We start from the raw sequence: 72,089 nt of genomic DNA, 5'->3' as shown, positions 1-72,089 counted from the left end.
GATCAGTCTGACCAACTGACTTCAGGGCAAATGAAAACATACTAGTAGGCATGGGTTGGACAAAAGCTTTCTAAACAACATTTGTCTAATTTCTGAGAAAATTTAATACAAATATTTTGTTAATCCCTGCAAGGCAATTCAAAATGAAAAAAAGGTCAAATATTTTTCTACGTCCGTCTAAAAACTTTTTTCTCCTGAATTAAACAAAAAAATAAATAAATAAATAAACTTTACACACTGGGTCTGCTGGTTCTGACATTTAATCTGATTTTCAGACAATGTTTTTGTTTATTTATTTTGTCCTTCAGGGCTTCTGTAGATCTCTTCTCTCCAAGTACCTTCATGTGAAATTAAAATCAGTATGTTTTAGAATTTTTTCAAAGCAATAACAGGATATTTTTTCTCAATACAGAACTGAACATTAGTGAGTAAACATCTTTTACAACAATTAAAAGGCAGATGTCGAGTATGATCTTAGTCTCAGACACTTAAACACTGCTCTTTTTGCAATCTGCTTTGAAAATCTTAGCACTCGAAAGGCTCCTTGGACTCTTCATTCACTGAACAGAAAACTGTCAAGAAGAAGCCAATTCACTTGTTTGTGGTTTCTAGCCTGTAAGTGCAACACCACAGGTGTGTGCATGCATCTCTGTGTTTGATATTCACCAAGAAACAATTCCCCGAGAGGGGAGGAGGGGGTGAAAGCTGGAGTCAGACTGGTGAAATGAAATAACCCACTACCCAAAGTTGCAGCTAATAAGCTCCACTTCCACATAGTACTTGTCAGTATTTATTTTTCAGCAGAGCGGCACTCAGCTGAACCATGTCAACATGGATGAAATCTGTTTCTAAGCCAAACACACTCCCCTAACACACTTTCTCATTTAGGGAAGTTGCAGGTTAATCAAATTAATGTTATAGGTTGTGCTGTAGAATTTTTTTAAATAAAAAAAAAACACATTTAATCTTATTTAATTATGAAAATTCCTCATACTACAGCTGGAAAACTTGTAATAAGATGCTCTATTGGTTTGCCGGTGCTGTTGGCAATATGTAGCAGAGAAAGGTGTAAACTGGTGGTAATTGAATACCAGGATCCCAGTGGGAAGATGAAGGGTGGCTATGCTATTAGGCAGAATTAGCCACCTTTTCCCAGAGGGGTACACATTTAGACACTGAACACTCAAGTGCTTATGTGAGCACCGGGTTGTTCGCAGAGGGCCTGCATTTATATATACGTGTGCATTGGACCATTTTCACCCCATCTTCATTTCATCATGAATTAAAAGCAGTTTAGCATCTGTGCTCATCATTGAGCTATTAATGACTAATAAACCACCACGTACTAAAAGAGCCTAAGTGGGGTGTGCACCTGTGTGCAAACATCGACAAAAACGTGATTAAAGAGCAGGGAGAGCACAAAACTAGTGTAAAACTGTCAACGACAAACACAACAAATCCCAGGTAAGAGAAAGATTTGTGGCAAGGAGAATGTTCCACAAAAGGCAGGAAGGCAAGATTACTTTGGCGAGAGGGTAAAAGATTGTTTCCATTAAAAACCAATCAGGTGATTCTAGAACGTTTGTGTCATTAGTTCAATAAAACATTGCTAAGGTGTGTTTAGTTAGGCTGTTTATGCTGGCGCCTTCTAAAAAGGATACAATAGATTGTCTTTCCAGTCCAGTACTAAAATACCATAATTAGTTCCAACAGATGGACATTACAAGCTGTTATAACCAACAATGAATGGATGGGTGTTTGCATGGAACACACACTTTAGGAGTAGTTGATGGACATGTTTTGTCAGTGGGGAATTAAGATGAAATGTGCTACTAAATGAACAGATGTGAAAATGTTCATAGAAGGAAATTAAAACTGGAAATGAGACTGCTTCTATGTAGGGTTACTGTTTGGTTGGTGACAGTATGTACATGATTCATTAATGGATATAGATTTTCAATCTGCTGCTTGAATTATTCAAACTTTGTTACAGCATAAACTTATAGAGTGCAAACCACATGTAGATTAAAATGATTAAAATGAATGCATGAATTCTAGAGAGGATCATAGTGCAGGGAGACTGTTTACAGATCACAGGGTGTTTTCTGACTATTTTGGTGATCATATATCCTAATATCACCAGTCTATTCAATGAACATGTTTTTCTTAATCAAGTGGAATATTTTATCTTAATTGGGCCAGGTAAAAGTTGAACTAACTCAGATTAGAAATGTGGCTCTCACAGCAAATGCACAAACATAGACTGTAGAGATCGGGAGACGAGTGTACCAGTGGGCTGCTTTGCCACGAACACCCAGAACCTTGGTTTGAAGCTGCTTTTTTTTCCCCCAGCAGGTCCTGCAGCGATAACGTTACAAATGCATATCTTAGGTGTGTTCTTGCTGTGCGTTATTTCTAATTCCATGTTGTCGTTCTGTTTTAAAACACAGAAACGGTTTTGTTACCTATTATTGACGCTACAGTTTTGCCGACGGCTGCCGGCTTCTTCAGGCTGACGCTGATGGTGGCGCGTCACTTCCTTCTCCGTTTATCTGCGGGCAGCAGAGGACGTTGTCGCCCTCTACTGCCCGCTCTCCCCTCTCCGACGATGCAGTCCCATGCGTGGTCCAGCGTGTAAACTCCGTCGTCCCTGTTCATGGTCCCACATCCACGTCTCCTTATCTCGATTGCTTCCTTGATCCATCTTTTGTATTTTTGTTGTTCAGTGGTTATGATGGACGAGAAAAATGCGGGCTCGAAATTGGCTGCATGTATGGATGACGTGAAGGGCTGGCTGGCATCCAGCTTCTTAAAACTGAATGAAAAGAAGTCTGAGTTTATTGTTTTGGACCCCCGCAACCACCATGGCTCTCACCCTGTTTGTGACCTTTTAACCCTTAACCCCAAACAGTGTGTGACGAGTCTCGGGGTCAAGCTGGATGCTGGACTCACAATGGCCCCACAGATAAACTCTGTAGTGAGGTCTTGTTTTTATCAGCTTCGCCGCCTTACTCACCTCAGACGAATCCTGAAACGGAGGCATTTGGAGTCAGTCAGTCATGCATTCATTACCTCTCGCCTGGACTATGCAAACGCCCTCCTCATTGGTGTTCCGGACTCTGCCCTGAATCGGCTGCAGGTTGTTCAGAACGCTGCTGCCAGGTTCTTGACGGGTACACACCGACGTAGCCACATTACCCCTGTCCTGGAACATCTTCACTGGCTCCCTGTCATTTTCAGAGTGCAGTTTAAGTTACTGACTTTTGTTTTTACAGCACTCAATGACCTGGCACCTTCCTACCTCTCTGCCCTTCTCACTCCATATGTGCCCACCCGCTCGTTGAGGTCGGCTGACCTTTTGCTGCTGCACACGCCGCGGATGAGACTCAAATCGCGGGGGGGATCGAGCATTTGTCCATGCTGCCCCAAAGCTATGGAACTCATTGCCCATTGGAGTTCAGCAGGCTCCATCTCTGGCGGTTTTTAAATCTCGTTTAAAGACCCACTTTTACACTTTGGCTTTTAGATAGTGACTCGTTTTAGTGTTTTATTGTGTCATTGTTTTAATGTGTTCTTAGTATTCATGTTTTCTCTGCTTTTAATTGAGATTTTTATCCTTTGTTTTAGCTCCTTGTAATGGGTGTGTTTTGTTTTAGCCTGTGCAGCACTTTGGGCAGCTCCCATGCTGCATTTTAAATGTGCTATATAAATAAACTATGCTATGCTATGCTATGATCCGTGTGTTGTCCCAGTCCATTATATGGTTTTCTCTTAAGCAATGATCTGTTACGGCTGACTTTTTTATTGTACTTTCTGCTTCTTCTTTTGCTGCTCTTGTGTGTTTTCGTTACACACAAGAGGATGTTGTCGCCCTCTACTGCCCGCAGATAAACGGAGAAGGAAGTGACGCGCCACCATCAGCGTCAGCCTGAAGAAGCCGGCAGCAGTCGGCGAAACTGTAGCGTCAATAGCAGGTAACAAAACCGTTTCTGTGTTTTAAAAAAGAACGACAACATGGAGTTACAAATGCATTATCGTGACCCAGATGTTGTTCAACTAACTCAAGGGTCAGGAAGCGTTAAACTGGGGGCCTGTATCTGTGACATACTGTGACCAAGGCTTGAATACTTCAGATCAAATTGTGAATTTACTATAAGAAGTTTTGAACATTAAATGTTTTTTAAACGGCATTATTTCTTTTTGGGGGGATTATTTGGGGTGACAGTGACACAGGAGTTAAGTGCTCGCCCCATAATCGGAAGGTTGCAGGTTTGAGTCCCGCTCAGTTTGTTGCTGTCATTGTGTCCTTGGGCAAGACACTAAACCCCCCTTGACTAGTGGTTGTCGGAGGCGCCTGTTCTCAGCAGCCTTGCCTCTGTCAGTGCACCCCAGAGCTGCTGTGGCTACAATATAGCTCATCCCCACCAGTGTGTGAATGTGTGTGTGAAGGGGTGAATGGCTGATTGTGTTGTAAAGCGCCTTGGGGGGTTCCAGGACTCTAGAGGTCGCTATATCAAATACAGGCCATTTACTGTTTGTTCTGCAATTCATCTGTTATGTGAGATTGTTTTTATTTAATTTAGACATGTATAAACAGAAGAAAAAAGATTTCACGACATATAGTGTTACCGCATATGCTTCAAAATTTTATTGTGATGTACATTTTAGGCCATATCGCCCATTTCTGCTCTCAGGTCGTCTCGGCTTGTGGGAATTTAGAGGCAGAAGATACAGAGGTCCAAGCAGAATGTGGCTTTGATGGTTCCAGAGGCAAAAACATGACCGTGGAGAAAAACTTCTATCCGGCTTCCAGGAGATCCTGGTCCATCCATACAGCATTGCAGGAGTGGAAAGTGGTACACCACTATTTATAGGGGGTTAGGGTTAGGTGCGGCTGACCTTGACTTGGGAAATCGTGGATGATTGGTGGAGTACTTCAAATACCTCCTCATTTCTACTGGCATGGGTTAGGGTTAGCCTCCTCTTCCAGTCAGGAGTCTTTGCGTCAGGCTCTCCAGTCCCTGGTGCTGAGGTCACAAATGTAGTCACAAAGCTCCTTAGTGAAGGGCACCAGGGATGGATGAGATTCACCCAGATTTCCTTAAGGCTCTGGATGTAGTGGGGCTGTGTTGGTTCACATGGCTCTGCAATTTTACTCGGGGGCAGTTCTGCTGTGTTGGCAGACTGGGGTAGTGGTTCCCCTATTTCAAAGGGGGGACCACAGGGTGTGTTCTTACTATGGGGAAATCACACTCCTCCTGAGCCTCCCTGGTAGGTCTTTCCAGGGGGTCTGCCAAATTGTCAAACCTCAGATTCAGGAGGAGGAATGTGATTTTCATCCTGGCTGTGGAACACTGGACCAGCTTTACACCCTTAGCAGGGTCCTTGAGGGTGCATTGGAGTCCACCCAACCAATGCAGATGTGTTTTGTGGACTTGGAGAAAGCATTTGAACTTGTTCCGTGGGAAGCCCTGTGGGGGTGTACTCCAGGAGCATGGGGTACCGAGTCTCTGGTATGGGCTGTTATGTCTCAGTACAATCTGTGTCAGAGTTTGGGCCGCGTTGCAATTACTGGACAATCTGCTCTACCTCCTGAGCTACTGCCGTCCCACATTATGGGACTATGTGTCTCGACTGGCTTGGGAATGATTTAGGGTTATGGATGGATGGAGATATTTTTTCTACGAAAACCTAATAAATCATGCATCTAGATTAAATGCTAAAACTGCGATGGAACATAGTTTATCTTTCCTTTGAATCCTATGAAGTAAATTATCTTAATAACCCTAATCGATACATGTGAAGTACAGTTTATTACCATCTCCTCCTACTTTTGAGAGGACATCTAGTTATCACTCACACCTGTTCCTGGATAAGCTTTTTGATTATGTTGATTCTTTTGCATCACCCTGCACATTTCGTTCCGTTTCAGTTCCAAAGAAGATCACAAGTAATTTTCTGAGATGAACACCATTCATTAATATTTCAGCCTGATGCTATGGACAATAAACCAAAAGAGGGGGGGGGGGGGGGGGGGGGGGCACAAAATAAAATGGTGTCATATTTTTGAATCATAAACAACACTTTACAAGTGAAGACACGATCTGCATGACAAGTGACTGTCACTGTTTATGATTTTCAGTAGATGGTGTGCATGTAGCATTGCATTGATCACACCCTATTTATGTTTCACAGTGATGCGTGCACTAACTTTTTAAAAAATAAGTCCTGAAAAAAAAAGCAATTTATTGTTTGAAATGATGAATGCTAATATATGAATGTTAAAATGGAAGACAAAGAATTTATCGGGGCTTGAAATTGCATTTTTCCACATGGTCCTGTATCTTCTTTTAATTAGTGTCATTTTTCACTTCATTACCTATAGTCAATTACACTTTTAGCCTGTCTATACGCCAACAAATTATTTCCAAAATGTTTTCCTCCATAAGCAGAAGATGAATTTTCATTCAAACTCTAAACATGCAACAGATATGGCTTGTAATGATAATCCCAATTTAAACAGAACTGTGGATGCAACGTGATAAATCACTGGATGAGTGGATGAGAAACTATAGAAAGCAGGTTTTTACACTCTTATTTTTATGAATAATTTATAACAACTATTTCATGCCTTATATTATACACGCAGGGACGAAATTTTGATTTCAGAAGTGGGGGGGACACAGCAGGCTTGTGGGGATTTTGGGTGGGGGGTGTTATGTAAAGACCCCTTGACACGTCACGTGCCCATCTCAATAATTTTTCCATCCTCAATATATATATATATATATATATATATATATATATATATATATATATATATATATATATATATATATATATATATATATATATATATATATATATATATATATATATCAAAGTTAATAAATGTACAACTCTATTATTATTTTTATCTATTATCATTAATGAAGTGCAGTTTTGGCTGTTGACAATGGATAGGCCATTGTATTTATTGTTTTGGGTCTTTTTTTATTGTTTTTGGTGCAACATTTTCTAACAGGGAGTGAGATTCCTTTTTTATTCAATTTTTGTTTGTTATTTTTATTCATTTAGAAGTTCTGGTTCTGGACATTTCAATGTTAAATGAAGGTTTATTTGTTGCATTTTAAAGGGTGTACTTGCATTATTATGATATATTAACATTATATTAGTGGTTATTTTGGTCTAGATAATGTTGACAATGATATCGTTTATCATCAACAATTTGTTGGACAAAATATCGTCCAGCAAAATGTGTTACTTTCCCAGGCCTAGTCAAAAGTATAAAAATTATTTATACATAAACGGTCCCTCCTGAGATCTGGCCGTTTGTTCATTTGCTGTGTTAGAGGACATGCTGAACTAATGTTTTACACATGATCATCACCCTAACATTTGAGTGTATAAAAACATATTAAATATGTTTTTTCCCTTAAAAGTGTTTAAACAGTTGTTGCATTTCAACACACGAAAAATAAATGGAAAAAATAAGATAAATCTAATGAAAAGTGTACATCTTTGACATTAAGCTTAAAAAAATCCGTTGACGATGATGATACTGTTCATTTTTCAGAGCTTTTTAATGTGAAAATATGCATTGCAATAGATAAGTTTACAATAAAGTTAAATGATAACAGTTTTGAAGTTACACTTCTACTACTACTAGTAATAATAATTATGATGATAATAGTAATAATAAAAAAAATAATAATTATAATAATACGAATAAATTGTGTCTGAGGAGTCAGTTATGTGGAGGAGATGAGTTTGTAAAAGTTAGTTTTGAGTATGTTTGTGAAGGAGGAGGTGAGTCTGAGCTTAATGCAGGGGTGTCACATGTTCCAACTTACGTTTTGACTTTGAAAGAAGTCTCTTATATCCACTTTTCGTTTTCTTGACATGCTGCCTCCTGGCTGTGCCAAACTACCAAAGACTCACAAATGAACACTTATTCAAATGTTATGTAATGGAAGCTGAGCTGAGCTCTGATATTACACAGCGTCTAGTTGACGATGTGACTCAGTACCGGTGTTCCCTAGCGGCTCCAAACTAGCAAAACAACGTGAGCACGTTCTGACTGTTTACAAGTTGAGTGACAGCAGCAACAGCCAATAATACGTTAGCAAGTATCAGCAGAGCCAATAGATTAGCTTTTGGGCGGGTCTAATAGGAAACCGGTTTCCGTTTCGATCCTAGTGCTCAACCAAATCCATTTAATGGAGCGTAATATTGTTTTTGGACGGAAAAAAGTGCAGGAGACCAAAACTGCCTTTTGAAAAAGTGGGGGGGACATGTCCCACCCGTCCCCCCCCAAAATTACGTCCCAGTATACACGTAATTCTTTCTTACACATATATCTTTGGGAAGCCTGCATTTGCCCTGGATATCATATAAGAAATCCATCCATCACACCATCAATCCAGCCATTGGGTTGCAGGGCAGTAACGTAAGCTGAGAGGCCCAGACTTCCCTCTTCCCAGCTACTTGGGCCAGCTCCTCCAGGGGAATCCCAAGACGTTCCCTGGCCACCCAAGAGACATAATCACAGTCTCCAGCGTATCCTGGGTCTTCCCTTGGGTCTCCTCCCAGTTGGACGTGCCCTCACCAGGGAGGCGTCCTGACCAGATGCCCGAGCCACCTCAACTGGCATCTCTAGACTTGGAGGAGAAGCAGGTCTACTCTGAGTCCCTCCTGAATGACAGAGCTCCTCACCATATCTTTAAGCAGAGGTGGAAAGAGTACTAACATTTCCTAATTAAGTACGAGTACCAATACTTTGATAATTTTTACTCAATTACAAGTAAAAGTACTTGCCTAAATTTTTACTCAAGTAAAAGTAAAAAGTATCGTAAACAAAATGTACTCAAAGTAAAAGTTACTTAGTTTCATTTTTGTCAGCGTAAGGATGGCTACATCTAAGTAGTGCTAAATCACAACGCCAGTTCACAATTCGCTCGTGTGTGCGCGCGCACACACACACACACACTCAAACACGCACAGCTTGAAGGAGGGATTTCTATCCAATCAGTGAGAACAGGACGTCCACATTGATTGGACGAGGGTTTTTTTAGGACGGTAAGTTTCAATTGTGATTAAAATTATTCTTTATTTTGAGAAAAAATAATTTTTTTAGATGCCATCAGTATGTGAGCTATCTCAATGTTCTCATGACAAAACTCTAACATGAGACTGTGCTCTAACCTGTCACATAACGAGCTAAATGAAAGTCAAACGTTTCAAATGGACCGTATGAAAGCTGCTAATGTTGGCCCTGCCCTACTTTACCTCTACATTACAGTTCCTTCATTCAAGTCCATCCTAGAGCTCCTCTCTGACCTTCATGCTTATTTAGAGCAGCTGATTTTTAGAGTTCATCCTTGGTAGTGGGTTCACTCACTCATTTAACCCTTCACCACTGAAATCAGTTTGTTCATTCCAATCCTCCTAAATAATCCTCCAATCATCCAACTGGAATCCTTAAGGGTCCCGTAACATCCATCCTGTCAGAACAGGCCTTGGGAGCCCAGGTGTTACTAGAACTAATGGTGTCTCCTCACCAGCGTGAGCCTCCAAACTGTGAAGGTTGGTCTCCAAACATGAACTTTAAATTCATGCATTTATCTCCTCTTGTAACACTTTATCATGTTTTAAAAGGCTTGCATCATGATAAGTTACACCTCCCAGACCAAAGATAAGATAAAACATTATCGTAAACACTATAGAGATGTCATTATTTATGAAATAGAGGTTATTTTCCTGAGCCATTACTTCAGCCAAGATATAGAATACATGGATTTGATGAAACCACGCTGTCTCATGCAGTTCTATATGCGTAACACACACACACACATGCATGCATGCACATGCACACGCAAGCGCGCACGCACGCACACACACTGCAGCATGTTAGAATAGTTTGAATGACTAATTTAACTACATTGAACTGCTTTAGCAATAATTTAATCTCTTATTCTGGAGTAAAATAAAGAAACAAGCTAAATCATCACATATCTGTGGCATCAAGAAGCATCTTCTGAGTTCAAACAGGGATGGAGCACAATGTTTACACCTGAACAGTATCAGGATGTTTTAACTCACAGAGGCCTGCAGGTCTTCTGTTTTATGAGCAGAGCGCTGATAATCCGCTTGTTATGAGCGCTGAACGTTATTTTGCCGCTTCCGTGCGGAGCGGTAGAGAAACACAATTCAAACACGGAACCGAATCCGGCTACCGAACCGAGCAGAATTCTGACGACGTCACACCGGTGCGCGAAAGTGCGGAATCCAACCCACATGAGAGGAGGGAGAGAGGAGGTAAACAGCGAGTTGATCGACTGAACTGATGTCTTTGAGCAAAAGTGTACCCCCCACCCCCACGGTTTGGTTTAGACGTGGCGCTCATGCAGGTGTCTATTTCTGTTCCGACACTGCTACACGTAATATTTTTAATTTATTAAGCCTACAATTTATTTTTACTCAGTAACGGATATGATTTAAAATGTAGCGAATTACAATTCTTTTTAAAAAACTTACTCAAGTAAAAGTAAAAGTACAGCTTTTAAAAACAACTTAAAAATATAAATATACAAAAAAGCTACTCAATTACAGTAACGTGAGTAAATGTAATTCGTTACTTTCCACCTCTGTCTTTAAGGGAGAGCCCAGCCACCCTGCGGAGAAAACTCATTTCAGCAGCTTGTATCCGCAGTCTCGTTCTTTCGGTCACTACCCAAAGTTCGTGACCATAGGTGAGGGTAGAAACGTAGAGCGACCGATAGATTGAGAGCTTTGCCTTCCGTCTCAGCTTTCTCTTCACCACGACAGACCGGTACAGCACCCGCATCACTGCAGATGCAGCACCAATCCACCTCCTCCAGCTTCACTGGCTGCCAGTCAACTTCAGGGTTCATTTCAAGATCCTGGTTCTGGTCTATAGGGCCTTACATGGACAAGCACCATCTTACATTGGTGATCTTCTTAGTCCCTACACCCCCAGCAGGTCCCTGAGGTCCAGTGATCAAAGCCTACTGGTTGTGCAGCACCAGGCTAAAGACCAAAGGTGACGGATCATCTGCTGCTGTGGCCCAGGGACTCTGGACCTCTCTCCCCCTGAGCCTGAGATCAGTGGACTCAGTGGTCTCCTTTAAAAAGCAGCTGAAGACTCACTTGTTCAAGCTGGCTTTTGTATGACCTTCTTCACCTCTCTCTCTTTATTCTGCTCTCCCCACCTATTCCACCTTCCTCAGGATCCACTGATTTCGCTCTTTCCTGTTCACTCTCTCTCTTTCTTAACATTTTTAAATCACAATTGTTATTTTTTTGCTCATTTAAAATATATATTTTTAATCATTTTCTAATTTCTTTTTTACATTTTTATATTTTTTTGTTTGTGTGAAGCACCTCGTGATTTTTATCTTGAGAGGCGCTATAGAAATGATATTTTCTTCTTCTTCTACAAGCCCCCGAGATACTTAAATTCCCCCTCTTGAGGCAGGAACTCCTCCCTGACCTGGAGAAGGCATTCTACTCTTTTCCGACTCAAGACCATGGTCTCAGATTTAGAGGAGCTGATTCTCATCCCAGACGCTTCACACTCGGCTGCGAACCACTCCAGCAAAAGCTGGAGATCATGTTCTGATGAAGCCAGCAGGACCACATCATCTGCAAAAACCAGAGACCTGATCCTCAGGCCACCAAAATGGATCCTTTCAACACCTTGGCTGCGCCTAGAAATTCTGTGCATAAAAGTTATGAACAGAGTCTGTGACAAAAGGCAGCCTTGCTGGAGTCCATCTCTCACCGGAAACAAACTCGACTAACTGCCGACAATGCAGACCGAGCTCTGACACTGGTTATACAGGGACCTAACATCCCGTATCAAATAGCCTGGTACCCCATACTCCCGGAGTACCTCCACACAGCCCTCCAACGGGCGCGGTTGAATGTCTTCTCCAAATCCATACACACATCCTCTCAAGAACCCATAAATACACCTTACCAAGAAGATTAAGGAGTGTGATCCCCTGTAGTTGGAACACACCCTGTGGTCCCCTTTTTAAATATGGGAACCATCACCCAAGTCTGCCAATCAGTGGAACTGCCAAAGATGTTCACACAATATTGCAGAGCCACATCAACCAACACAGCCCCACAACATCCATCCACAACCCTGCAACTGCAGCATCTGGTCAGCCGCCGTGACAGAGGAATCACGAAACTTGGCCCACTTAAATTCAATGTCCCCTGCTTCCTTCGGGACGAGTTAAAAATTCTGTTGAACTTCCTTCCCCACCATCGAAACCAACTTACCACCAGGTAGTAGTTGTTGACAGCTCTGCCCCTCTCTTCACCCGAGTGTCCAAGACATACAGCTACAGATCAGATGAAATGACAGCAAAGTAAATCATCAAACTGGGCACCTTCATGCTTGAACATGGTGTTCGTTATGGACAATCCATGAAGTGCACAGAAGTACAGTAACAAAACAACACTCTGATTCATATGAGGGGAACCATTCCTTCCAACCACACCTCTCCAGGTCTCACTGTCATTAGGGTGACCAGATCCCAACTTGTCGAATGTGAAAGAAAGTCCAACCCCTCTTGAGGAAACTGGTGGTGGAGCCAGAGCCATGCATTGAGGTGAGTCCAACTATATCCAGTTGGACCCTCTCAGCCTCACCCACCCACTCCGGCTCTTTCCCCACCAGAGAGGTGACATCCCACGTACAGAGAGCTAGTTTTTGTAGTAAAGGATCAGACCGCCAAGCTCCCTGCCGTCGGATACCATCCAACACACAATGCACCCAGCAAATTTGGCCACTCCCACGGGTGGTGAGCTCATGGTAAGGGGGACCCATGTCTCTTATTTGAGCTGTGCCTGTCCAGGCTCCATGGGCGAAAGCCTGGCAACCAGGCACTCGTCAATGTGCCTCAACTTTAGGCCTGGGTCCAGAGGTGGGCGCTGGTGACCCGTGTCGAGGTGAGGGAACACTGCATCCATGTATATTTTTCTTTGGGCTGCTCTTTGTCTGTTCACTCAATTAGGACCTGTTTTCCATGGGTGACCCTACCAGAGGCATAAAGCCTCAGACAACTTAACTCCTAGTGCACATATGTCAGAGTCAAGGCCCGCGGGCCAGATGCGGCCCGCGGAGCATTTTTATGTGGCCCGCGAGATTAATATCAAAAATATATTAAAACTGGCCCGCTGGCCGATTTTACCGCAAAGACTACAACTCCCATGATGCTTTGCGGCACCAGCGCGGAGCCGACGCGCCCCCTCCTTTGTGTTTTTTCAGCGCCGAGGCAGTCAGAGGTAGTTGGGTGTCTGCAGCTCCGCTGTCTCGGACAAACTACACTCCTCTCACTCAGCGCCGAGTTCACTCAGCTGTTTTCTGACGTTGAAGCCCAGAAACGGAGATTCTAGCCGCTCAGTAATGTGTTCACGACGGAAAGAGAAAGTTTTCAAACTAACGTCCAGACAGAGCTGATATAACTCCAGCGAGCAGCGACACGCTCAAACCAGCATGACTCTGTGGCTGCTGTCGTGTTTCCTCCCCGACACACAACAACGTGGTCAAGCTGCTCAGACATGTTCATCAGCACAAACCTATGTGAGCACCTGTTGTCATCTAATGTTGTCATTATTATGATGAAGATGAACAAAATAACAGGAGTCTCCTCCTCAGCTCAGATCAACCCCATGATGCACGTATCTGGCTGGAACAGGTGAGCATCACAGTAAACCAGTGGAGCAAACTGAGCTTTAAATATGTTGGTTTTATGCTCTTTTTCTGCTCCAAAACATGAAAGTTAACAGGTGAGATGTTGCATTTTCATTTAAGATAAAATGATATTTTTATTTTGTTGTTGGCCCGTGAGAAAAGATTTAACCTACAGTAAACAGGAAGTGGAAAGGCTGCAGATAGATGAATAGAATAGAAAATCCCTTTATTGTTCCTCAGTGGGGAAAGCTAGACGTCACAGCAGCGATGACACGTATTACAGGAGAAAAAAAGGAGAATAAAAAATAAGAAAAATGAATAAACAAGAAAACATAAATCCTGAATAGATTTTAAAAATGCTGATTATACCACAAGTAATGAATACCACTGATGCCTTTTGTTTAAAACTGACTTGCTCGTGTGTAATTTGGTTATTCTACATTCAGTGTTAATGCAGAAATATGTTTGTTTCCAAATTTAAAGGTTCAAAATTGCATACATGTTGATAAAGAAAACGTGCAAATTTACCGTCACTTTTTCAAAAAATATTAAGTTTGGCCCTCGACTCCGTCACAGAGTTTCAGTTCGGCCCCGTGTGAGTTTGAGTTTGACACCCCTGTCCTAGGATATTTAAGGAGTCACATGTAAAATGTAAAAAAGAATATTGATGATAATATTTATGTTTTCAGCAACTTACTTTGGTCTTGTTCCTTTCTGCACTTAAAATAATTATCTGTCAAACGTGAGTCACTTTCTTATGATTTATTTTAAATGTCTAACATCTTTATGGTTTATTATTATTATTATTATTATTATTATTATTATTATTATTATTATTATTATTATTATTATTATTATTATTAATGTTGTTGTTGTTATTACTATTATTTATTTATTTATTTATTTGTCCATAGTCATATTAGATTTTTAGGTTAAGTCTCTTAAAGTCTTGTTTGAGAGAGCGGTAGGTCAACAGGTGGATCAAGGTCGTGTCCACAGTGAAACAGATGCCAGACTGGTCTTCTGTGAAGGCCATCAGAAGAGAAAGACTTTGATTTACTGGTGGTTCTATTTTCATCATGAGCGTTCAGCAATGAACAAGTCTGCAAATACTGGCTACCAAAATGAGTTTCCTCCACAAGGTGGTCAGGATCAGCCTTGGAAATATGGCGAGAAGTTCCGACATTTAGGAGGGTGCTCTCCATGTCAAGAAGAGCATAATGAGGTGCTTCAGGCATGTGAATAGGCTTACCAGAGACATGCTGCAGATATATATATATATAACTGGGGTTTCCTGGGCCTTGGTATCCCACTAGAAGAGCTGGAGTTAGTGGCTTCCACAGCCTAGTTGCTCCACCAGTTACGCGGCTAAAGGTAATATATAACATGTTTAATGAAAGGTAACCAAAAATTGTTTTAATTTGATAAAATAATTTGCTAGAAAAATTGTAAATAAAAATATTTATAAAACTGGCTGTCCCAATCTAAGCAGCAAGTCTGCATGTGTGGCCGCTAAATGTAGCCGCTGCTCAGTATGCTTGTATTTGCATGGTGTTCTTCCACCAGAAACTGCAACGGCATGAGTACTTTTTGGATGCTGACCAGCCCTACTGTGACTATCCCTTAGCTTGTTTTTGAAATAATTACAGTTCATACATTTTCCGCTGAAACCCTCTTCAAAAGATCTAAACCATTCCACCACATTATCGTTTAATTAGTGAATTAATGTGACAAAGACAGTCTCCCTGCCTTTTTTTGTCCTTCTCTCAAAAAACTTTGGACACCAAAGGACAAACTGAGCCACAAGTGGAGCTTAAGGTTGTTTGTGTTAAGTGTTACATGCACCTTCTGCTCCTCATAACACAACCTATTAGATTCCTGAAAGGCAACCCAGACCAAGAACCCCATTAGTGGGAACAGTGACCCATGTCAAATCAGTCGCCAAACTGGATCCAGACAGGAGGCCGTGAAGGAGGCCGGCTGACACGGGCTGACCCACACAGATAGACTTTCCCAGCTTTCGTCTGAGAGGGGAACTGAGCAGGCAGCGATGTATTTTACAAACATGTTTCATTGCGTGGGCGGAATTTTGATTTCAAAAGCAAACGGGGGCACACTAAGTACAGAAACGCACCCTCAGAAGAGTGATACTTTTTAGGATACCCTTCTGTGGTGCCTTACACAAGGAGTTTTCTTTTTTACATATAAATATAACTTAAATGGATGGTTGTAAATATTTCATATGAGAAAATGCAATAACAACATTTAAATGTATCTGAAAGTGCAGGGTAAAACCTCCCCAGAGATTTGGGAATGCACCAACAGAACCCTGATGTACCCTACAGCTCTAAAAACATAGATATCAAAGCATGTTTGCGGTTTTCATCTGCAGATACTAAAAAAATGTAACCCAAAGTGTTAATCAATGCACCCAAAAAACAAAAACAGTCTCACGTCTGCATTTGGTAGGGATCTAAGTGACGCTAAAGTCAACAGATGTAGTTTTTAATTTGCTGGGCCCAATAGTTGCAAAAATGTGTGGAACCAAGCCACCGAAGACCAATTTCATGTATATATTTTCATGAGAAACTGGTAGGAGTTGGAATGATTATGCAGTAGGTTTTTCAAATGGGAAGTGAAGCAGATGACACTGCTATAATTTCGTCTCTGAGATGCTCCATCGTCAGTCTCGGCACACACTCTGCCTCTTTGCCACTGATGGAGAGTCACGACTTCTCCACTTGGAGAAATATGTGAGCACACACAAATGCGCAGACACCGACTTACAGAAGCACTCACATATGCACGTCGTTTTCCCCCCTCCTGTATCTGTTTAAGCCTTCTGAATGAAAGAGTTTTGGCGTACACACAGGCATATCACTCGCATGCACAAACACACGCATCAATTTAAACGACTCAGAGTCATGAAACCACATAATGAATAATGATCACAAACATTTCCATAACGCCAAACATAATCCCTGATGGAAATTCTAACGAAGAAATGAATTATGAAGGAAAAAATAGCCAAAGCAAACAAAATATTGTAATGAATGAAAATGTGAGGAAAAACGGAGGGGGGTCACCGGTTGAAGGGCAGGATGATGGTTTTGAGTAAGGTAAGACTTTACACGTGTGTGTGTGTGTGTGTATTCACCCAGCAGGTCTGCAGTCATAACACCAGTGGAATTTCCTTTAAATGCCCATCTCCACGTGTAGGTGGGTTGTTTGCATCTTTGAGTGTGTGCCCATGAATGTAATCTAATGGTTTATGCAGCGAAGTTAGAGCTTATTAAAGGGAGTGTAAAGCAGAGAGAGTGTAATTACCAAACATAAATGAGAAGCTCTCACCCAATGCATTAAATTACCCTGAGAGAGGATTGCCAGCTGATAATTGGACTTTCTCATCTCATAGTGTGTGTGTGTGTGTGAGAGAGAGAGAGAGAGAGAGAGAGAGAGAGAGAGAGAGAGAGAGAGAGAGAGAGAGAGAGAGAGAGAGAGAGAGAGAGAGAGAGAGAGAGAGAGAGAGAGAGAGAGAGAGAGAGAGAGAGAGAGAGAGAGAGAGAGAGAGAGAGAGAGAGAGAGAGAGAGAGAGAGAGAGAGAGAGAGAGAGAGAGAGAGAGAGAGAGAGAGAGAGAGAGAGAGCGCACTTGTCTGTGTAAATGTGGGCACAGGGTTAAGCACCATCTTAAGCTACAAGATGTTGGACGAGTTTCTACAAGTTCATGAGAATCTGTGTGTATCAACTAGTCTTTGATCTTTGTGTAAAGCTACAGGGTGCCAATTCCATATTAAAAATGACTTTAGAAACATAAGCAGTTATATTGTGACACACTGAAATCATCATAACTACAAAAAAAAACGTGGAAATTTAAAGTCACCTTTAAACATTTTTATCCTAAAAATAAAATATTTAGAAATACGAGTGAAATGTACATTCAATCCAAATATTTAGATTCAATTCTAAATTTATAAAGTCACTTCCAAACTGAGTTTTAAATTAAATACTCAAATAACATGAACGTTCTGATGACTAGCCTACCAGAACAAACCCAGGGCAAAGAAATCCCCTGTGAAACATCCATGAGTGCCTTTGATGGTAAGATTGTGCGAGTCCGTTCATCCATAGAACATTTATCAATGCTCCTGTCTGGGTTCTTCCTGCACATTGATAAATGATCCTTGGTTGAACAAACTCACTCAGTCTTTACATCAAAGGAACTCTGAGATGTTTTGTAAAGGATCACTTCCCCCCAAATGTGGCAACAACTTTGGTCTGAAACTTTCACATTTATACGAGGATCGAACGATTATGTTTAATTATTTTCATTAAGATTAACTTAAACCTGTTTACATTTGAAGATAAATATCTAGATTTAGCATTACATTTCATTGTATTGTTTTCAAACATGAATTAATGACAGTAGTATTTGTAAAGTAGAATGTGTGTGGTAAAGTTTGAGTATTTATCATCTACAGCCCACAGTGAACTGCTGTTGCTGGTCCAGCGGCTCACCTTCATGGTGATGAATTCAGCGACACACCGGTGGAGACAAACCATGATTGTAAAACCACGGCTTTAGCTGCTCTTTACTTCCATGTGAGAAAGCCATTGTGTGAATATATAAATCAGTTCAGTGTATGAATACATTAGCTCTTTAGCCAGAAGGTGCTGTGTTGCTTTTTTCTTTTTTGCTTCCCGTGCATGAGAGATGAATTCAGTATTAGTGTGTCAGCGGAAAGGAGGACTTGTGTGTCCTGGGAAGGTTTGTGATAAAGACCGATTGTCCATCAAAACTCAGCCGGGTGAACGGATAGCGTGCAGGTGGAAAAATGTGCAGCCACACCGACGTAGTTTGTCTGTTTCTTCCTCGTACGAGTTCCTGGGCACATTTCCCTCCTCCTACTCGCCTCACTTTCCTCTGCACTGTCCTTGCAGTGTCCTTCTCTCAGCCTCCCTGTCCTACTCTCTCTTGCCATCTCCATCTCCTGGCCTTGTGCGCTCTCTATCTCTCCACGTCTTTTTTGCCATCCCCTTCCACTTTGCACACACACACACACACACTTCATCTCTCTCTCCTCCTGCATTTCACTCTTCCCTTGCCTCCCTCCTTTTTCTCTCTTACTTTCTGCACCGGGGGGAATAACATGCTCCAGAGCTTTCAGATTGAGACACAAAGTGTAGCTCCAATCACAACTGCACCAGAGCTTTTAAGTAAACACTGAAGCAATGTTCACACACGTACGCACAATCAAATGTGCACACGTGTGTGTGTGTGTGTGTGTGTGTGTGTGTGTGTTTGTGCAAACGTGTGTGCAAAGGGGCATTTCGATACGTGTGAACATGCAGAAGAAAAAAGAAAACCTTAAAAAGCTGCCGTACATGGAAGATTCTGGTACAGAAATAGATAGATAAAACAAGCTGAGCATCAAACCAGCAGATAAAGAGGAGAGAGAAGGAGCAGTGAGTAAAGTGAACCGAGGCAGGGAGACGGCATGCTGGAGAGGACAACATGAAGAGAGGAGACGAAAAAAAAACAAAAAAACAAAACAAGGTAAACACTTACAGGCGCACCAACATTAGCAGACAGAAAGGCACGGAGGCGAGCAGTGAAATGGGGATAATGGGGATAGAACGATGGGCATTAAAACAGACAGCACGTGGAGCAGCATGACAGACCCACAGAGGGATAAACTGAAAGAGACGCAGCGAACGGGTTGGTTTGCTAAATGGGTCTGCTTGATAATTGTGTTCTTTGACAGCTGACAGTAGCGCTACTTAATTAAAGCCAAGCAGGAAATGACTATTTATAGAGGCCCCATCCCATCAGCACTAAATGGCATGGTGTTTTATTTCCCTGAAACCGACTGGCTGTAAAACGCTGACTTTATTTAATTCTGTAAGTGCGTGCTTGGAGGGGAAGGGGGTAAAAGGTGTGTTAGTGTGTGTTTCTGTGTGCAACTGTGGAAAACAATCCATGCAAAGTTAACGTGTGTGTGTGAGAAGGAGTGTATGAAAAATAGATGAATGTTTTTGTGAAATTCACCCGTTGTGATTCAAAGCGAGCATAAGATCCGTCCAACACACTCCCACCAAACACACGTGCACGCTCACATGCTAAATGGCGAAACACAGCCACATTCAGGCATGTCCAACCACAATGCGCAGTTTGACAGCACTCCCTCTGACAGTTTGAAATGTCAGCCCCAAGTGTCAGTCCGAGAGTGCAGATGAATGTGTGTGAGTGTGTGTGAGTGTGAGGATGTGTGTGTCATAGAGCTAGATGTCAGCAGTCCATTCACTGAGGTATTCAGCTGCTTCCTTCTTAAACCGCCATGCACTCACTTGGCCTTGAAGCGAGGGAATTTAAAAAGAAGCGGTGGATGGATGCAGCTTGCCCCATAGCAAGCAATCAAAACAGAATAGGCTTGTTTGCCCAAGGATACACTGGAGGCACTTTGCAGAATTTGTGGGAGTTGGTTTTGTTTGTTGAGTGACTTTTAACAATCATGCATTAAAAAAAAAGACTGCTGACTGACCAATAATTCAAAACTTTACTGTCTCCTGTGGTTACAAAGAAAAGCAGTAGGTAAGCGGTAATTAATGAGTAAGTAGTGATTCATTATCCATCTGTTTCTTGGATAACTACCCATTAGTCCCTAAATAAGACTGGTTTTACCTTTAAAGCTTCTTTCCGGAGTATTTCTCTTATCTGATAGCACCATCTAGTGGCTGACAAGCATATCACACAAAAAGTCTGTTGCTCTGTTTGTTTAAGATCACGACTTCACGTTTCTGTTTATAAATGTACTTCTGTAGCCGACAAACAGAGCTAAAACACATTGTTGAACGAGTATTATTCTCATGTCATGTTGTGTTCTCATATATTTATATTTTAGAGACTTACTTGTCTGTGAAAGGTTCAACTCTGCATCAGCCGAGGTATTCCTTAAATTTGAAGCAAGTAAGCGGTAGTCTAACGCTATTGGTTAGTTATGGTCGGCACTCAGTTTCCTATTGCACGGAGCTCTGTGGGACAGGGGGCGTGCTTAGCAAAAAAAAAAAGAGATGTATTGCTTACAATATATCACAGTGCATGATAAGATAATTACTTTTACAGATTTCTGAAAAATCATACATCATTTCTGAAAGGGGAAAACTCTGGAAAACAGCTTTAAGTACTGGATAACTAAACATTAGTCTCTAAATAAGACTGGTTTTGCCATTAGGTACTGGATAACTACCCACTAGTCCTTGGTTTTTTACTCATTACCTTCGAAGTCATTCCCAATTCGGTGTTCCTTACTGTAAAGTGTTACCCTGTTCTCTAAGCACACACACACACACACACACACACACACACACACACACACACACACACACACACACACACACACACACACACACACACACACACACACACACACACAAACATTTATACTAAATAGTGTTTCTATAGCCAAACACATTGCAGTTTGGTAGAATATATTCCATTTATTAACAGATATACTTTATTTTCTTAATCTGAGTGAATCTAGAATTAATCCAGCTGATAAATTACTAGTAGCACATTCTATGTAATAGAAAGTAAAAAGTTTACCTCAGGAGAGGGAGAACATCTAATGGTTGGCAGCAGTGTGCCAGGCGATGGGCACCTCCAGGAGGTTATCACAGCTCATCACTTGTGTACAAACACCAAGACACATGCACTAAAGGCAAAGACTCACACCCAACTCAGACACCCCATTCCACTCGTTGTCATTGAGAACCATGGTATCATTCTGGCTGTTTCAACATTCATACTCTGTTGAACTAATTTGCTCCATATTTGTGCCTAATGTGGAAGTAAAGCAAACCTTGTCTTTTATTATACTGCTTCAGGTGCTTCCCTCAAGGCTCCGATGTTTTCTAACTTTAAATCCGTTCTCTCTATTTTCAACATTTAATGCAACATTACCCTATCCCACACACACAAACACACACTTTCATAGTTTATATGCATGCAGTGTTGTTTATAAAATCAGAAAGAGGGATAAACAAAACAAACCAGTAATAATTAATATGATTAATCAAAGGCCAGCACATAAAATGTCTGTTTGAAAAAATAAATAAATAAAAATCGGACCCTCGTGCAATTTCTTTTGATAACTCCTGGTTTACTCCATTGCTTCTCATGCAAAAAATAAAATAAAATTAAATTAAAATGGCTGGAAATCTGGCTACATGATGAGCACATATAGTGTAATGCAAAACGGCATCTAAGAGTCACATCACATCATAACAGCTGCATGTCTAACTATATTAAAGACATGGAGCCTTCACACCACTTAGCCAGGCGCATCAAGAAAATGATGATGCATGCAGGTTTTTCTCTTAGTAACCTAGTTTTTTTTCTTTTTTTTTCAGGTAATGAATCACTTAGAAAGGAAGGTTTTGCAGAAACAAACAGTCTTAGGGGAGTTATTAGCAGTGAAACAAAGTAGTAGTGCTTGGATTTTGTAGGAGTCCTCTGCGGACTGCGTCTTTCTGCAAAACAACTTCTGAGTTTCAGGAAAAACTGAGGGAAAATAATCAGAAAAGGTTGAATTTGTACACAAGCTCAAGGTTTCTGAAACTATGTGATAATGGTGGCTACACACACACACGCACGCACACACACACACACACACACACACACACACACACACACACACACACACACACACATACTCATACACAATTAAATTCACTGCATGCAGTTCTACCTAAAGCAATGCTGTTAGTAAAGGTCACGACCCGTGGTGATCTGCATCATAACAGCACTGACAGCAGAGTTTTAATCATCTAATGGCAGCAAATCTGGAAGGAATATCAATCAGCCGCTGACACATTCACCACACGGGAAACACCTCCTCACACCCGACCCATCCTGGTCCGACAGCTGATCGATAAAGCTTGGCAACACATTATAAGACACAGCAACACTTATAGGTTTGTTTTTTGTTCAACTTGTGGAATTGATTTACATCCACATCTGGCCAGGTGCTGTTGTGTGTCAACATGTGCAACCTGTCATTAATAAAGGGTAATGATGCAAACATCAGTCAGTGGGCACATTTTGTGGCAGAGGAGTCACGCCGGGGACACACCAGCCGCGGAAGCGCCGCGAAGCGCCGAGAAGCGAATCGCTCACGAAATTCGGCCGCTGCTCGCCGCTCCTCAGTTCAGATCAGACTGCGCGCCCCAGTCGAGGCGCGCCTCGGCTCAGCAGTAGTTTTTCTTTTAAACACTTGGTGTCCTCCATTTCCTCTCTGCCTTTTCTCAGCTCTTTTCCTCTACGTTTGAGTGTGTGTGTGTGTGTGTGTGTGTGTGTGTGTGTGTGTGTGTGTGTGTGTGTGTGTGTGTGTGTGTGTGTGTGAACCTATGGTATGTGTGTGTGTGTGTGAACCTATGGTATGAACCAGTTGCCAGTTGAATCTCTTGGAACCCGCTCCAATTCTGCAGCTGTATCCTAGCAGTTTCCTCCGACATGGGTACGTAAATAATCGTGTTTTTCGGGGGTCGTGCAGCTCCTTGTGTTTCTCAACTTCCATAATTAATTTAAAGTCATCCATCTTAACTGCTTGCCTCAGACTTTCTGCCTCTCTGTCCTGTTTGCTCCGGTGAAAAGACACCCAAAACCACACCCCTTTCACGTGGTCACACACGCACACAAGTTCGATATGTGTGTGTGTGTGTGTGTGTGTGTGTGTGTGTGTGTGTGTGTGTGTGTGTGTGCGTGTTCGTGTGGTTTTTCTGTAGTGTCTGTTTACGAACACATTTGACTATTGCAGAATTTTATTTTGAAATGCTTTATTTTGTTAACTTTACCGGTCTGCCTCTTATGTCTAGGTTTGACTTCCTGCCAGAATTGACGCGATTCACCCGCGGCTCGCGAAAAAAATAGAGCCAACGCCGAAATGATCGCTGCACGGCGCGGGCTGGAGCGCCGGCGCGAGGCGATTCGCGGCACTTCGGCGGCCCATGTGGTCTATAGAATAACTTAACAAGGGCGCCGAATGAAGGCGGTCCCATTTTCGCGGCGCTTCCGCGGCCGGTGTGTCCCCGGCGTCAAGTTCCTCTCAGAAATTAGAGGGTTGTTGGTTCATGTCCTGCTCAGTTGTCACTGTCATTGAGTTCTTCAACAAGACAGTTCACGCTCCTTGCCTGCTGTTGGTCTTTGGTTGCACTGGCAGGGCCTGTACAGCAGCCTCCCTTCTGTCAGTGTGCCCCAGGGCTGCTCCCGATCTGTTGCTGTCATGTTGTGTGGTAGATGCCTAACCCACGACATACAGAATCAGTCCACAGAGTCAAAGAAGATCGCAAACAATAATTTATTAGAAAAGGAGAACAGAAGGAGCTGCTAGGAAGTCTAGCAGTATTCGGCAGAGAAGCGAGGTTCGGGTGTGGAGAATCCTGGAGGAACAGGGAGAGTTAGGTCTGGCACTCGGAAATCTGAATGTTGGATCTGATGGAACTTACAGGTTGGAGGTGAGACCTCGTGAGAGAGGGAGGAGGGACCGGTCTGGGGAGGGCAGGAGGCTTACTGGAGGCTGATGAGCTTGGAGTCCAAATGAGGAGGGAGCTGAGCATGAAGGGTAATGGTGATCCAGGAGGGAGGGTGGGCAGCCTGGAGTGGGAAGACCAGAGGAGGACGCTGAGAGACGAGTGGACAGTGAAGAAACCAGGTTGGTAGCAGCAAACGAGGTGAACTGATAGGTGATATCTGCAGGAGGCAAAACAAGCAGTCAAAAACACAGAGATCTCAAAAATCAAAAATCCATAACCCAGAAATTCTCAAAATCAAAGCTTAGTTTGGATTTGGCTGTTAGGAGAAATACCCAAGTTGAGTTAATCATCCAGCGAAGTGAAGGCGTCTCTCAGGAGCTTAAATATCCCTGGCCAGCTAATCAGCAGATTACCTGCAGCCTCCCAACTTCCAGGCACGCCCACCTGCAGAGGAGAGATGAGACTCTACACCAATTAGTGTGTGAAAAAAAACCCAGACCGTGACAGTACCCCCCCCTCAAGGGACGCCACCCGGCGTCCTGGCAGAGGAGGAGGAGGCGGAGGAGGAGGCAGACCGGGCAGCCTCAAAATCCCTAATGAGGGAGGGGTCGTCAATCCAGGACCCCGGGACCCATTGCCTGTGCTCGGGCCCATAGCCCTCCCATTCCACCAGATACTGGAGACCTCGGCCACGACGCCTAACGTCCAGGAGGCGCCGGACCCGAAAACCGAGACCCCCATCAGCCAACCGAACCGGAGGAGGAGGAGCAGGAGGAGGGCAAAGGGGACTGGAGGAGACAGGCTTCAGGAGGGAAACATGAAAAACCGGATGTACCTTCATATGAGGGGGAAGCTCCAAACGGACAGACGAGGGATTGATGATTGAGGAGATGGTGAAGGGGCCGATGAACTTGGGGGACAATTTCTTGCAGTGGCCCTTCAACGCAATATCCCGGGTCGACAGCCAGACGCGCTGACCAGGCACATAGACTGGAGCCGGCCTCCGGTGACGGTCGGCCAAACGCCGGTTACGGTCAGCAGTCCTTTGCAGGGCCTTCTGCGTGGCTGACCAGGTACGCTTTGCACTCCTGAGGAACTGGGGAATGGAGACGACTGAGGAGGGAAACTCAGAAGGGAACAGGCAGGGCTGAAAACCAAGGGAGACCTCGAAAGGAGACAACCCGGTAGAAGAGGAGACATGTGAGTTACGGGCGTATTCGATCCAGGGTAGTTCTAAACTCCAGCGGGAGGGGTTGGAGGAACATAAACAACGGAGCATGGCACCTAGTTCCTGATTCATCCTCTCACACTGGCCATTAGATTGAGGATGAAATCCGGAGGTGAGGGCGACCTTGGCCCCGAGACAGGCGGCAAAATCCTTCCAGACTCGAGAAATGAACTGGGGACCTCGATCAGAGAGTATTTCGAACGGAATGCCATGTAACCTAAAAACGTGTTTCACCAAAAGTGCAGCTGATTCTGCAGCTGAAGGGAGGGCCTTTAAGGGGATGAGATGGCAAGCCTTAGAAAAACGGTCAACTACTGTCATGATTACTGAGAAGCCACGAGAAGGAGGCAGGCCAGTTACAAAATCCATGGCGATGTGGGACCATGGTCTAGACGGAACGTGTAATGGGTTGAGTAAGCCAGAGGGTGATTGATTACTGGTCTTATTGCGGGCACAGGTCTGGCAGGCGGCAATGTACTCCTTAGTGTCCTTAAACATAGTTGGCCACCAAAAAGTCCGTCTGATCAATGCTACCGTACGACTAACCCCAGGATGGACAGAAAACCTAGCTGTATGCCCCCAGTGGATTACCTTGCTTCTGACCGAAGGGGGAACAAATAATGTGTTTGGGGGTACCTTGCTTGGGCCCGGAGTGGTCTTGAGGGCCTCAAGTACTTGGTCTCGGACCTCCCAGGTTACGGACCCAATGACACAGTCAGGAGGGAGAATGGATGCTGGTTCTGGATTGGAGTCAGCCGAAAACTGTCGGGATAGGGCGTCCGGTTTGATGTTCTTAGTGCCTGGTCTGTAAGAGAGGACAAAATGGAACCGTGAAAAGAACAAGGACCACCTAGACTGTCTGGGATTCAACCTCTTTGCCTCCTTCAAATAGGCGAGGTTTTTGTGGTCTGTCCATATGATGATGGGGTGCTCAGCTCCCTCCAACCAGTGCCTCCACTCCTCCAGGGCGAGTTTCATGGCCAGGAGCTCCCGGTCCCCCACATCATAGTTTCTCTCGGCTGGGGAGAGGCGCCGGGAAAAAAAAGCACAGGGGTGGAGACGGTGGTCTGAGGGAGAAACCTGGGATAGGACGGCACCCACACCTGTATCCGATGCATCCACCTCGAGTGTGAATTGCCGAGAGGGATCTGGTCGGGTAAGAACCGGTGCTTGAGTAAACTTGTCTTTGAGTGCAGAGAAGGCACTCTCGGCTGTGGAATCCCAAACAAAAGGTCTCTTGATGGAGGTTAACTGAGTCAGCGGACTGGCAATCTGGCTGTAGCCCTTAATGAAACATCTGTAGAAATTTGCAAAACCCAGAAATCTTTGCAGCTCCTTACGTGTTGTGGGTGTTGGCCAGCTCTGTACCGCTTGGACCTTCTCAGGATCTGGTCCCAGTCTCCCACTCTCCAGAACAAAACCCAGGAACTTCACACTCGGGACATGGAATTCACACTTCTCCGCTTTCACGTAGAGGCGATTTTCCAAAAGGCGGTGGAGAACAGCACGGACATGTTTGGAATGCTCTTCAGGTGTCCTCGAAAAAATCAAGATATCATCAAGATACACAGTAACAAACTTGTTCACAAAATCAGCCAAAACCGAGTTCACCAAAGACTGAAAAACAGCTGGGGCATTGGTGAGCCCAAACGGCATTACCAAATACTCAAAATGTCCCACTGGTGTCTTAAATGCCGTCTTCCATTCATCACCCTCCTTTATTCGGACGAGGTGGTATGCGTTCCTCAGGTCGAGTTTGGTGAAGATGGAGGCATCTTGTACAGGCTCAAAGGTTGACGATAACAAAGGTAATGGATATTTGTTTCTTACTGTTATCTGGTTGAGTCCTCGATAGTCGATACATGGTCGGAGAGTGCCATCCTTCTTTGTAACAAAGAAGAACCCCGCTCCCAGAGGGGATGTAGACGGTCGGATTATGCCAGCTGAGAGTGATTCTGAGATGTATTTTTCCATACACTCACGTTCTGGTCTTGAGATGTTGTAGAGACGGCTAGATGGAAGAGGAGCTCCAGGAAACAAGTCTATAGCACAATCAAAAGGCCTATGGGGGGTAAGGAGGAAGCTTTATCCTTTGAAAATACCTGCAGTAGGTCGAAATATTCCTTGGGGACACCAGTGAGATCGGGAGGTGGTTGTTCAGGGGTTCTGCACTCAGAGCGGATCTGAGCTGTGCCCAGACAGGAAACGTGACATTGGTTGCTCCATTCCTCCACCCTGTTAGACACCCAGTTGATGCGGGGATTGTGGAGACTTAACCAGGGATGCCCCAATACGATTTCTGACTGGTGACATGGAAAAACAAAAAAGGTCAGTGATTCATGATGATTGCCAGAGATCGAGAGGTTAACCGGAACAGTTTTATGGGTTATAGAGGTTAGGAAGCTGCCATCTAAAGAAACAACCCTCGTTGGGGCCTCGAGTGGAATAGTGGTTATGCCAAGCCGATCAACTAGTAGTTGGTCTAATAGGTTCTGTTCACATCCAGAGTCAATCAGGGCTCGGGTGGATATTGAGGTTTTACTGAAGGTTAAAAAACAGTCTAAAGCACACCGAGACTTCATGAGTGCAGATGAACCGCCCACCAGTATCCTAGGTTCTACTGGTGGGCTCTGGAGTTTAAAGTCTTGGGACAGTCAGACACGAAATGGCCAGCTAGGCCACAGTACAAACAAAGACCAGATCTCATTCTTTTATCTCGTTCCTCCTGGCTTAGTCTAGCCCGGCCCAACTGCATGGGTTCGCTGGGGAGAGAGGATGGTGCTGGTTGGGCCGCCCTGGACTGAGTATGGGTCTGAAGATGAAAAAACGAATTGTTACCTTTATGACGGTCATTCAGTCTCCTCTCGATCCGGTTGCAGAGCATTATCAAGTCCTCCAGGTTTGTGGGTTCCTGGCAGAAAGCCAGCTGGTCTTGGAGGCGCTCGTTTAAGGCTTGTGAAAACGCCCCTTTTAATGAATCCTCATCGAGAGTGGAAGCCGATGCCAGGGTCCTAAACTCGATGGCGAAGTCAGCCACTGATTGCTTGCCTTGGCGGAGGTTCCAGAGCCGTTTTGCTAGCTCTGAGGCGGGCTCGGATTTGTCAAATGTCAAGTTAAACTCGGATAAAAACTCAGTAAATGGGCCCGCAAAGAAGTTCGGAGAGCGGCTCTTGGCTTCTGCCCACCTGAGGGCCTTGCCGCGCAGTAATCCGACAATGTAGGAAATCTTGGCTGCGTCGGTTGCAAAAGATTCCGGGGAGCGTTGGAAAGCCAAGTTACACTGGAGGAGGAAACCTCTACAAACATTTCGATCCCCGTCGAACGTCTCGGGGGGAGGAGACAAGGCAACCCGGAAGTTGGGCGGGATGGATGGTGCCGAGGTAACGGGTCCGGGCGGACTCGGAGCAGGAGGAGCAGAGGGTTCCGGATTGGTGAGCTGTTCACTTAATTGTTTAACCATCGCACCCAACTGAAACAGAGTCTGGTTAGCGTCTGACAGTTGTTTGGTGAGGGAATGAAGGGCTAAACTGTGTTGTGATAAGGTTTCGGTGATAACAGGTGGAACTGATTCGGTACTGAGGTTAGGATTCTGGCTGGATGATTCTGTCATGTTGTGTGGTAGATGCCTAACCCACGACATACAGAATCAGTCCACAGAGTCAAAGAAGATCGCAAACAATAATTTATTAGAAAAGGAGAACAGAAGGAGCTGCTAGGAAGTCTAGCAGTATTCGGCAGAGAAGCGAGGTTCGGGTGTGGAGAATCCTGGAGGAACAGGGAGAGTTAGGTCTGGCACTCGGAAATCTGAATGTTGGATCTGATGGAACTTACAGGTTGGAGGTGAGACCTCGTGAGAGAGGGAGGAGGGACCGGTCTGGGGAGGGCAGGAGGCTTACTGGAGGCTGATGAGCTTGGAGTCCAAATGAGGAGGGAGCTGAGCATGAAGGGTAATGGTGATCCAGGAGGGAGGGTGGGCAGCCTGGAGTAGGAAGACCAGAGGAGGACGCTGAGAGATGAGTGGACAGTGAAGAAACCAGGTTGGTAGCAGCAAACGAGGTGAACTGATAGGTGATATCTGCAGGAGGCAAAACAAGCAGTCAAAAACACAGAGATCTCAAAAATCAAAAATCCATAACCCAGAAATTCTCAAAATCAAAGCTTAGTTTGGATTTGGCTGTTAGGAGAAATACCCAAGTTGAGTTAATCATCCAGCGAAGTGAAGGCGTCTCTCAGGAGCTTAAATATCCCTGGCCAGCTAATCAGCAGATTACCTGCAGCCTCCCAACTTCCAGGCACGCCCACCTGCAGAGGAGAGATGAGACTCTACACCAATTAGTGTGTGAAAAAAAACCCAGACCGTGACAGTTGCTGTTTTATTAAAGTACCGTAATTACCCGAATATAGGACGAGGATTTTTTTTTCATTAACAATTATGCAAAAGGTGGGTCGTCTTTTAATCGCCGACTAAGCAGAGGTCGTGGTGAGGTCATTGAACTAAAGAAGAAAAATGGCGGGGAGGAATCTGGAGTTAAGCGGATCTAAAACTAGGCAAGTTAACCAACAGCTGCGGCAGAGTTACGACGCAAACTTCAAAATGATGGTTGTCAACGCAGCAGAAGCAACTAACAACTGCCAGGCAGCCAGAAAATATGGCGTTACGGAGTGTAACGTCCGAAGATGGCGCATCCAGAAAGACCGTCTGAAAAATGCTAACAGCAAGAGAAAAGCTTTTCGTGGTCCACAACGCGGCCGCTTCCAAGAAATTGACAGGCGGGTGTGTGAGTTTGTTACTGAGAAACGTAACGAAGGTCTGCCCATTACCAGAGCAATCATCCAGCTCAAAGCCTTGAACATTGCCAAGGAGTTAAACATACCGACCACAGAGTTTAAAGCCAGCACCGGCTGGTGCATAAGGATGATGCGCCGGAGAGGCCTCGCGCTGCGACGCAGAACCAGCCTTGCCCAGCACCTGCCATCAGACTTCGCAGAGAAGCTGCAGTCTTGTCAGCGCTATGTGATTGGCTTGAGGAAAAAACACTCCTACACACTGGATCAGATCGGGAATGCCGACCAAACACCGGTGTTTTTTGACATGCCTACATCTGTGACTGTGCACAAAAAAGGTGAGAAGTCTGTTATTGTGAAGTCAACTGGAAATGAGAAGAATCGGATCACCGTCATGTTGGCGTGCCTGGCAGACGGGACTAAGTTGGCCCCGTATGTGATTTTAAAACGCAAAACTGTGCCGAAAGAGCCAATGCCAGCTGGCATTATTGTGAGAGCCCAGGAGAAAGGCTGGATGGAGAGCGAACTTGTGGTCGATTGGCTGAAAGTGGTGTGGGGAACGCGACGCGGCGCGCTCAGAAAAAAGAGAAACATGCTAATTATGGATGCGTTCCGTGGACACTTGACTGATGCTGTCAAAACTCAGGTGAGGAAGATGAACGGCGACCTGGTCATCATACCGGACGGGATGACAAGCCAGCTGCAGGTGCTGGATGTGGTGGTTAACAAGCCTTTCAAGGACAACCTGCGCAGGAGGTACACAGAGTGGCTCCTGTCCGGTGATCACGCTCTCACACCGTCTGGAAAAATTCAAAAACCGACTGTACATCGGCTTTGTGAATGGATCCTCCAGGCATGGGATGCAGTAACAGCAGAGAGCATCATCAACGGCTTTAAAAAGTGCTGCATATCCAATGCATTGGATGGCAGTGAGGATGACATTCTGTGGGAGGAGGCGGGACCGCAGCGTGAGAGGGACAGTGACTCTGAGCAGAGCGAAGCAGAGGACATCTGTGAGTAAATGCCTCATGCAGACTTTTGAAATAAGTTTTGATTTGACATGTTAAGAGAAGTTCTTACAGTTTGACTACAGTGGGGATTTTTTTTTGTTCAGTACCGTTTGTGTAAAGCACTTTGAGTTGGATTTTATTTGTTTGATTAAGTGCTATATAAACAACATTTGATTGATTTCCTGACAGAACCCCAAAAGCTTCATAACTGATTTTTGTGATTGCATTAATAGGTAAATATTAAAGTAGTCTGTAATTACGGTATTACTGTATTTACCTAAAATTTTCAAATATTAAATATTTTCTTTAAGAAGTGAATTTAGCCTTTTTCTTAAAATTAATCTCTTGGGAAGGGGGGTCGTCTTATAATAGGGGTCGTCCTATATTCGGGTAAATACGGTAATTTTAAACGTAAATATGACCAGGTCAGAGGAAGATGTAGCTCGGTTTACGATTCCTGATTTAATAATCAGCTTTGAGTTTCCTTGTGCCTTATCGCTAAAGCTCAGTTTTCATCTTCAGTTGCAGTCTGGTGGCGTATTGGCCAAAGATCGTGAAAGGTCAAGAATTTGCCTATTTTTCAAGATGTAAATGTTTGGTTTGCAGTTGTAAGAGTTAATGTCATTAAGGAGCAACCATTCAATAAACAAGCTTTTTTTATCAGCCTTATACATTTATAAGGAGTAATTTGGGCCAACGACTGTTAGCACACAAGAGATCTTCCTACACCATCCAATGCAGAATGTACACAGTGGAAATATCGAAATTAGGAAATTTTAAACCACTTTTATGTTTAATTAATTTAAGACAAGCTCAGTTTTTTTCCTCTGGACCTTTTAATTTTGGGGCAGTAGTAGCTCAACAGGTTGAGCGGGTTGTCCAGCAATCGGAAGGTTGCAGGTTTGATCCCGGCTCCGGACAGAGAATTCTGCTGTTGTGTCCTTGGGCAAGACACTTAACCCACCTTGCCTGCTGGTGGTGGTCAGGGGGACCGGTGGCGCCTGTGCTCGGCAGCCTCGCCTCTGTCAGTGTGCCCCAGGGCAGCTGTGGCTACACTGTAGCTCATCACCATCAGCGTGTGAATGTGTGTGTGAATGGATGAATCAGTGTGTTTACATGCAGCCAGTAACCCTTTTAAAACCCGAATATTCACAATAACCCGGTTCCGCACGACCATGTAAACACCGCCAAAAACCCGGATATGCTCATAACTGGGTTTTTAAAAACCCGGTTACTACACCTGGGGTAACCCTTTTCTAACCCGAATGTTTGGTCGTGTAAACGCATATCGGGATATCCCCATCAAAGTGCGTGTTCTGCGCATGCTCTGTTCGCAAGGAATCTTGGTCTTTTGAGTAGCGAGACGTCTTGTATGCACCAGAACTCCGGAAGTAAACAACAAGTTGGGAGCAACATGGCGAGTCGCGGTAAGAGCTGCTGGTGGGTCAATACCAGCACAAAAGCGCAAACAAACGCGGTCGCTATCTCTTCTGAACTGGGAAACATGTTGTTTTCACGGATACCAGAACAAGAAGAACCGGAAATGACAGATATTGCGTCTCGGCGTAGTCCATACGTCCTGACGCTACCCCAACGCCCGCATTTAAATCGGGTTATGCAAGTTAGGGGTAACTCTTTCTATTTATGCTTGTTAACGGGTTATTCTGATCAACTCAGAAACCCGAATACCGACCTTAACCCGATCATAACCCGGATATTGGCTGCATGTAAACGTAGTCAATGAAACACTGTAGTGTAAAGTGCTTTGGAGTCTTACTGAGAGAGGCGCTATACAAGTGCTGGTCATTTATCAGTTATCATTTAGTTTCCGTGTGTCGAGAAAAAACATGCCTGCTGCAAATAAAATCCTGACTACTCATAACAACGTCAAACAAACTTGCTTCAAATATGGATCAAACCACCCATTAAGTCCCGTTTGACTCATGACTGTTGACACTTGCATTTTCATTTATGGAAGCTGTGGAAGATGTGTTGAGGCAGACTTACCATAAGGCAAAAGCAGGCAACTGCTTTCAGCCTCAGCTTATTAAGAAAAACACCAAATAAACAGGAAATATGGATTCATTCATTTACTCTGCTGGTAAACACCTTTTTTAACTATCTGAAGTGTTTTACAAACGAATCAAATCCAAAACAGCTGAATGCCCCGCCCTCTCACCAAGCTAACATCACAGTTTAAGTTATATTTGGTTTAGTCTACAAAAACCCAAAGAAATTTTCAGCAGCACTTTCTGAAAAAACACATAAAATGTGCTCCGTAAACACAAACTGATGGCGAACCACTACTAAACTAGGTAAGCTGATATTAAAATAATTAGAAATGTGAACCAATCATACTTAGAATTTGTTTTCTGAGCCTTACAATTAGGTTATTTTTATTGTAACATGTGAAGTAACTAATTGCTCTAGTTACTGACAATGTTCTGGTAAAGTAATGGTGGACGAAAGATAAAGACTCATTTGACAAAATGGGGCCAAAAAATTGTGTAATTTAATGGCTGATTCATGAAAAACTAATGGTTTGTTGATGTATTAATGGGAAGTTCAATGATGAACTATTGGTTAGTGATTTTTACCTTGAGAGCTGCTATATAAAAGATTACTTCTTTTTCTTCTTCTTCTTCTTCTTCTTCTTCTTCTTCTTCTTCTTCTTCTTCTTCTTAATGATGAACTATTGGTTAGTTATTGATGAACCATTGCTTATCATAAAAATCACCATGTTGTCACCAGTGTTGGGAGTAACGCGGTACAAAAGTAATTAGTTAGTGTAATACATTGCTTTTTGCTGTAATGCGGTAATGTAAGGCATTACAGGGAAAGAAAATGGTAATATTTACTCGGTACAATTGTCAGTAACGCAGTAATTACAACGCATTTTTAAACCCAGAATCAAGATGTGGATTTCCTAAAAATTCTAATTGCAGGAAGCCTGAAAAAGATCCAGTATCCACATATATGACGTCATTTATGGACTCAGCTTTGTGGGCATTCTATGAGCAGAGAGGACGCAGCGGTAACGGCTCAAATACTCCAGCTGTGTCCTGCGCGCGGCCACTGTTATATTCACAAAACTGCTCCACTAAATCAAAATAATTCCCCTGCGATCGTTTATATCAGCCCAAATTCTCTTGTACTTCATATACTTTTCAGCTGAGTTCATAATCTGTGCCCCGGTGATTTCAGCTCATTGCTGCTGGAGCGCAGCGCAGATTAAGCTTTTATTTATTTATTTTTTTTTGTGTGTTCGGTAGAGCCCTTTGGCTGATTAGTTAGAAAGTGGGAAATCTAGGAAACAGTTTTTCTGGAAGACGGAGACAACATGCAGCATGCAGGAAGGTTAGAGAGAGAAAGGGCCGGAAATTATTCACATAAAATCAAGAAAACAAAACAAAGTGCTTGAAAAGAAAAAAAGTAGGTAGATTTAGCCCCAATACACATTTACCAGTGAAAAGCAATAATATATAAGCATTTAATATTTATACATGTGATAGAATCAGATCACCCCAGAAGTCAATCCCACATCCAGGGCCGTATCAAGGCATTTGGGGACCAAGGCAAATATAGGCTTGGAGCCCCCACCACCTCACTCCCTGCTCAGATAATATAAGATGGCAGTGTGCTGAGAGTACAGATTGTTGTTGCTTTTATTTAATAAACAATCATTTTAAAGCACTGTTATTAGGGATGAGTATCCGGTACGGATACAGCATTTTTGACGAGTATGAGCATGATACGAGTAAAACTCGTAAATATCTGTAATCGTGCCGAAGGAAAATCCTCAATGGGTAACTGACTGTCTTCACGCTCTGTGATTGGCCAGTCAAATAGAGCGCCCGCCCCTCCCTACACACAAAACTGCAGCTGGGAGCTCTGCTCAGTCCGCGTCCGGTCCATCCACGCACACACACAGACAGTAACGGATCTCTGTGCTTGCTTCAATGTTCACGTTTCTTCAGTACTCCCTATGTTTTCTTCAGTTAGCTTCTTTTTAAAGTTACTTTAAAGTTATTTAAAGTTACTTTTTTCGTAACGTACGTGGTGCATTTGACAAGACAGAGCTGAAAACGGTTCGTGCTGCGTCAGTCACTGCCTCCGCTCCGGTCGCGTTTTTTTCCCCTCTCTCTCCTCTTCTTCAGGATCCACTCCCTCTTTCCTATTCACTCTCTCTCTTTACATTTTTTAATCACAATTGTCTATTTTTGTGCATTTTGAATATATTTTAATCATTTTCTAAATTCTTTTTTCTTTTTTACATGTTTTGTTTTTGTGAGGCGCCCCATGATTTTCATCTTGAGAGGTGCTATAGAAAAGATATTTCCTTCTCTCTCTCTCTCTCAATTCATGCACTTAATTATTAATGTTCTGATTTTATTGAAAAACTTGTTCTGTAATAGTTCCTTTACTATTGTGATCAAAACATTTAATCTCAACTCTGAGGCTGCTCTGTAAATAGTTTTCAAATAAACAATACACACAGCAACTTCTGATCAGACTTAAAATAACGTATTGATGTAAACCACACCCACTTCTGGGTTAGGCCACGCCCACTCCGAGTACAGATACAGATACAAATTATTTAGATGGTTGAACAGATACAGATACAGATAATGGTGTACTCACTCATCCCTAACTGTTATTATATCTGACTGTTTTTAACAGCAATCCTAGCTCAGACACCACATCGCTTTCCACATATACTGTATGTCATGAGCTCACTGAGCGTCAGATTACCAGATTCATATTGAAGTTGTACTGGTGAAAGTAACTTAAAGTAATGCAAAAGTAGTGTAATACCTTACATTTTAAAATCAGTATTATTGTAATGTAATGAATTACTTTAAAATGAGGGTAACAAGTAATCAATAATGCATTACAGCTTTTAAGTAACTTGCCCAACACTGGTTGTCACTTGTTCACTGCAGCTACCGACAGCACAAACCACAACAGTGGACTACAACAACATCCTTTTTGCAAAAGCAACTGAGTTAAATTGCTAATGTAAATCAAAGAAACTGTATGCTGCTGCAAATGCAGGTGTGCAGAACAAATACACCTATCTAAAAAGCTCCACACCATTGCACAGCCTAGTGCTAATGATTCATCAAAGATGATAATTGGAAAAAAAACATGTTGTTCGTTGTTGATAAAGGTCCATAATTGTTAGACTTCAATATGTCAAATGTTTAAACTTTCATGGCTCCTATTTTCTTAATACATATTTTGTTAAATCAACAGCAACTGTGAAAGACAACAGGTAAGACTGACATGTAGCAACAAGCTAACAGTAGAAACAAGTAGATCTTTGGTGAATATGGGCTGAAAAACAGCAACAAAGAAGCAAAGTGGAGGGCCTCATGTCTGCTTAACCTCAGGTCGCAAAATGACTAAATCCACCTCTGTTTGTCTGTGTGTGTGTGTGTGTGTGTGTGTGTGTGTGTGTGTGTGTGTGTGTGTGTGTAATAGAGAGAGAGAGAGAGAGAGAGAGAGAGAGAGAGAGAGAGAGAGAGAGAGAGAGAGAGAGAGGGAGAGAGAGAGAGAGAGAGAGAGAGAGAGAGAGAGAGAGTAATAATGGCTTTATCAAAATGCATGAGAGGTATGAGGGGCTTTATTAGGAAAACCACATTTTTATGTAAATCATGTGACAAATATCTCCTCAACAAGCCCAGAGGAACCTAAATCTCCCAATCAACACATTCCCATCAGGCTGCCAGAAAATATCAATGTTCCAGCTGTGTGTTTGAAATGTTTTGATAAACTGTTGCCAAGACGTCAGACCGTACACATGCACAGAAAGTAATTAAAAATTAAAGCTCGCTCTTTGAGACCCGAGAAGAGAGAAATCTGCTCCACCCACAGTCCTTCCATAATATTTTTGTCACACCCTTGCCTCGTGGGGGTTTTCTTTATTAGAGGGGAGAACTTCCATCTGAAATCTATTTGCAGTGTGGCGCTTGGATGCAGATGCCTTTGATTTGCCAATCAAGATGGCGACTTCCGAACGACCGCCACTGGATGGCAAAGACAGCCAGCCAGAGGCCTGTCAGTGTTCAAAGCCAAGGACTTTCTCAGTGTCTGTGTGCTGCTATGCCCACATTGTAGGAGTTGGCACATCAAGGAGCTGCTGCTGCTGTTGGTTATACATCTATGCACAAATACATTTTATTATAAACACGTAGGAAACACACTTGTATTCAGATGCACTGTGTGTTCCATTGGATGCACACACAGGCATTCAGCTGAAGGTGTTGGCAGGTGCTGCTGTTCAACACCGTCTCATCTGCTCTGTTCCGTCATGGGACAACACCTAGTGAAGGAAGAGCTGAGGAGAAGGAGGGCATGAATCGTGCCTCACGCTATCACACCAGCGCTGGAGAGAAGTGAGCAGGGAGAGCTTGAAAACAGTCAAGTGTCAATGGCAGAAGGCTGTAAAATCAGATGAACAGAGGTGAAAGTTGGAAGAAAAACAAGCAACGACGAAAGAGACGGGAAACGTGTGAGAAAAAATAAAGGCTTGTCTGCAGTGATGCAGAAAGTCTAAAGTAGAAGGAGAACTAGAGGCGCTTCTCAAATAAGCAGGTGTTGATGACTGCGAATCACTGCCACTTGGAGTGTTCAAAAAAAGGTGGTGTCATTATCAGCGCTTTTATAAAGTAGATCAAAGACAGAACAAGAAGAAGATGCATGAAAGAACAGGCTACATCAAGGGACCATGGTTCAGCATGGAGCGGGATTAAAGAGAGAGCAGGAGAACATAAACTGAAAAGGTCAGAAAGACCAATGAAGACTGAGCCCTCGTTATCATCAACACTACTGCTTACGGCGTTTGTTACTCAGAAGCATCGATGAAAGGGTGAACGTAAAACAACAGGTTATGTTAATACATGTGCTGCATCTCCTTTTGATATCTACTTGGACAATCAATGGTTTTGTTGAATGTTTAATATCATGAGACTTACAGAAATACACATTATTGTGTTGAATATATCTGTGTTTTCTATGGGATTATAATTCAGATCTAAGTTTAAAAAAGGCCTTGATAAATTTTGCCTCGCAGATAAAAATAATAAATGTTTGTTATTGAAATCAATGTAGTGGGGCCTCATTGTGTGTTAACAAATGGTGTGTTGTGGCCCCAGGAAGTGGAATGATTGGTCAACTACAGGATGGAGTAACGTAGCGTCCTTTTTTGACTGTGTGACAATTCTGCTTTTTCAACAGGCCACACTGTCCCTCCCCTGGAAGTGGACAAAATCCCACCTCTTTAGTAAAATGGTCAGAGAATCAGTCATTCAGGAGAAAGTAAAAGTTGAAATAGCATCAGGTGGACCAAACCATCACGACAAAGACAAATGGCATTATCTTTCAACCTAAAGGTTTTATACACTAAGGCAATCAACAAATACTTTGGTCTTTAAAATTGAATCATAGTTCTTCATAATGTTATTTGAGGACCTGGGGTCTTTTTTCCCTAAAAACCAATGGATCTGGCTTTAGATATTCAGTTACATACAATATACTGGAAAAGTAGCAAGTAAAAACAATAAAGTAAAAAAAAAAATTATTTTGTCATTGCGATTACTTCCCAACATTCAGATTGTAATTATTTTCAGTAAATCCCAGATGTCATTTAGATCTAGATCCATAATAAATTGAGATATGTTTTAAAAGTCTTCATTTCTAAATTCCAATGATCATGATTAGTGTCTCTGTGGTTCAGATATAGTTTTCTCAGCTAAATGGTAGATGATGTATCTATTTACCACCTCATAGTTCTAGAACCCCCCCCCCAAAACAAAGGCACTTTACAACGCAGCAGCCATTCACACACACGTTCCCACGCTGGTGGTGATAAACTACATTGTAGCCACAGCAGCCCTGGGGCACACCGACAGAAGCAAAGCTGACACATAATCAATGCCACCACTCCCTCTAATCACTACCAGCTGGCAATGAGGGTGAAGGGCATTGCCTAAGGACACAACAACTGCAACAAACTGTGCAGGAGGTGAACCTGCAACCCTCTGGTCATGAGGTGCCATTTAACTCCTCTGCTAGCATCGCTACCCAGTCAACGTGCACACCTGTTTCACATCAGTTCACCTGTCCCTGTTTTGTAATTACCTTCTTCAGTGTAAAAACAATGTGTTTTCATTCACCCGCTGTCAGATGCTCCTGTTGGGTAAGGGTTAGGGTTACCACATTGTTTATGAGGCGTATGTGAATTATGTTGGAGACATAACGAGTTAAAAAGTCTCCTCACTTTCAGTTTTTTAGAGAAAAGCTGAGTTCTGACATGTAAAAAGTTTATATAAAACTGAAAGGTTTGCAAAGGAATAGAAAGAGTACATATGTGCCACACTGTAACAGTACAGATGTCTAGAATGTGTGCAGAAAACCAGAAGTAGAGCACAGTATTCTCTAGCCTGACCAGCCAGCCCCACGCTTCTTTATGGGAAGCATCGGGTCTCGGAACTCTTCAATTCAAATAACCCCACTCCCAAAGAATTTTAATGAGCCGATCAGCGCTGAGCAGCGTATGTCACACAACGCAACGCAGTTTCTCATAAACAACGAGGATGGCGTCTGAAGCGGAGTCCGCTGCAGCTCTTTCCTCTGTTCTGTGCTAAAAGCCTTTCTTCTACAAAAAGACATTTGCGCCGTCGCCAGACGTCATTTTTTACTACAGCTAGAAAACTACAGCTAGAAAACTACAGCGTCGTTTGGTACAGTCGGCATTTCTGCCTTTTTCTGATTGGTTACTTTTGAGCTGGCTAGTCCCGCCCCTCATGTGCTTCTCTGCCTGTGAGTAACCCAAGCCCCTACAATGCAGGTGAAAAATTGAAGCAAACGCGGAATTGAAATAAATTGCAGTTCCACCCTCATCCACTAGGGGCTGGTGTCAGAAGCGAGCAAATCCTCATTGACTCCCATGTTAAAAATACCAATTTCACAGCAGAAATAAACATGTTTACAGCCTGGTACCAAAACTAATCAATTTCCCTCTGGGATTAATAAAGTATTTTTGAATTGAATTTAATTGAATTGAAAACATGTTTTTTGTGTAAATGATCTAGTTTACACTCATGACAACTCTGAGGGGGGTGAATTTTTTTTCTCACTCTTCTGTTTAAGTGTATTAAAAGCCTAAAATTCTGTATAATTAATGAGCATCAGACCCACGTGACCACAGAGCTAGCTCCGTGGAAAGGCCTCAGCCTGAGCCTCGGCCTGGCCTGGAAACTGCTCCGCCATTTTCAGTCTCGCACCTTAGACCATTAGTTGTAGCGTTTGTGTGTTCTTTTCGGATATTTTTTGTGCAATTGCTGGACACAATGACTTGCTGTGGCATTAATTGCACTAATAGGGCGTCCAATGAGTCTCCACTTCATTTTTTTCGGTAAGTAAAATTATATTTATGTATTGTAGGTCACTGCTGAGCTGAGCTTAGATTTTAACATGTACTGTTTAACCATGAAATTTAAATGTAATAGGGTAAAACCCAGTACATTTAACATAATGCTGCACTTTAGAAAATGGGTTGAAATATAACATGTTGGTGGAGCTGGGTTCCGACTATCGGCTTGTGAAGCTCTCGGGAGAACGATGTTTTCCACCCGTTTCTCCCCTCCCCGCAGCCCGGTGCATCTCTGTCTGATCGCGGCTTGTGTCTGCTGCGCGGGCTGCCGGCATGTGGAGCTCTGGGATGGAAACCTTTCCACCCGGTTCTCCCCAGCGGCAGCTCTGCGCATCTCAGATCGGAGCGGTGCTTGTCTGCTGTGCGGCTGCCGGCTTGTGGAGCTCTCAGATGACCTCTGTGTTCCACCCGGTTTTAGCCAGCGGTCAGCCCGGCGTATCTCTGACTCAGAAGCTCTGGTGTTATGCACAGTTAACTCCGGTAGTAGCTAGGTTGCTACCTCCGTTATCTTAGCTCCCACCTCCGCGTTAGCTTTGGGTTAGCTTCAGGTTAGCTTGTAGCTAGTTCGGCCGGGTGTCGCCAGTTGATCCCAGCCTTACAGCCCCACCCTCATCTCCACCTCTCTTCCCTTTTGTGGGATTGTCTGGGCTTAACGGAACCTGTGACACGGTCAAAATGGCGGTTGTGGCTACCTCCCATTTTTCTTCAAAAACGTGTTATTGGAGCAATGGAAACCCATTGCTCCAATAGTTGTATGTCGATGGAGTAGCCAGACTAGTTCTCTGTGTGGACAGAGGACGAGTCTAGCAGGCCAGCCAAATGATTCACAGTCAGTCACTACTCTTATGTGGGTACTGTCTTTTAACTGGCACAAAACAATGGAAGTAATATCTTCTAAAGAGCTGAAGCATTCAGAGGGGCAACAGGAGCTTGAAATCAGAGGTGTGGAGAAGTCTAATGGTTTTAGTGGTCTGTGACAGTGAGAGGTGGTTGAATGGAAAGACAGAATCCACCCTCTGCTGACCTTTAAATACTGTGGAATTCAGGATCAGGCATTTTGTAAAGGAACCTGTGAAACAATAATAAACAAACTAAACTTTTCAAACCAGCTTGCCTTAGCCCTAACCTGACTTATAGGTGCTGTCACACCCTTAATGCTCATGTATTGGTAAGCTTTCAACAACATTAGTAAAGTAAATATGTTGTTAAAGAAGGCCAGTTATTAGTTGAGTTTATCAACTTCTTCATCATGTTAATAAAGCAGACAGGTGAAATCCTGGGTTTTCTAAAAAAGAGAAGATGTAAATGAGTCAATACAATGGGTGAACTTATTGTAAAGTCCTTTTTTTTCTCCCATCTATGATTTAGTATGTCTCATAAAAGAGTGATTTGATTTTGATTTTAATAGGGCTTTAAAACTTTTTATAAGATGTATGTGGAGTGAATGTGAACTCAGACACAGTCTGATGTCATTTGGTGATGATGACCTGCTGTGGTCTCATCGGCTGTGAGTTGAAGCCAATAAGAGATTTTATAGTTTAGTAATGGTTTAATAATGAAAAATTATTAACAATTTCTGAATATTTGAACACTGACAAAGACTATGGCATGATATGAAGTCTAATCAAGTCTGTATACAGTAGTAGACACTGAGTAGAAATGGGACCATTGTTTAGCCCTGCCTTCTAAAAAAAAAACAGAAATATCACATGGTCTTAAGTCTTCAGACCCTTTGCTGTGACACTCATTTACATACACCTTCATTGGAGTTAAGCTGTGATTGATTCTACTGATTGGACTTGATTAAGAAAGCCACACACCTGTCTAAATAAGACCTTACAGCTCCCTCTCCTGATAATAACTTTTTACTTTCTTTGACATTGAATGTGTTACTACTAGTTTACCTGTTGAATTAATTATAGACTCACTAGGATAAACGTGTGTGTGTGTGCGTGTGTGTGTGTGTGTGTGTGTGTGTGTGTGTGTGTGTGTGTGTGTGTGTGTGTGTGTGTGTGTGTGTGTGTGTGTGTGTGTGTGTGTGTGTTTGTGTGTGTTGCTGCTCTAATCTTCAAAAATGTTGAGCTGAATTTGATATTCAATATATCTCAATATTCTTCCTCCTTTCAAATTTTTACAAGTTAACTCTCACAAGCTGCCTTGAGAAACTGTACATTAATTCATCAGTAGAATAATCAGCAGATAAGCAGCTTTCCGTACCTGTTTCCTGATTACACGGGAAAGGGCTTTGATCCGTCTTTCCACAGAAATGGGATAAAAAAATCTGTCAGCAACCATGATGAAAAGGCTTGCTAAAACACAAACATATAATATCTACAAGACAAGGGCTGCAATGGTGGCGCAGTGGTTAGCACAGTTGCCTCACAGCACGAAGGTTGCAGGTTCGAAACTCGGCTGCGGCCTTTCTGTGTGGAGTTGCGTGTTCTCCCCATGCATGCGTGGGTTTTCTCCGGGAACTCCGGTTTCCCCCACAGATCACAACATGCCCTATAGGTTATAAATTGTAAGTCGCTTTGGATAAAAGTGTCTGCCAAATAAATAAACATAAACATTTAAAACTATGAAGCCAAATGCAAATATTATAGCAGAACATTGACCCAGAGGTTTCCCGATCAAGCAGAAACATGAGGATACATGTAAGGATGCTTAGAGGTGGAGCAAGCTAGAGGCTAGCAGTAATTGCGCATGCTAGAAATGCACTTGTTGCATATTTATATATAAACGATACTGAGACACCTTGTTTGTTCTTGTGCTCATTGTGTTTTCTTTGACAAAGGAATGTCTCTTGAGCATCACTCAAAGCAGTTGACTTGAAATTGTTTTTACCATTTGAGAGAAATTTCCAAACTCAGAACAATGTTATCCAAAAATGATCTTGAGTTGATTATTCACGCCTTTGTATTGTCCCGTTTAGACTACTGTAATAGTTTATTTTCTTGTCTAAACAAAAAAATGGTTGTCCCACTTACAACAAGTTCAAAACTGTGCAGCTAGAATACTGACCCGTGCCAACAGAAGAGCTCACATTCCCCCATTCTAAAAGCCCTTCATTGGCTCCCAATTTCTTCTCGTATCAATTTTAAAATTCTTGTGCTGACTTTCAGAGCGTTGCATGGTCAGGCTCCACTGTGCGTTCGAGACATGCTCTGTCCTTACATGCCTTCTCAAAGGTTTATATCGTTGGATCTAAATCTTTTTATGGTCCCCCGTACTCGATTCAAGTCACGAGGAGATCACTCATTCCAGGCCGCCGCGCCAAGGCTCTGGAATGAGTTACCTCTGTTCTTACATTCTCTCGACTCAGTTGATGCTTTTAAGAGCAATCTGTAAACCCATTTGTTTCTCTGGGCATTCTAAACATATTTATTGTGCGGATTGGCTGTATATGACTTTATATGTATATTGTGACTGTAGCCTATTTATGTGTTGTTTTAACTTGTGAAGCACTTTGTGACCTTTTTGTCTGTGAGATGTGCTTTATAAATAAAGCTTACTTACTTACTTACTTGCGTGTTTCTTGTTTAAAATTATATCAAAATTTTAAAAATATTCAGACATCGCCCAGCTCTAGTTTCCTTTACTGACAAGCTACAGTGGCTAGTCCACTAACAAAACTGATTGTTGTCATTTTTACTTAGCTTCAATCTTTAAAGTTTGATAGCAAATTACATAAATGCTGGTGTTCAAAGCTTTCATTAGAAATCATAAAACAGTACTCTTCCAGAACCCTGACTGTGTTACTAGAGCTACATTTTGCAGCTGGTGGGGATATTATTGTGCTAGCTCTTCGGTCAAGTAAAACAAAAGGTTTATTTTTTCCAAATTGAGGCCATTTTTGGAAGCTATTTACAATCAGTAAGACAACAATTATTCATAGTTTTTAACTAGAAACAATAAATAGATGAGCAAATTCCTTCAAGAAACTGGAATTAATGAAGATTTGTCCTTGTTTTGTTTTCTAGGTTGTGGTTAGAGCGTTGATCCAGACGGTACGTGGTAGGATGACAGGTGAGTTAAACTTGAGACAGGTTTGCAAACAGGCAGAAAGACAAGTGGCAGAGGATCTGTGGCATGAGGAAAAACAAAGAAAGCCCATGGCAGTAAAACATAAACTACAAAAAACATTTTTTATTCTTAGGATGGAACCGATGGTTAGACTTACAAAATTGGCAAGTTTAACCATCTGGTCAAGAATGGAGCGAATCCCAGAGAGGACACGTTGTGAAGTAATGGGTAGGTGACAAACAGCTCTGCCAGGACTCTGAAAGCCTAGCCTGCAGAGATTCTCAGTGAGAAAGACAAACTTGTAAGGAAAAAGAGAAAGGGAGATGAGAAGAGGAAAAGGTAAACCCAGCTTTCACTAGGGTCCACGACAAAAAGAATTTGTAGTCAAGACAGCCCTCCTGATAGTTGCCATGGAAAACATTTTTAGAGATATTCAATTTATGCTTGAAAACCTTAAACACATGAATTGTCTGTACTGACTCTAGTCTCAGACCAAACCAGTGGCTTTTATCAGTTCAAGTGCACTTACGAGAGTCTGAGTGCTGTTGTCAGCTCACCTGTGACTCACGGCGTGTTACACCTGACAGAAAACATTATGAAGATGGCAAAAGTCACAGAATCAGCTCAACACTTAAGCTTTGCAGTGATTATTATTAAACTCTACAGCGTTTGCTTTGAGCTGAACACGATACATGCAATTACAACAGGAGATGGTAATGAGCCTGATAACAGAGCTAAAAACCCACTAAGTTCTGGAGCATCCTTGAACAGGGACATGTCACATTAACATATCGACAAAAAGAGCTAACGTTTGTTTAAACTTCGATGTGACTGCTTAGCTTGGGAAGCAAAAGGTTCATGAACCACCCACTGAGAGACCGAACCTTTGAGTCAGCACAGTGATTTGTGATTCACACCTCTATTACATCCTTTCCGTGCCAAAAAGTGACTGTGCCCTTTCAGGACTGAAATGTCAGTCTGTGGAGCGGCCCACTTTCCCACCAGACTGTTTCAAAAACAATTCAGGAAGAGGACAGATATTACCTTTGCCTGACAGCTGGATTCATATGAGTTTTGTGAGATCACCGTCACGGGAAAGTTAATCCTGCCAGGCTTCAAGCTATGGGCTGCGTATGAAACACAGTGGGTTTGGGCCAATCAGCTGTCAACTGGAGGCAGGTTTCAAGTGTGATGAGAGTCAGCAGTGAAGGCTCCTAGAAAGAGATTCCCACTGATGCTTCTGTATAAGTTACATCAGAGGTGGAACACTTCACGCACACCTGGCCTTATTTACTGAGGTCACATCCACTTCAAACTGGACTCAAACTCTTCGAAACTCTTCATAAACTAGTAGAACACGACAGGTAATTTGGGTAAAACCACATCAGCTGCTGCTAAATTGATAATTTGTCAGAATTTCTTCCCTGTAATTGGAATTAGAGGAAAACAATGACTTAGATAAAAGGACATTTGCAACAAGCTTAACCATACATCTGAGTTTGATGGTGGATTGTGCTAGCATGACTGCTGATTTTTGCAGTGCTGTTTTTTCCAGTGGTCAAGAGCGTTGCAGGATCTGTAAAGGTGGAAGGAGGATGTAGATCATATTTTCGGTTCAAGATCCAAGCTAGTCATATTGACCAGGCCTTGTAGTTTGTGTAGCAACTAGATCTGTGACTGTGATGCGTTGCCCTTCCTGTTTGCTCTTGTTGTCTTTACAATCAGTCTCCATGCATTTATTATTGCGTATTTAGTTGGAAATGTGTGCAAGTTTCTGACGTATTGTTCAGAGTTTTGGTTCATTCTTAAAGGGAAGACTATGCAGTTTTGGTTTGCTTTTAGCTCTTCCTAGTGTCCATTTTGTAGAACCAAAAGCAAAACCTCACTCTGCATTCATCTTTTATACAACTTAGTCTGTAAGCTGAAATGTCTCCCCAGCCTTCAATAGTATCTGCATGGGTGGTTTAAACAAACTAGCTGTGTTCATGATATAAAACATGCAGGAAACGTGTTGGTAGCAGATAGCAGTATCAAACCTGTCCAAGTCCCAACAGATGGGACCGGCACTGAAGTTGCAAATGCAGTATTCTGGCCACAGAGGGAGGTGGGGGTCTGAGTTACATTTCATCAGGGGTGTAACAGTACGCTAAGATTGTATTCGGTTCGGTGCAGTGTTTTGAAGAGCTCGGTTTGATTAATTTTTGGTATATTGTGTAACGTGAGGAAATATGGGTTTTCTGTCACAATGGTGGTGTTGGACGCAGCTGGGTCATAGCTGGGTCATTGAGAACTTTCACCTACAGATTAAGACCTGAACGCCAGCGAGTCTGGGAGGAAACCATAACATCAGCCACCTGCAGTCTACCAGAAGATGTGTTTCCATGAGTTGTACCCAGACCAAGTCAAAACATAAAGTTTAAACTTCTTTTTCTTGATTTTAATGTTAAAGTAACCCTTATCATTTTGCTCATTATAAATGTGTTTAATCAAATGAATGGTTCTTATGCTTTGGGGTAATTATAATGGATTAATGAATCCACACTTAAGTAGATAATGTTGAGTGTTTGTTACTGACCTTCACACACACTCAAGCACACAAACATTCACACACACCCACACACATCTTCTCACACAGTAAACTCCAGACACATTTGATGACGCACACGTTTGCTTTGAGAAGAGAAGGGTTTTTGGTAAGTTTCAGTCTTATGATACCAGTTCGTGTTGGACAACGAAAGAGAGTGGACCTGAAAACCGAAGGGGGGGCAGAGCCGGCTGGCTCGTTTCTCCCCCCTTTCACGCTGTTCCTGCCAAGCCAGGCAGAATAGCTGAATCGCGACTTCTAACGCAGACTCATTACCGAGTCTTTTGATTTCTGAGTGAATTAACTTAAGAAAGCGCATCGACAAAACGCTTTACCATCAACGTGTACCGAGGGCAACTCTGGACCGGTTCGCGGCGCATCTTTGTCTTCTTTGCCAGCCAAGGTGCCCTGGATGAAACATCCTAAGGTGACGTCCCGGGTCCAACAGAGGGTCCGATTTTCGGTGAGGCAAAACACGACAGATAGCGTTTTGATGCATCTTTTCCAACTAAGCCTAAGTTTATTCAAACCATCACTTTTCACTCAGACACCTGTTTCTTCCTGAAGCAAAATCAGATGCACACACGCATCCATCTCACCTCATCTCACCACACTTTGCACCCACACGCATCCATAATCACATCATATCACTCTCACAACTCACAACATTCTCAATCTTCATAAATTCACCAGAAGGTCTATTTGAGCAAGAACAGCATATCAACTGTTAAAGATTGTCCCACAAAGTTTCCAATGTTGATTGTATTTCCTGTGTGTCAATTTTCAAAATCATTAGTTTAATTTGAAGAATTAAAACTTTTAATCGTCAAACTGGTTTCCTCATTGAACTGAAACACAGTCACTCAGATATTATCGGCAGTTTATCGATGAAAACAACCTTTGAGTCTTCTTAACAATAAAACTGAGTAAAGGCAGTTTCTCCTTACAATATGACCAGCCAGCCAGTTTTACAATATGGCTGAGCAACCAAGTTTTTCTTTACAATTGTTATATTGATTTATTGTCTGAAGCGGCTCCTATAGTGAGCAAACAGGTGTCATCACAGAATGCTGATCTAGCATGATGTCTTTAATAATTTCACAGGTGACTTGCACAGCTATCAGTGCCACGCTCATACAGAGAAGTCTTGTGTTTGATTGTTGATGCTCCATGTTTTTATTTCTGCAGCGAGCCTTAAAAACTCACTCACAGCGCCCAGTTTCTTCTTTAAAACTCATTAAATAACAAGCTTCCTCCGCGCCCTCTTTTTCATTGTGGGATGAAAACTTTACATCAATTGTCCCAGGGCAAAAGTTCAGCAGATGTGTTTGTTTACATTTTTGCCGCTGGGTGCCTGCACAGTGTGAGAGAAGGGAGGGAGGGACGACGCAACGCTCCGTTCAGCATCTCTACGGGCTCCAGTAGCAGCGACAGCCAGCTGGTATGATCCGCTCTGAAAGGCGTTGATCAGAATTAGCAGATAACATTTTTTAAATGGTGATCAGCTGCACTTAAATCGCGCAAATAAAAATTCATTATTTAACGGAAAAAATAAACCGAAATGGTACGCAATTGGACCGACCCAAACAGGCCAAACCGAAATGGTTAAACATCCCCCCGTGAACCGTTACACCCCTACATGTCATCAACCCTGTAGTAAGTGTTATTTCAGAACCAACTGGCTCAAGGAATTGATTTAAAAATATGGAAAAACTGCAAACCATCCCTTTAAAGAACTGAAATGCCTGAACGTTGATGCCTTGAACCGTGTCAATAATGCATGTGAATTTTATTTTTTTTTCAGTAATGAGGGAGGGAAATTTACTAATAATAACATTTTATTTCTAGTGGGTTATAGCAAAAAACTCTTGGAGAAAAACTGAAACTTCTTTATTTTTATATAGATTGTATGATGTTGCTACTTTGGATTTCATTAAATGTGATGCACAGTTTAGGTAGTACCTTTAAAATGAGGCTTGTAAAGCCTTTTACCAACATTAATCAACATTTCTAGGTCAGATGTCTAGATCTGTGTTTGTTCACCAATCTTGTGTTTAAAGGGGCGACGGTGGCACAGGAGTTAAGTGCTCGCCCCGTAATCGGAAGGTTGCAGGTTCGAGCCCCTCTCAGTCTGTCGCTGTCGTTGTGTCCTTGGGCAAGACACTTAACCCACGTTGCCTGCTGGTGGTGGTCGGAGGGACCGGTGGCACCAGTGCTCGGCAGCCTCGCCTCTGTCAGTGCGCCCCAGGGCAGCTGTGGCTACAATGTAGCTCATCCCCACCAGTGTGTGAATGTGTGTGTGAATGGGTGAATGACTGGTTGTGTTGTAAAGCGCCTTGGGGGGTTTCAGGACTCTAGAAGGCGCTATATCAAATACAGGCCATTTACCATTTTAAAGGAGAGTATTGTTGAATTTTAGTTAAGTATTGCAACAATTTTAATCTTCTTATCATGAAAAATAGGCTTCTGACAGAATTAAAACTAATCATGTTGAAGCTGTATAATAAAAGACAAGGTTTGCTTTACTTCCCAGGTCATTATTACATTGTAGTCACTTTATAATCCAGTATGATGGAGGCCTATTTTGACAATAATGGTGTGTTCATTTGAAAGGTTTGCTTGTTACTAAAAGACTATATACACTAGTTTTTTTTTTGCTTTCATCTGCAGCTTCTAAGATCGTTTTGCATAATAAATCTTCTGTCACATTAAGCCCAAATAGGTATTCATGAGTCATTTATAGCTTTGAACTGTTTGGCGTCAGGATCCACTCGCCCTCTGCATGTTTAGTCACTTCAGTGCTGGCTTCGTGTTTAGGCCATCACATTTACATGTACACAGATATCTCTGGTTATGCATTTTCCAGGAGACTGGACTTCTATATTGGAGATAATAGCATCCAGCTGGTATTTGCGCAGCTGCTTGTGATTTGTACAAACACAAAGTGTCAACCGCCTGACAGGCAGTGTCGTACTGCAAACTGGCATCCACAAGGCTGACGTTATTGTTCAATTGTGCCTGCCAGATTATAATTTGCTTTGTTTGTTTTTTTGTAGCAGGATGAAGAAAGCTGATGATTCTCTAATGTCTAAATAAAAAAGATTGAGGTAAGTTGGACTGTTTTGGAACTGTTTGCTGCCTTCTCAGAAGGCCTCTCTTTACTTTAAAACACAATTTATTTATTTAAACATAATTGTATATGGAGGAATAACCGATTTAGATTAAACATCTCGTTTTCGAGTGGGTCCTCCTTTACTACAAAAAGAAGAAAAAAAAATTAAGAGCAAGACAGCAGAGTAAAAATTAAAATTAAAACATTACAACAATCATTTACAGACACACACACACACCCACCCACACACCCTCAAAGGCTCACAATACTTCACCCCACACTACACGACCCCAACTAACAAGGACAAAACAAAAGCAAAAGCCGCCAGTTGAGCAAATACAATTAGTAATATATAGACAATTATTCCTGAAGATGACTGACCAGAGCCCTTCGAAAAGTAGTGAATGATGTTTCAAATGAAATCAAAGCTTTATTTATAAAGAGCCTTCCGCAACCCTGTCAGGAAGCCCAAGGCACTGAACATGGAACAGTACAAAGTTAAATAAAGTGAATAAATCAGAAAATAAAAGCAGTTTTAATTACAGATTACAAATTACAAAACATGTGAAACATTCTAGTAGAATACAAATGTGTAAAACAAGGGAAAAAGTGAACTAATGAAAACTGTGGGATAGTCAACATAAAAGAGGGCCAAATTCAAACATGTTCAGGAAACGCCGAGCGGAGGGAGGTGGGTTTTTATGCGACTCTTGAAGAATGGCAGAGATGGGGACAGCCTAAATGAGGGAGGCAACTGGTTCCATAGTGACGGTGCTAGGACTGAGAAAGCCCGGTCCCCGTGAGTACGACACCTAGAATGAGGGACAACGAGCAGGCCTTGGTCAGAGGAGCGCAGAACGCGTGATGGGGAATGTCTGTTCAGGAGCGTGGCCAGATAGGGGGGAGCACCATCCTGGAATAAATTAAAAACAAAGATGAGGAGTCTGAAGTGTGAACGATAGCAAACCGGAAGCCAGTGCAGGGAGGCCAGAACTGGACTGATGTGGTCCCGTTTCCTGGTCCTTGTCAGGAACCTGGCTGCGCTGTTCTGCACAACCTATAGGCGACACAGTGATGACTGACACAACCCTGCATATAGAGAGTTGCAGTTGTCAAGCCTAGAAATTACAAAAGCATGTAGTACCCGCTCCAGGTGGGCTCTTGATAGCATGGGCTTGATTTTTGCAAGGCGTCTCAGGTGAAAGAAACTGGACCGGATCACAGAGTTGATGTGAGCATCAAATTTAAGTCCAGCATCAATTTTCACCCCCCAAACTGGTCACAACTGGTTTTGACTATGGAGAAAGAGGCCCAAGATCAACATAACGATCCACGTTCCTGCTGTTGGGGTGAAAAACAATGAGCTCTGTCTTTCCCTCATTCAGATGCAGAACGTTGGCCATTAGCCAAGACTTCACCTCGTTAACACAGGACACAAAGGACTGGATAGAGTGACCTTTCTCCTGACACAATGGAGAGTAAATATGGCAATCGTCAGCATAGAGATGGAATGATAGGCCATGTTTACGAAAGATTGACCCCAGAGGTAGCAGATAAATGGCAAACAAAAGAGGACCAAGGATCGATCCCTGCGGGACCCCCCAGCGGAGCCCCTCCCAAGAAGAAAAAACATCACCCAGTTTAACACAGAATGTCCTGTTGTGGAGATACCATCTAAACCAATCCAGAGCTGACCCTTTGATCCCAACCCATCGTTCCAAGCGATCCGGTAGAATCGCGTGTTCAACTGTGTCGAAGGCTGCTGTCAGGTCTAACAACAGAAGCACCACAGAATGATTAACATTGAATAGATAAAGGACGATTATTCCAATCACAAGGAGCCTTAAAACCAAAAGCATGTTTCCCTACCTCTCTTTTCACTCTAGGAACAACAATAAAGAGCTGGTCATTATGCCACAGGCTGTAAAGTGAATTATAGGAAATTAAATGTATTTTAAGATAATACGGATAATTGACGTAACAAGTTTTAAAAATGAACTGAAACCAGTGAAACTGTCTCCTTACAGCAGGTGCAAACCAGGACAACTGTCAACCGAAGTTACCAGGTATCTTGTGTTTTATTATTGTCAAATTAGAATGATTTTATACACCTTCAAGAAACATTTGTGTGTGTGTGTGTGTGTGTGTGTGTGTGTGTGTGTGTGTGTGTGTGTGTGTGTGTGTGTGTGTGTGTGTGTGGGCTTCTATTTGTACCCTTGTGAAGACTGGATTTGGGATATTTACCAACCTTCTTACGACCAATGGTCCTGGTTAGGACCAAAGCCCGGTCCTAATATGGAGTACTCCCTAGGGGTGAGGTTTACAGATAAGATGTGAACTGAGTTTTTGTTACAGATAACTTTAGGAATACACTGGTTAGGGTTAGGGTTAGGGTAAGGGTTTGGGTTAGCCATAGTGGACTCACATAAATGAATGAAAGCCAATACAATGTCCGAACATGGGTAAAAATACAAAGAATGTGTGTGTGTGTGTGTGTGTGTGTGTGTGTGTGTGTGTGTGTTCCTCAGTCATTTAAAATATTCTCACTTGGTGCTTATTTGATATCCAGTACAATTCAGAGCTTACTGTTCTTTATGTCTAGTCACTCTCCATTCTGTAAATTATCTATTTACTCTGAAAAGAGGTGGCAGGTAGGTCCAGGAGCATGCTTGTGATTCAACTGATGCTTTCAGGAGAGGAAAACATGTACAAGGCAGGCCGAGATGCCTACTAGAAGGCAGCCATAAGGCGGAAAGCAGGAGATACAAAGGAGAAGGACAATGTGTGTGTGTGTGTGTGTGTGTGTGTGTGTGGGGGGGGGGGGGGGGGGGGGTCCCCTTGGGATGCACGCTCAGAGGAAAAACTTAAGATGACTCAATTCATCACAATCACTGCTACGTGAATGAAGGGGTGAGATACGATTATGCACAGCAAAACTGGTGCCTTTTTATTAAAAATAAAACACAGTAAGAACAACACAAACAAAGTCTGGGAAAAATGATAATTTTCTATTAGATGAGAAAGATTTAGAAAATTAAATCTGTTAAATACATTAGAAGTTCTGGATGAATTTTCTTTATCACTAAAACACAAGAAAAAGTCAACTTTGAAAACAAAACAGTTTTAGATAAGAAACATTCTGTTTTAATCACTTAACACTTTTTTATCTGTTTCTAAGATTTCACAAATGGTGTTACGTGTGTGTGTGTGTGTGTGTGTGTGTGTGTGTGTGTGTGTGTGTGTGTGTGTGTGTGTGTGTCTTTTAATTGGTTACTAATCTATGGAAATTAGATGCTTGTACCTGAGGCAGAAAAACTAACACAAGGGAATTTGGAAGAGGTTCAACTGAAAGGTCCTGTAACACCCTACCTGTTACAGGTAAAACTCTGAGCTGCTTCATTTTGGACACAGAAAGCATTTAGAGACCGACAAGCTAATAAATTGTTAGAATGGAACCAATTACAAAATGATGCAAGGAAAAAATTGATGTAAATGTGTACTTTTATGCATATTTTGTTAGTCAGCATATTTGTCTTTTATACGCTCACATTGGGTGGTGCATAGCAAACATCAGTACCTAGTGCTTTTTTCTATTTTTAAAGTGTTTTTTAGTTGTCTGCTTTCAAAATATCACTGATCAAGCAAAGATATTGTGTTAAGAAATCTGAAAGTTCTCCATATACATCCGTGGTTTGCTGGTTCGAACCCTGGCTCCATTCATGTCTGTAGTTTTGTTATTGGGCAAGAGACTACGTCCTCAGATTCCTCAACCCTAATATTCAAAATCTCACTTCAGGCTGTTCTTAAAAAGATGGATTAAGTTGTTTAAAGCGCAAATTTGCAAGTTAGAGACTCCCATGAACCAATGTTGAGAGAAACATAATAAAAACGCATTAGATTTTTTTTTACACATACATAAATTATTTAGGCCAGGGATTCCCAAAGTGTGGGTGCGCGCGAGCTGCTGCTAGGGGGTGCGCGAGGTGAAAAGTGTAATGGCTGCGGAGCTCAGAGAAGTCTGTCATATGTCATCAGTATTGTAGAAACTCATTTGTGGGTGGGCCAAAGAAAAAGTAAGTGGGCACAATAAATGTAATTGAAAACAAGTATATTTTTGCGCGCGCGCGCGCGTGTCCTCCACATGTGCCATGGCTTCATAATAACAATGCGCCTCTGGCCTGCGCACGCCGATATGTTCCGTATTTGATCATTTTTATCGATGTTGGAGGAATCTGAAGGTGGCGAGTCATTCTGGCAGATTGTAATTAACACCCTGTCTCATGCAGGTGTTCTGACGTTGTAAACCTCACACACAGAACATTGTGGATGTAACAAAATAACAAGAAATGATTCCCATTCAGGCTATTGACAGCGCGCTGAAGATCTGAAGTTCAGAGTGCGTCTGTCAGAGGTCAGACGTGTTCCAGCGGAACCACGGCTCACGGGTGCACATGTGAGCACATCTGGGCTGGGCAGAAGTTTAAATAGCGCCAATAACGAGACGCGGTGACTTGAGCGGCTGTGCCGCGCGCGCGCGCACACACAGATTCAATAAGCGTGCACGCCGCTTTAACTCCGGCGCGCCGTCAGACTGAAGGCAGACATGAACGCTGCCTCCACCATGATAAAAACTTTTAAGAGGTTATTTTTCATTCAAGGTCAAATTAAGATATTAGCTTCTGGGATGAGTCGGGTCCGCTCCAGCCAGTGACTCCTCATGAACCTGACCACAAGTCCTGTTACTGCAGCATTTGTTATTCCAGTCCGCGTGGCAGCGGATCGCAGATTCAGCCACACCATAAAACAGCAATAAGTCGGTCTGAGGTAAAAGTGAACATCATGGCTATATCTTGTCCCCTATAGACATTTGATTACGCACAAGTAGGTGATCAGCTCAGGTTTACGCAGAGCAGAAGGAAGGAGACAGCTCTGGTTAAACGTTCCTACTTTAAGAAAACCGTTAAATTGCATTGTTTATGTGCTACCTGGGCACTCAAAATATTTATTTAAAATGAAATCAAAGGAAATTGTAATGGTATCGAATGTTTATTATTTACTATTTAAAAAATGAAAGTGATGGGGAATTTTTTAACCCTGTCTGTTTAGCTTGACACCTGATATATATATATATATATATATATATATATATATATATATATTTATATATATATATATATATATTTATATATATATATATAGAGCCATGCCCCGATGTCGGGGGGGGGGGGGGGGGGACTCGACATGGTCGGGACATAGAAGGGGGTGTGCGGCTAAATAAGTTTGGGAACCACTGATTTAGGCATTTAGAGTCACTTTTGTGAGAATGTATTTATTTTTTTGCCAAATAAAGTGGCGTCAGCTGAGTGAGTCCTGTTAGCTTAATCCAGAGAAAAATATGGATTCTAATGCGGCTCTGACACAGAGGAAACTTTAAATGTTTATAATTCTACTCATGATGGACCAAAACCATAAAGTTATGAGTTTGCTGCATGCCCCAGAGAGCAGAGACAAACCAGAGGGAGAAACGATCGGCCAAAGCAGAGAGATTAAGAGGAGAACAGCGAGGGAGTTCCCAAACTCAATTGTGCATAAAAAGCAGTATCTGTCAGTTAATATAATATTAATACTTGATAATAATAAACAAATGTGCATCTGTCAGCTGTCTCATAGTCGTTAATATCCGTTCACATAACGTAGTTTAGTGCTTAGAGAGAGGGAGAGAGATGCCTGTCGTCCGGTTCTGGAGCTCATGCGGGCTTCTGTGAGCTGGATCCGACCCAGACACCAGCAAGCCAGTCAAGCTGGTATTTTTTAAAACTGTGCATGATGTTTATGTTTATTTTCATATTTATGTATTTAGCAGGCACTTTTGTCCAAAGCGACTTACAAGTGGATCCTCTCCTGGAGGTCTGCAATGGTTCTGATCCGGTTCCGACCCAGAAACCAGCTCCACTGGCCCCCTGATTTGCGCGTTTCTTCTGGTGGTCGGTTCTGACCTGGTTCTGACAGTGAAATGAGCTCCAGAAATCCACAAATAATTTTTAAACCCCGCCACGTGTCTCTGGAGTCCAGCACCAACTTTCCTGACTCGGTACCGACCGATGTGGGCTGCAGAAGTCTGTCTTTTCAGCTGCACAAAACACCCTCACGCATGGAGATAGAGGCATTGTTTCTCTTATCTGGAAACCCATGGACTCGATGTCCAGACAGGCTGGAGTTGGTACAGCCTTCACAAACTATAGTTTATCAAAATGAACACAATCCAAAACTAGTAAACACACACTGACTCGATAACATGACCTCTCTACCCTAAAACTACCCACTCTCCACACTGAGCTGAGGCAGCCTAGCTTCTAACTTCCTTTGGTTACGTCAGAGTTCAGATTTAGAAAAAAAGTGTTTTTAGAAGCTTTGCTGAAAAAGGCCACTTTTTACTCGAAAAACTCTGTTATGTATTTTAATGTATACACAAAAAGCATTTCAAGTAGTATTTTTGGACAGCATTTCATATGAATTAGAAAAAAAATATTGACTTGAAATGTAAAGTGTCCATCTTGTTTGTGCTGAAGGATAAGCGGTTACATCAGTGGCCAAGTGGTAGAGTGTCCGCCCTGAGACTGGTAGATCAGTGGTTCGACTCCTAGTTGGGTCATATCAAAGACTTTGAAAAAATGGGACCCAATGCCTCCCTGCTTGACACTCAGCATTACGGGGTTGGACTGGGGGGTTAAACCACCAAATAGTTCCTGAGCCCGGCTTGTCTGCAGCTCACCGCTCCCCCAGGGGATGGGTCAAATGCGGAGAATAAATTTTGCACACACACCTGTGTGTGTGACAACTACTGGGACTTTAACTTTAACTTTTAACAAAGAATGAAATCTAATGGAAATGGAGAAAAAAGAAAAGTAAGCAAGTAAAGTAAAGATGACTTTAAAACCAACTATTTTAGACCTTAAAGTTATTTGCAAACAGTTTACTGATTAGAGAGATCAAAGGAATTGCAACCTTCCTGTTCTTTTTGATAAAGATTTCACTGAAGAGTTTCTATTTGCTGGCAATGGAAGGTTACATAAATCTTTCAGATTGAGTCTGCACTGCAGTAATGGGGTTTAAGTGATAATATGTGTATTTATTCATTTTTTCTCTCCAAAACAACACATTTTTTATTGCAAAACTGTCCTAAAAATAATGACAGCAGAACAGTAGCACCACTCTCAAGGTGACCTTTACATCATACTGCTTTTATAAAGATAGGGTAGTGTCAAGTGAAAATATTACTAATGTGGTAAAAGGGCCCAGCTTTTAAAAGGAAGGGCTAATGTCATCCTCTGGCCTTTTACTGTTAATAACCATTCTGTTAGCAGCCAAACACCAGAATGACTCATTGTGACTGATACAGCATATGTAGGTGCATTCATATCTGTGCACATTAGACAGGCTACACATGTCTGTGCTAACCTTTATGAGGACAAAGTGTTGCAGAGTTCATAAACTACAAAAAAACATCTTTATTGAACCACCTTCACTCCTGAGAGTTCTCCTTCCGCTTCTTAACTGTATGGTGGAGAGAATGAGAAGTGAAAGAGTGACAGGCAGGTGATGAGGCTCATCCAGCAATCTCCGATTAGCTTTATTAAAAATGTACCAAGGACAAATGGAGGATGGGTTCTGGATCTCTCGGGAGACGGAGGGAACTCTGAAAGGCAAGAGCTGTCTTTCAGGTTTGGACGGCGCGGGTGCTCATGCAAAATACACGCACAAACACATCAGACTGTGGGGTGGTGGGGGTGGGATGGTTTATCTTAGCATTCGTTCTTTGAGAGGGAAAATGTGCCAATGAGCATTAAGAGATGAAAAAGAGGTGAAGGAGGCAAAGGCAAAGAGTCCCAGAGAGGGATGGAGAATGAAAAGGAAAGGCAAGCAGGAGAGAAAGAGATGTGTGTGTGTGTGTGTGTGTGTGTGTGTGTGTGTGTGTGTGTGTGTGTGTGTGTGTGTGTGTGTGTGTGTGTGTGTGTGTGTGTGTGTGTGTGTGTGTGTGTGTGTGTGTGTGTGTGGAGGGCGGGGGGCACAATCGAGTTTCGGAGAGGTTAATTGGAGGTTGTGGCGTGATGATATGATTCAGAGAGATCATTAGCATTCTAGAGCTAAATATTAATGACGACAGAGCTCGACTTCTGCTGCGGGAACGCACCGTGCTGCACTTTTCACACAGAGTCAGAGGAGCAGAAATGCAAAGAGCTTCAGAGCGTAGAAGAATTAGCCATGAATGTTTTACACCTTCATTAGCATAATTTGATAAAGACTTTCTTTTACGTCCTGGATGATGGATTGTATTGAATGCACAAAAAATCCTGACAGGGTAAATATAACAAGAATCACTGTGGCTCTGACAATAAAGTTATAAATTGCTGTATTTCATCTCTACTTTTTTGCACCCAAGGAGGGAGACCCCAGACAATAGGTTCTGGTACTAGCTTTGAACATGCCGATGTTATACATGGTGAATATTGAGCTGAATGGCCCAGGAGCTTCAGTGGCACTGACAGATATGGTGCTGGGGTAATTAATCATAAGCACCAAGATCAAAGTTCCTCTCTGGAAACTCTCACTGTTGAGACTGCTTAGTGTTTTCTGCATGCGTGACCAGGCATGCAGTCGTGCACACATCTCCTACCTGCACACAGAAGCAGTGGAACACACTTTCACAAATATCCCCCTCTGGACAACCAACCTGCTCTGTTTTATGGGTTATTTATGGCAGCAGATTGAAGGCCCAGGCCTTTGAACGTGTTCACAGACATGTGAACTACAGTAAGTGGCTTTGAAATCCATAGTGGCAGAGTATTAAAGAATTTCTGCTATTAGTGCGCTGGCAAATGCTCACTGGAATGGAGACAGCTTACATGAATCACAGCAGATATTCATTGTGTGTACATCTGTGTAAATGTGTCTAACACATGCACGCATGCACACACGCACGCACACACACACACACACACACGCACACACGTGTGTGACTCCATCTATTCCAGAAAGCCCTTTTAAGAGGGAATCTTGGAGGATGGAAAAAGGGATTGTGGCGAGAAGGCATTACTCTTGAGGTAGCAACACAGGAGCAGATCTACAAAACTATTAATCTCTTCCTCTGCCACTGCCCTCCCTCCTCCCTCCAGCCGCCTCTTTCTATCTGTGCCCTCTTTCTCCTCCTGCCTCTTCCCTGCTCCTCTCGCTTCTTTTTTCCGTCCCTCTCCAGAGCCCACCTCTGCATTTATTTCATTAATCCAACTCTCCCATCTCTTTCCCTTTCCACATCCTCTCCATCTCTTTCTTTCACTTTACATTCCCCAACTCTGTGCTTTCCCTTCACTCCCATGCACTTCCCTCACCTTTTATGACTCTTTGTCTCCATCACGACTCGATTCAGTCACTTCCCTCCCTCCCACCTGCCCTCTGCCATGTCCATATATCACAGTTTCCCTCCTACTTTTGACCTCATCTCCTCTTTGTATAATCTGTTTTTCTCAATCCTTTTGTCACTTATTCTCTGTCCCTGTGGCTCTTGTTTTTTCTTTTGATCTTTTACCCTCTGTGCGGTGTCGCTGGTTATTCCTAAATAACTCCCTTCTGCATGGTCATTCTGTAGAGATTCAGACCTGCATATTGTGTGTGGTCAACTTTACAAAGCCACAATCCCAAGCAAACAGGCAAACGATGTTGTTCCTAAACTCAATTGTGCACATCATTTCTGGAAAAGCAGCTGCAGAGGTTTTGGCTCCACTAAGGCTGGATGAGGTTATGTTGCAGCCCCTCAATTACCCGCCACTTGCTCCTCATCTAGACTTCTAGGGCATGGAACAACATGTCTGGGTATTGAAGCTATGCTTAAGAGAATGAACTCTTTAAAGCCCCCTTCAGACAGGCCATGAAAAACGGAAATGTTCAGGACTCTGTCCGTAAGACGTTTGTGTCTGAAAACAAACATCCGGATAACGTGTTCCGGAATTTAACCGGACGAAGCCCCTAGTAACAGGTCCGGACTTGTTACGGACATGGTGGCTGCTTCAGACTGGTGAGGTAGGGTTCCGGACAAGGGAGAGGGGGAGGAGGAGGGGACCGGGGGACGCTGTGCGCACCTAGATAGCCCGCTGCTGTAGCATGCGGCGAACCACGGCAGCTCGCCTCCTACGGTACCACCTAGACGCGCGACGGAGCGCTTCACACCGCTTCAGTGATTCCTTTAACCATTGAGCTTCATCATGCAGGTCTCTTATGCGTCTTTGTGTGCGCAGAATTATGCTTAAGCGCCTCGTGATTTTTATCTTGAGAGGCGCTATAGAAATGATATTTTCTTCTTCTTCTTCTTCTTAACATAGGTCCGATTCTCCCCCCCCACCCCCTCGCCGCCGTCAGACATCTGGATTTTTTCCCCTGCTGTGTGAACGCAGCCGAAAGGACAAGTTCCGGTACAAAAGTGGTGTGTCTGAAGACACAGTTCAGGTTAAAAACCGGATTGAATTGTCCACAAATGTTCCAGAATGTCTATCTGAAAAGGACTTGAGTAATTGCTTTCAAGCTGGTTTCAGTGGTTCTTGAGCCAGAAACTTTAGCAACTTCACAAAAGACAGCACTATGTGGCCCCCTGTTGACCAGAAACTGTATAAAACAGTTTTTTTTTGTTTCAGGTAGAAACACAATGGGAGGTCTCTCTATAGCAATAGTTGTTTAATGTACTGGGAGTTACTATACAATCTAGCTTGTTCAGTTCGCTGACCGTCACATCTGAGTCACAGAAGATTTTTTTTATATTGTTGGATGCATGGTGGAGCCTGGAGGTAAAAGTAAGAGAGTAAGGTCTTTGAAAAAGCAAAGAGCTAAAATCAGAGTGAACATCGGCGTGGCCTACACTCGTCTGAAGGAGTTAAAGATGCCATGAAATCACCGACTGATGATGACCTGGCCTTGTTGCTACTTGACTGGTAAGTAATATCATTTATTGCCCAACAGACTGGATCTTTTTCCTTTATGTCTTATTTAGTCTGGATGGTGTTGGCATTAGGGTTAGCTTATTGTTCGCTCTAGCTACAGCAGGCTGCAAAGGGTTGTTTACTACTGTTGTAATTCCCCTTTAAACTAGTAGGAGGGAGAAGCGGGAAACTGTTTCTTTAAGCCCTTGTGCGGCGTTCACTCTCCAACTGGTGAAAGCACCTTCTGAACTACGGTCAGTACAAAATTGTTAGATGTTTGTACATCAAAGACAGAAATATGTCTGTTATTTTATCCCTTTATGCACCAGGAAATAGTAAAATTCTTACATTCATGTATTTGGACTGTCCCTTCTGCTTGTTTTCATCAAAGCTGATCCCACAAAGGGACTTGAGGTATTGTTAATCGTTTTAGCTGTTTAAAGTGTACAGTGTATGATGACGATAGAGGGCATGATCTTGCTAAAAGTCACTTTCTTAATTGTTTTTCGTGTTTTATAGGATCTAGTCAGCTTGTCAGTGTTAACCTCGTTTTCCATACAAACATGCCTCAGGAGGAGGAACAGTTGTCGACCATTCAGAGAGATAGTGGTTTTGATCTTGGTCTCCCCCACGACTTAGAGAAGAGTCCTCGGGGAAGAGAATGAACCCCATGTAGCCCCCGTATCTGCAAATAGGCATGGGAATGTGTGAATGCAGGGATAAAAGTTGTAAACTTCAGTCAAATAAAATTATGAGTAAGTAATGATGCATTTTTGTAATGCTGCAACTGTACTGTACCCACTCTGTGTTGTTGTCATTGTAGATAAAGAGATGGGATGTTTGTATACTTTGTGAGTAGCCTGGAGCTTTTTGTTGGGGTTTGTTGTTCCCCCGTCTGTCTGAATATTCTGTATTTCCAGCCATCAGGGTGTGTGCGCCCTAACAGAATCTAAAAAGTAAGTTATAGCAGTCTTGCACATCACGAGGGAATAAGCCAGTTGTGCATATTAGAATCAAGAGTTAAAGTCATGCTAATAGTTTTTTTACGGAAACCCTCTTAACAGAAGATTTCCAGCCCTCAGGGTGATTCTTCCGCGGAAAACAGTAGTTGTCAAATAAAATCCAAATATTTTTTTCTGCAAATATTTCTAGAAACACCTTTTTGTGCAAATACAAAGTTACCGTAGAAAATGGAACAAAGCAGGTGGGAGACAGAGTCCCACATCTGTCCCCCCACAGTTTTCTATGCAAAACGCGACAACGTTTGGTCTTTTGTGGTGTTTACTTCCCCCAGAAAGAAGCGAGGCAGTTTAAGAGAGAAGGAAGTGATTTTAATACCACGCCACTCCACCTTCTGCTTTTTTGTTGCCCCCACCTCTCCAAACACCGCCGGCATCACCATCATCATCCCACTCTTTTCTTCTTGCCTTTCAAACACTCTCCTCCACAATCAGCATGCTTTGTGAGATTCACTGTACAGCCAGCTGTCCTCTCCCACACTTTATAGAGGTCCCACACCCTGTCCGAGTCCTTCCACTCTATCCCTCCTCCTGGAGAACATCCGCACCCACCCTTGGCCCTATTGTCTGCAGCGAAAGGACGCACCTGATAATTCTCACTCTGCGTCAACGCCTCGTGTCATGCAAGCACACACTCGCATTCATCCTCATCACTTTGCTTTCGCACTTCGATACCCACACCTCACTTTCTATAACATTTAAGTAGTGCTCACACACACACACACACACACACACACACACACACACACACACACACACACTGCACTTCTTCTCGGGCCACCACTTACACTCCATCTCCAGTGATGCAGCCATGTGTTGATGTATCTCTCCACTGCTTTATTCTTATCTCCCCAAAGACCATTTCTTTCTACTTCCATGCTTCTTTCCTCCATGACCACCTCCTCCCCTTTTCTCCCAGCATCCCTACGCAGATACACCCCACCATTACACAACCCCCCACCCCCACGCTGCCTTTCTCCCTCGTGACCTCTTTAATCTCACTCACCCCGACTCTGCACACGTCTTTCTTTCCTTTTACCTAATTCAACCAAAACACATCGGCCAGAACACAATTGCTGCAAGCCAATAACACATTTATTTCCAGTGATTTACCAAAAATAGAAAGTCCTAGGTGTTCTACACTATAGCGTATTCACCAGCCTGTATAAGCAGTAGTGTTTTTCCCTCTAACATCTTCCTCCCAAGCATTGCAATGCCCTAAAGCTGAAAACACAGATCCATTATTTACTTGCGTTTTTATCCCTGCATGGCTGTCCTTGTCTCTTCAGAAATCATTCTTCTGTGCAGAGCGAGTTTTTGGCAAACTATTCTATTTAATTTGTCTTCTTAACAAGTGTGTCATTTACTAACAACAAATTGTCGCCATTGTGATGAGACGGCAGCTATTTGTGTTCCTTTGATTGGAGAGGGAAATTATATGAGCAGATACAAAATAAAGGCAAAGACAAGAACACCTAAAAAAGGGAGATGAGGTTGTTCCAGGAATATTGGCAAAAATACACTCTTAACTGAGGATAACCAAGTTAGGAGCGACTCTAAACCTGCTCTCTGCTTGATTATCTTCTGCTGACATAAAAGAAAAAACAAACATTACGGAATTGTAATTAGATATGGTTTAATTGCATTTACTAGAGGAAACAGCTTTACACAAACAGGATAAATATTTTGTTTTTCTTGTTCATTTTCATTCCTTTTACACATTTGTCCCTCTGAACAACCCCCCCCCCCCCCACACACACACACACACACTTTAACATCTTCTCGTTCTCTTTCTCTTCCACTTTCTTTCTCCTCTTCCTCCCCCTTCACGCCTCCTCCAGACACACAGGCCAGCTTTACCTCTGAAAGTGTTACATTATTAATTGACCTGCAGAGTGTGTACAGTAAGAAAAGCATTCACAGTCCAAGTAAAGCACACACACACACACACACACACACACACACACACACACACACACACACACACACACACACACACACACACACACACACACACACACACACACACACACACACCTACACAGACACACACACTCAGGCACACACACACGTGGACCATGTGTGTTGTGCACACTTTTTTGAAGATATGTTTTTGTTGGTGTGTTGTTCATGCATGCATATATTCTGTCTGATCTCATCATACCAGTTAAGCGACGCCTGGGGCAACTCCCCTCTGAGGCTTTGCTACGCCGCTTGTGATCACAGGCTGGTTCCCGTGTGCATCGCTTCATGCGTCTGTGTTTTTGTCTGTAGCTTTTGTTGTTTGATGTGTGCCTTGGATGTGTGTTTGTTTGTGTGAGCAGGTGTGTGCTGAGCTTTTTATTTTAGATTATCGTGTGAGTGAAGTGATAGTTTCTGTAATTGGTAACACATCAACTTTCATCGATAAAATACAACTCCAGACATTTATGATGCCAGAAAGCAGCTTGTAAGCATGACACGATGTAATCACATTAATGTACTCTCATTTCTTCCTCTGAAACTGGATCAACAAAGTGGTTAATGCATTGTTTCTCAGCAAATATTAATTTATGTGAATGCCAGAAGCTGTTAGCTTATCACTTCCTCTTTATTGTTGGTGGACTGAAGGATTTCATCATTTTTCACTGTTAATCTAGGAGTTTCCATCAGAGTACACAAAGAAACATGGAGTGACACTTGGTGAAGGAGCAACTACAACCCCATTTTATTAATTAAAATTAGCCATATTTATAGTCATCAGTTTTAAAATGTACTATTTTAAATGTGCTAATTGAAATTGATTCTGGTAGTAAAGCAGCAGCATTGTGCTGTGAAGTTTAAGAAGAGGAAAGTTTATTCTGCTAAATGTTAAAACAGAACTTTCCAACTAGCAACATGTGTCCGCAAGCTTGTGTGTGTGTGTGTGTGTGTGTGTGTGTGTGTGTGTGTGTGTGTGTGTGTGTGTGTGTGTGTGTGTGTGTGTGTGTGTGCCCTAGCCAAAATCTCAACAGATGGGCGTGTTCCTGGAAGCATGGGTCAAACTTTTTGTGATTCCCATGCCTCTAGGCCCTTCGGAAAGGCACGTTCCCATTTGTCACCTTTTTGTCATAGGTACTGATATGTCAAGAAAACACGTATGTGTGTGTGTGTGTGTGTGTGTGTGTGTGTGTGTGTGTGTGTGTGTGTGTGTGTGTGTGTGTGTGTGTGTGTGTGTGAACAGTGCAACTAATTACTTTTCTTTCTATTTCAACTTTTGGAAATCACAAAAATAAAATAATAAAAAACAAAGAAGAAATTATTTGTTTATTTTTGTTTTATATTTTTGTTTTTGGTCTTTCTACATCCTTCTCACTTGCTCAGCCTCAGGCCTGTGGGGCTATTTTAGAAAGTCAGTAGAAGTAAAGATGTTATATGATGCACATCAAAATCATTATCTTCTTTGATTTTTTATGACCCCTGCACACTATGGTGTGCATTTTAAACCAACATCTTTTTCTACACATTCAAGCATTAATTCTACAGAAAAAAATAAATTAAAACTTCAGAATTAACTATGTTCAGATGTCTGGGAGCTTCTCTACTATTTTTATAGAGGCCCTCTGTTTCGACTTTGATGTTGGTGTCAAAACATGATTCAAACTTACAAGTGACTATTAAAAATGTATCTCATTATCTTAAACAGGCTGGTGTGACTTCACAGAGGGCTGTGGGTGAAATGTATTTTGAACTTTGGATGGTGATGACCAAAAATAATCATGATTATGAATTATGAATAAAACTCAAGATTAGGATGGTTTCTTTTATCACCTGCAAATTTGGGCTATAATTGGATTAGATGTGGCTGAAATTGAAGGTTTTTCTTAAAGTTCAACTCTAATTTGGATGTGAAAAAGTATATCTTGAAAAGTTGCTTTAGTCTGACATTGGTAATAAAAAGCTCATGTGGGTGCAAGCCTCCAACTCTCATTATCTTCTGTTCACCCAACAGAGCTGCAAACACCAGCACTATTACAACACTTGGCTGTATACAATGGTGTTTAATAGATTAGATTAGTATATTTATCATTTGATCCTCCTTTTTATATTAAAATCAGGTGTCCGTGAAAACACAAGATGTTCACAATCAGTCCATGTGTCCATGAATGACTTCAGTTGTATTTACCTGAACGCTTACAGCAATTGGTTGTGGAGATTTGTGATTTTCATGCCTTGTTAGCCAAACGTGAGTGTCTGAATATGTGACAAATTCACACATCCGGAGCGTTTTATCCTTATTGGTCACAGCTATCATCTTTAAGTCCTGTGATTGGATACGGAGATAACGCTAGAGTGCTTTAATTGCTTGAAGGGTGTGGTGAGTGTTGTTTGGCCACAAGAGACTTTCTGTGCCTGTGTGTGTGTGTGTGTGTGTGTGTGTGTGTGTGTGTGTGTGTGTGTGTGTGTGTGTGTGTGTGTGTGTGTGTGTGTGTGTGTGTGTGTGAGTGTGAACCACAACTCAACAACTGTCTTTTTGAAAAGTTCAACACTAGAGCCATTTTCTCTCCTTTTATTCCCATCCAGCCTGTTTTCATACACGATGAGCTGCATCAGGAGGAACAAACACACACACACGCACGCACGCACGCACACACACACACACACACACACACACACACACACACACACACACACACACACACACACACACACACCAAAGATATGTCATTCAGTTTGGAATAAAAATGTTGTGCACACACACACAGACATATTTACATATTAACACACTCAAACACAAGGCAGGCATCAGAAAATGTTCCAAAAACCAAATACAACAGAAGGAAGGGAACAGACGCTGCAGCTTGCTGACGAATGACCCGTCTGACTGACAGATAGGTCAGGGAGGGTGATCTAATGTCCTCCCTTTCACCTCATTTTTCCCTTTCCTGTTTCCTCTCCCCTCTGAGAGCGATAGAAGTCTCCCTTAAATATAAATCAGAAGAATCGCACCCAGTCAGAAGTCTTAGCTCTCCCCTGTAGGCTCATCAGTCACCAACACAGCCTGCCCACCACTCTGTCTTCATCTGCCCACTTGTCTCCTTCCTCTGCTTTCTTTGCCCACCCATTAAACCTAAATGCATTTTCAACCTTATTTTTTTCTACGGGATGATCTGCACCTGCTGAAAGTGAATACTAAAATAGAGCACCCTCACAAAGAGCAAAGCAGAGTTACATAACAGCAGTGAGCCGAGAAGCATCAGGGGTTTTTGCTGACAGTCTGTTGTGTCTTCGTGTCAACAATAATTTTAGACTCAACAGAGTAAATAAAAGGAATCACATCAATATGATATCTGGACATGGGAAAGACAAAAATAAGCAAGGTCAGCATGAGATCTTGAAAGTTTGTTTCTGACCTGTGAGGAAATAATTGGATTTGTTGTAAATTATCCTACACTAAGTTTTCCTAAATGTGGACACCATTCCCTTTTTGGGAAAGATTCACAAAAAATATTCCCCCATGTCAGGGACTTGCACAAACCAGACACTGCTCTCACACCCCAACAAAAGAAAAAATAAAACGTGAAAAGAAAATAAATGAGAATTTTAACAAACATGACACATGCAACATCAGACCCATGGAGTCATATCTCCATTTCACCTTCACTTAAGAACTTTGGACTTAAGATGTAATACAATACACTTTTATTATTTCACAGATGAGACATTAAAAGGGATACTTTGAAACTTTCATATTTTTTAAATACTTGTCTTGAGCCAGTATGAGCTAAAATGAGCATTTACAGGGTTAATGAAATGTCACTAAGACCCCCACCTCCCCACCCTCTGTGCACAGAATACTGCACTTGCAACTTCAGACTGGCGGGCCACCACCTGTGAACTGTCTGTTTCCTGCATGTTTCAGATCAGGGGTGCCAAACTCCAGTCTTCGAGGGCCGGTATTCTGCTTCTTTTTGTTGTTCACCTGTGCAGCAGCTCATCTGTTAATCACCTGCTGATTGAAATCAAAGAAAGAGGAATACACTTGGAGAATATACATTTCGATTTTGGTTTTCTTAAACGGACACTAGGGGGTGCTAAAGCAAGCCTAAATGTCACGTGTGCCTTTAGGTGTGTAGGGTTTGGTAAATTGAGTGCTTTAAGAGCTCAATATATATATTACCTCTACTTATGACCAACAAGCTGTGATACTCTAGCTAAATTTAGAACATCAACCCTGCGTGGTCTTTACTGTGTTTATCAGAAGATTCTAGGAGTCTTTATTTATAGGGGATTGTACACACTTCATTTTGATTCAAAAAACAGTCAGGTTTATAAAAGTAAGAATTTATTTTACCAACAATTAAAACATGACAAGTTAACTAAGCATTTACTGACAATCTTTAACAGTGTTGATATTACTTGTTTAAAAGCAAACCTGTGGCTGGATGGAACTAAAACGAGAATGATGAGTTTTGGATGCGTGAATTAAGTTCTCAGAAGGTTTCTTTCAGGGAGAATGAAAGCGTTCTAGATGGAAATGATGGTTTGCGGATAACTGAGTGATTTTTTTTGAGAAACAGCATCAAACGCAGCCTCGTGTTCTACCTCACCCAGACAGCTGACCCTCTTGTGGAACCGGAGATCAGGAGGATGGGTTCATCCAAGATGACACTTGGGGCTGGCAGGGAAGATGCAAGTGTCTGATCGTCTGGTCCAGAGTGGTAGCCGGGTACACGGTGGTCAAGCGATTGGCAGATGAACGTTCTCCTCTTTGACTTAACTTCAGAAATCAATGACTCTGGTAGAGTCTTTCGTTTGCTGGTTTATGGTTCTGTTTATTCTTTGGCTATTCTTGTCGGCGTGACAGAACAGCTTGGCAGAGGGTCTGGGCGGCCATCCCGTCTCCTCAGGCTTACGTTGGTTTCAGAACTCAACGTGAATCTGTGATGGTTAGTTTTACCAAAAGCTCTCAGAACCACTCCCACTCTCTCCGTAAGAAAGCTTGCTCATGCGTCAAAAACATGTGATGCAGTTTTTGTTTATCTGAACTCTGTGTTAGCTGGATAGGGTGACTTGACCTTCTTGCTAAACACATCTTTAATCATTATAATAATTATTATTATTACCCAAAGCATAATAATCCATTTCATGTAATTATAATACCTTTATAATGAGCCAAGTGATCATGTTATGATGATTATATTAAACAGTAATAAAATCAATGCTTTTATTAATTTTTATCTAATTATTATCATCGTGGCTTGAAGTGTCCTTCTTGGGACGGAACAGCAGATATGATGTTATGATCTTGAGCAGACACTGTGGCTCCTTGGGTTAATCTGTGGATTCAAAAAGTACTGTTTGACCCAGCTTGACCCAGCTGGGCAAATGTGGCCTTTGCCACACATCAGAGAGCCTTCACCACGCTACAGTGGGGACATTGTGGATCGGTGGGCAGAATACTTCAAAGACCTCCTCAATCCCAATGACATGTCTTCCAGTGAGGAAGCAGAGTCTGGGGACTTTGAGTTGGGCTCTCAAATCTCTGGTGCTGAGGTCACTGAGGTAGTTAAAAAGCTCCTCTGTGGCAAGGCTCCAGGGGTGGATGAGATCCGCCCGGAGTTCCTTAAGGCTCTGGATGTTGTGGGGCTGTGTTGGCTGATGCAGCTCTGCAATATCACGTGGACATCGGGGGCAGTCCCACTGGACTGGCAGACCGGGGTGGTGATTCCCTTATTTAAAAAGGGGGACTCGCAGGATGTGTTCCAACTACAGGGGGATCACACACCTGAGCCTTCCTGGTAAGGTCTATTCGGGGGTTCTGGAGAGGAGGGTCCATCGGATTGTTGAACCTCAGATTCAGGAGGAGCAATGTGGTTTTCGTCCTGGCCGTGGAACACTGGACCAGCTCTAAACCCTTAGGGGGGTCCTGGAGGGAGCATGGGAATTTGCCCAACCAGTCTGAATGTGTTTTGCGGATTTGGAGAAGGTGTTTGACCGCGTCCCTCAGGGGACCCTGTGGGGGGTACTCCGGGAGTATGGGGTACCAGGCCCTCTGATACGGGCTGTTAGGTCTCTGTATGACTGATGTCAGAGCTTGGTCCGCATTGCTGGCAGTAAGTCGGGCTCGTTCCCAGTGAGAGTTGGACTCCTCCAAGGCTGCCCTTTGTCACCGATTCTGTTCATAACCTTTATGGACAGGATTTCTAGGCATAGCAAAGGTGTTGAGGGCATCCGTTTTGGTGGCCTGAGGATCAGGTCTCTGCTTTTTGCAGATGACGTGGTCCTGTTGGCTTCATCAGAACGTGATCTTCAGCTTTCGCTGGAGCAGTTCGCAGCCGAGTGTGAAGCAGCTCCTCTAAATCTGAGACCATGGTCTTGATTCGGAAAAGGGTAGAATGCCTTCTCCGGGTCAGGGATGAGGTCCTGCCCCAAGTGGAGGAGTTCAAGTATCTCGGGGTCTTGTTCACGAGTGAGGGATAACTGGAGCGTGAGATCGATAGGCGGATTGATGCTGCATCTGCAGTGATGCGGGTGTTGTACCGGTCTGTCATGGTGAAGAGAGAGCTGAGTCAGAAGGCGAGGCTCTCGATTTACCGGTCGATCTACGTTCCTACCCTCACCTATGGTCATGAGCTTTGGGTAGTGACCGAAAAAACGAGATTGTGGATACAAGCGGCCGAAATGAGTTTTTTCCGAAGAGTGGCTGGGGTCTCCCTTAGAGATAGGGTGAGAAGCTCGGTCATCTGGGAGGGGCTCGGAGTAGACCCGCTGCTCCTCCACATCGAGAAGAACTAGTGGAGGTGGCTCGGGCATCTGGTCAGGATGCCTTCTGGAAGCCTCCCTGGTGAGGTTTTCCAGGCACGTCCAACTGGGAGGAGACCTAAAGGTAGACCCAGGACACGGTGGAAGGACTATGTCTCTCACCTGGCCAGGGAACGCCTTGGGATTCCCCCGGAGGAGCTGGCCCAAGTGGTTGGGGAGAGGGAAGTCTGGGCCTCTCACCTTAGGCTACTGCCCCCACGACCCGACTCCGGATAAGCAGATGAAAATGGATGGATGGATATAAATAAATCTGTGGAGATGCATTCATGAGTGCTGTCTCATTTTTATGAGATGAATTGTCAACTGGTCAAGATGTTGTCTTCCATTTGCCTGTTGTCTGCAGGGACAAGCTCCAGCTGATCAAGACCAGACTAAAAGCTGAAAATTCAATGCTGCATAAACCTTTGATTATTTAAAGAAACCTTTCTCCGATTGTTGTTGGGTTTTTGTTCTGTTCAATGACTGAGCTTATTTCAGTCCCACGAATAACTCATTTTTCAGTAGAAATCTGGAACCATTGGCGATGCTGTAGATACTCAGTCAGAAGGTTTTACAAGTACTACCTACCTATCTTTGGATCATGTAGTGGAAACATTCTGGGGTGAAGGAAACTCCTGGGCCCTCATTTAGGAACTGTACTATATTCTCTCGTACGACCAAAATTCAGAATGTTTGTACAAACAGTCAAAAGACTGAGTTATGAAATATGCGGTGGTCTCTCCTACGCACGTCACTCCGCAATCATCTGATGATAAATTCCACCTGTGCGTACCCATGTGCTCGTGTCCGTTCTCAGTCATTTACACAAAGAAACACCCTCAATTAACCATATTTGGTCAAACTACATCCTTAGCACATGATGGAATCCCCTGTTTTTTTCCAAGAAA

At 42.8% G+C, this 72,089-nt stretch overlaps 1 long non-coding RNA gene across 1 annotated transcript; it reads left to right on the top strand.

The window, feature by feature from the left end:
- Positions 1 to 47,476: 47,476 nt before the first annotated feature.
- On the top strand, positions 47,477 to 52,541 carry LOC139070520 (uncharacterized). The gene is made up of 3 exons (XR_011521018.1): positions 47,477 to 47,786; positions 50,380 to 50,430; positions 52,463 to 52,541. It is a non-coding gene; the product is annotated as an uncharacterized lncRNA (long non-coding RNA).
- The last annotated feature ends 19,548 nt before the right edge of the window (positions 52,542 to 72,089 follow it).

The sequence above is a fragment of the Nothobranchius furzeri genome, chromosome 7, assembly GCF_043380555.1.
Source record: "Nothobranchius furzeri strain GRZ-AD chromosome 7, NfurGRZ-RIMD1, whole genome shotgun sequence".
In the NCBI taxonomy this organism is placed as follows: Eukaryota; Metazoa; Chordata; class Actinopteri; order Cyprinodontiformes; family Nothobranchiidae; genus Nothobranchius; species Nothobranchius furzeri.
The sequence above is the reverse complement of the archived record's forward strand: the minus strand, read 5'-3'. Positions and strand labels throughout refer to the sequence as shown.